This window comes from Notolepis coatsorum, assembly GCF_963971535.1.
Source record: "Notolepis coatsorum genome assembly, chromosome: 6".
Taxonomy (NCBI): Eukaryota; Metazoa; Chordata; class Actinopteri; order Aulopiformes; family Paralepididae; genus Notolepis; species Notolepis coatsorum.
In genome coordinates this window covers 22,041,150-22,113,238 of record NC_140170.1, presented here as the reverse complement: position 1 = coordinate 22,113,238, position 72,089 = coordinate 22,041,150, and positions in this window count along the sequence as shown.

Here is a 72,089-nt window from a genome sequence, read left to right as displayed (position 1 = left end):
CCAACTTCCTTCCCCAAGCCAATGTTCATTCAAGATGGAAGCTCCTCATTCTACATGCGTGATGTGCCACGAACAATGAAGAAATTATCAGAGCGCACCTTCAAAAGTCTACCGGCTGCAGCTGAAACAGTATTCAGTACAGACACTTACCTTGACCGTCTTCATTCACCAAAATCAGCTGAGAGGGATCACAGAGGTTGTGGTGAATGTTGTATGGTGAAGGGGTGTGGTGGATTTTGACGTCTCCAGGGATGCTTAAGTAAAATACAGAGACAAGATATTGGCCTTATGAGCGTGCAAACCACCAGGTTCTCCACGGACATCCAGCAGCCTAAAACAGTGTCACACTGCGAATCAGGTATTCTGAAATAATGAAACAGGAGATAAAAGACAGCCGGAATACTCACGTTAAATGAATACAGGTTTATTGGAAAAGAAAATATACAGTAGGCCTACGTCCGTACGGACGGACTTCTAGTCTGTCAGAGTGCATATCACAGGTCTGTCAGAGTAAAAGTGACAAAAAAGCAAAAGTGTAATGTTTTATAACACAGTCAAAATAGATACGCCTTCTTCGATGCATTTCTTAGAACTCTGGGAGGCTCCAAAAGAGCTTCTAACAGGCGACCTTGACAAACCTTATCAGGCCAGATGAATGGTGCCCTGTCTTAAACAGAAATCCTGACTTCACAAAGAGAGGAGGGGGAGGAGGAGGAGGAGGAGGAGGTGGGAGAGGAGGGGGGGGGGGAGGAGGAGGAGGAGGAGGAGGAGGAGGAGGAGGAGGAGGTGGATGTGCAATTACACTTCACATTACCCCACTTTGTGCCATTTTTGGCACATCCTGGTAATTTCAACCATCAATATCACTAAACCACAGTCTCAAGACACTATGCAGAACATCAAATCAATCAACATCAATACATCACAATTTCATACTTGGCAGAAAGTAGCACGATAATTCTAAGCAGGTAATTGTAAAATGTTGTAGTCTTAGGTAGGATAAAGAAAAAAAAAGAAAAAATTATAAGCACTAGGTAGAACAATAAACCAATAATGTCATACTTGTAAAATGTTGTAGTCTTAGGTAGAATAAAAAAACAACCATTATAAGCACTAGGTAGAATAATAAACCAATACATCATAATGTCATACTTGTAAAATGTTGTAGTCTTAGGTAGAATAAAAAAAACAACCATTATAAGCACTAGGTAGAACAATAAATCAATACACCATAATGTCATACTTGGCTAAGTAGGACGATAATTCCAAGCAGGTAATTCCAAAATGTTGCATTCTTAGGTAGAATCAAAAAGGAACAATCATAAGAAAAATTACAAATAAAAAATGTCAAAAAGAAAATCATGAAAGCAAATGAAAAAACAGAAAAGAAAAAAAAAAGAAAACGTGGTACTGTTTGCGTCGTTATCCTCCCGACAGTCGATCACCCCTTAGATGACGTAGGGGCGTTGGCATGTGACTGTCTCTGGTGGTCGATGGATTCAGAATACAGTGTCCAAGTGGAAAACATATTTCTCCAAGCTCTTCACCAGGCTGGAAAGTTAGAATCACAAAACACAAAAACCATTATCTTGCAGAAAAAATCATGTCCTTATACAAACGTATTCAAAAACAAACACATTTCGACAAAACTATTTCAGTAGAGCGAGCATGAACAGATAACATGTGGCCTACATGTGACAAAACAAAACATGACGCTTGGCTGGGCCTCCTTGACACCACATTCCAATCCATCATAGTGATCAAAACAAAATCATCCCAATACCCCTCAATACTCAATTTGCAAAAACATCTTCATTTTGACAGCAATAGACTCCAAACAAAGTTCAGTACGATAGCCAGTTAGCCTGCACCAGCCAGGTACTACTATAACGTTAGCTCCCAGTCCCAGAACGATAGCCAGTTAGCCTGCACCAGCCAGGTACTACTATAATAATGAGTACAATATACTCGTTAACACCATACATATCGCTTATATTGAAACACGTTGACATTATGGCCGTTCTTTCAACCTAAAAGTGCACTTTCTTCAACCTCGAACCTAAATTCCTAAGCAACCTGTGTTACCAAGTAAACAAATCACGGAACGATAGCCATTTAGCCCGCACCAGCCAGGTACTACTATAATAACGTTAGCTCCCAGTCCCAGAACGATAGCCAGTTAGCCCTCATCAGCCAGGTACTACTATAACGTTAGCTCCCAGTCCCAGAACGATAGCCAGTTAGCCTGCACCAGCCAGGTACTACTATAACGTTAGCTCCCAGTCCCAGAACGATAGCCAGTTAGCTTGCACCAGCCAGGTACTACTATAACGTTAGCTCCCAGTCCCAGAACGATAGCCAGTTAGCCCGCACCAGCCAGATACTACTATAACGTTAGCTCCCAGTCCCAGAACGATAGCCAGTTAGCCCGCACCAGCCAGGTACTACTATAACGTTAGCTCCCAGTCCCAGAACGATAGCCAGTTAGCCCGCACCAGCCAGGTACTACTATAACGTTAGCTCCCAGTCCCAGAACGACAGACATATTGACTTTGATAATGTGCAGGTATCTACAGTCAGTGGCTCAGTGGCTCTTGTATAGAGAGAGTCACAGAGTATAAATATCTTGGCCTGTGGCTCGACGAGAAATGTACATTTAAGTTCCATGTGGATAATCTTGATAAAATAATTGTTGTTCTTATCAGTTTTGGAATATGGTGATGTCATTTATAGGCATTCTGCGGCATCAGCTCTTAAACCTCTGTATTCTGCATATCACTCAGGTCTTAGGTTTATTAATGGTGACAGATGATACTCACCATTGTGTCCTGTATGATAGGGTGGGTTGGCCTTCTCTTGTAGAAAGGCACACAAAACACTGGTATTTATTTATTTATTTTGAAAGCCCTTATTGGTAAGCACCCTGTTTATATATCTTCATGGCTAGAATGGAATATTGGAACCTATTCAATCTAATGACAGGATGGTTCTTAGGGTCCCTCAAGTTTGTTCTGATCTAGGGAAATCAGCTTTTTCCTTTGATGCCCCTTAACTCTTGGAATGTCCTCCATCTCTCTCTGAATTTGGTGGTTCTCCCTTCTCTTAGTGTTTTTAAACATATGATTTCAGACCATTGTGTTACCTGTAACTGTTTTAGCAGATTTTTTAAAATTATTTTAGAACATTATTTGTATTATTATTTGTATTACTCGTTTGTGTTTAATTTTCTGTGAATATTGCTTTCCACTATATACCGTTTACATTTGTACAATCGTCATTTCTGTAAATGAGGTTCGCCTGTTCCCTGGACCTTTAATTCCCTGTCTCCTCACCTCACCAGCCCCCACCCTCGCGATGTTTTACTCTCCTCTGCTCTTCAACAGCCCCCACCCTTGGACTACCTTTCACAGCTGTGATAAGTTATGATTAGCGCCCCAGAGGGCTTTAAATACCTGGACTTCCCCTCCAGTCCTGGTCGGGTCGTTCTGTATGCTACCATCTACCGCCGCGCTCCTGGTGAGACATCGTCATCGCTCTCTATTCTTCCACGGGAGGATTCCTTTGTTCTCACTGGGAGACGTTGTGCCATTCTGTATGCTGGTTCTTTGTTCTGGACTCTGTATCCTTTTCTGTGTTCAGTGTTCATGGAGTCCTGGACGTTACCATCACCTGCCGCGTCTCCGGCGTGAGACGAGGTGCCAGCCATCGCCACCTGTCGCCGTTTGCCTGGAGTGGGACACAGTCTGCGCTCTCTAATTCTCTACGGGAGGTTTTCCAGTGTCCCACTCCAGACCCCAAGCCGGCGCGCTCCACTCCAGACCCCAAGCCGGCGCGCTCCACTCCAGACCCCAAGCCGGCGCGCTCCACTCCAGACCCCAAGCCGGCGCGCTCCACTCCAGACCCCAAGCCGGCGCGCTCCACTCCAGACCCCAAGCCGGCGCGCTCCACTCCAGACCCCAAGCCGGCGCGCTCCACTCCAGACCCCAAGCCGGCGCGCTCCTACTCCAGACGCTCAAGCCGGCGCGCATCGCTTCCTATCCCACGGGAGGATGCGTCTCTTCACTTCCGAGGAGGATCTCCTTGCCAGGCCTCCGCCGTCTGAACCCTGCCATCCCTGTAAGCAGCTCTGGCCCTCGCCCTGTCCAAGGCCTTAACCCTGTTTCTCTGTCCCTGTCTCCAGCCCGCCTCCCCGGGCCTCTGTCCCTGTTTCCCCCTCTCCAGTGCCCCTGTTCCTGCCCTGACCTTTTTGCCCTGGCCCTGTCCTTTAGCCTTAGCCCCTTAGCCTGCTCGCCTCTTAAAGGCACAGTGCCACATTTTCCCCTATTTCTTTGTTTCCAGTATTTTGTGTTCTCCCTTAAAGGGACAGTGCCGCTTTTTGTTTGTATTGAATAAATGCCCTGTTTTGGCTTACTCTCATACCTGTCTTGTGTTGTGCGATTGGGGTCGGTTACAAACCATAACACACAAGCTTACGATTTTTAAATAAAGGTTGAAATGAAATATCTGCAACCCTGTTAATTGTGCTTAATTGTTAAGGGTGCTCTTGTATATGGAAGCATTATATGCAGGTATATTCAGACAGATATGGATATATATATGCAGTAAATATAAATATATAAATGGATATATCCAGCACTATTGTACATGCTATCATACGGAGTTCTATAGGTAGACGATTTCACGTCTGGTCAATGTTAGCATGGTGTTATTCACCTTCAAAGATGGAAAGAAAATAACGAATAATAATAAATTATATTCTCCTTTGGTTCATTACAATTTACTCAAGAATAGTAACAGACACAATATTTCTGACACTGGGAATACATTCCCTGAGGTGCATAGATGTCCCCCCAGATAGCAAAAAATTTGTGAATCAACGTTGAAATAGGGTTCAGCAGAAATATTGAATCTATGTTGAAGCCTGACATCTAAATTATATAGATCGTTGTCTATGACCCTAACGTTGAATCAACGTTAGGTGTCAACCATAGCTGATACTATATCAATGTTGATTCAACCATCATCTAAATGGTAATCTACATGCACATTTTAGTTGATTTTATATTGAATCAATGTTAGACATCAATGTTTATTCAACCATAATCTAAATGGTAATCTACATGCACATTTTAGTTGATTTTATATTGAATCAATGTTAGACATCAATGTTTATTCAACCATAATCTAAATGGTACTCTACTTGTACATTTGTAACTTGTACATCTACTTGTAACTTGTAAAGTTAAGGAATCAATACTGATTAATGTACATTTTACATAAAAATATTGCTGCTGATATGTATACATCATAACATTACATGTTTTTTTCCTGCTGTTAAACACACTATTGTTAAATAAATAATAATAAAATTCTTATATGACCATATTTCCAAAAATGTGTGAACAAAAATGACAACATGGCTTTAATATGAAAATTTATTTTTTTCTAGGGTATCAGAACTTCCAGTGACTAAAACTTTTTACAAAAAACAAATAACAGACCTTATAACAGGCTTTCATTAACAATATAGCCACTGCCAGAATAGTGACACACATATTGTGTGTGGTGAGCACACGCATTCATGCACAACGAAGACAAGATTGCAATCATTTTAACTATAAATTTATGAGCTCAAAGTATGAGCTCACTACTGACTGAAATGTCCAACAAAAAGCATCAATTGTCAAATAATATTGATCACATTAACTAGACTAGATGTTTGAGGAAATTAGAAAGGGAACAACAACTTAACCCTTGTGTCTGATCAGATTCGTATTTGTTTGATAACTTTGCAGTGATGAGCCAACATAATATGTGGCATAATCTTTTAATTATCTTGTATTTTTTTTTTTACTCTTCATAAATTGTTTATTCCACTTCAGCCCGATCATAACCACCACATATTCTTTTTTTTGTCATATTTAACAACTCTTTTCAGAAAAGTGGGAGTATTTCATTACAAAAATAATATAAAAAATGGTTATGATCAGGGCTGAAGTTGAATAAAATATTTATGGAAAAGAAAGTGGGAAATTATTTCAACATAATCTTTTTATGGAGTTTTTCAATTTAGTCCCCTAATAAGAGTATAATACTTTAGTTTTCAGACACAAGGGTTAAATAATAGGATTTGAATTTAAACACAGTGGAGCTTAGATGATCTACAGTTGTCCACGACTTATCCTCCAAGGCATCTGCTATATAATAATCTTCAGATTTACTTAAGTGTTATTAGTAGGTTACAGCAGTAAGCATTAGTTTGCTCAGTCAATTATGGCCAATTCGTTTTATATTGTTTAATACAGTTAAATAAATAGATAAATGAAAAGCAATTTTTTTTGGATTCCCCCCCCCCCCCCCCCCCCCCCCCCACTGTACCGAAAATAATACCGAACCGTGTCTTCAAAACCGAGGTACGTACCGAACCGTGGATTTTGTGTACCGTTACACCCCTAATGTTTCTATAACTCTCTCCCATATAACTCTCTACCCTTAACACCAACCGCTGAAGTGCCCTTGAGCAAGGCACTAAACCCCCAACTGCTCCAGTGGAGTTGCTCAGTGGCCAACAGTGTCAGACTGTGGTTGTACTGGGGCCTAACAAAATTAATAGTTGGTTTCAGGTTGGTTGTCAGTTTGGCCATGGGTAGGTAGGGAATTTATTTTATTTTATTTTTTTATTTTATTCTTTCCCACGGCGACTATGGATAGGGAATTTCTTTATTTAATTAAAATGTTCACAACAACATGGATGCATGTACTCTGCCAGCATGTTTAATATCCATAATACTAAATGTTTGACTAAGATTTCTATGAAACTTTATTAAAAAAAAAAAAAACATATATATATTTTTTTTTATAATTTTTTCTAAAAACTCATAAAATATATTGGGTCGCACCTAAATCGGCAGGGTCGGTCGGCAACCTGAAACCAACTATTAATTTTGTTAGGCCTGGGCAGCTCCCAGGTGTGAATGGAACTCTGTGAATGTGAAGCAGGGCGTAGCATAACGTTTATTTTATGAACACAGAGCAACCAACTTGTTTATACACACACTTTATGCATGCACTGATATTCCAGCCCATGCCAGTCATTAGGTTTAACCACATTAACCCTCCTGTCCATATGTAAACGGTATATTTGAACAATTTCAAAACGTTTCATAAATAGCAGATATACAAGCTCTAACACGTTTTGAACTAGAAAGTGCTAAACACATTTTTCCCCTGAACAAGACCACACTGAAACGATCTACATTTGATAAATGAATGCAGTTCAATAAATTACCATCTTTTGACGGACTGATTGCTCCATCAGTAATGATTCTGCCTCATTGAAGTCTTGTTCACTGGCGATTGGCAGCTGGAAGGGGAGCATAGTGGTTGTGGTGGCCACCCCGTGTCCCCTGGTCCCACCAGATATGTTGCCCTCAGCCAACTCGGTCTTGATGAACTGCACATCTCTCGATAGATCCTTCACCACGACAAGTAATTCAGCCAGCATTGAATTCTTCTTCTGGATGGTAAGGTCTTCAGAAGAAGAGTTAAAATCATTAAGTGAGAAATAAAAATAAGCAGCAAATCACACGAGGAATTACACCATGTCCAATAGACTTGCCTTTCATAAGCTGCCCGTCATCGCCGGCCATCTGTCTACGCTGTGAAACACCAGATGGGGTGTTGTAGTTCTCTAAAGAGTGATGGTTTGTCCTTGAATTAGCAGCAACAATTAACTTATAATCAGTGAGGATAGCCTGCTCTGTCTCTCTCAGTAATTTGTTGACTCTACGTCTTTTAGCCCGAGAATAAGATGACATAGTGATGAGGTGCTGTAGTCAATGTAATGGTACATAAATTGTGGTATTTACTTGGCTAGAACAGGTCTTTGCTTCAATTTCTGCAACGTGCGGCTTCTTGAAACTGGTACGTGATTCTGGAAAAAGAAAGAAAAAAGGGGGGAGGGTCCTGATTAATGTGCTGCATTGCAATGTGCAGGGTGAAACACTTGCATAATTCTACATTTTGATCAATATCAAGAGAGTCCATTATTATATTATTGTTATATTGTTCATTAGAAAATACCATGCATATAACCAAACGTCTAACTATATAGTCAATGTAATGGTACATAAATTGTGCTATTTACTTGGCTAGAACAGGTCTTTGCTTCAATTGCTGCAACGTGCGGCTTCTTGAAACTGGTACGTGATTCTGGAAAAAGAAAGAAAAAAGGGAGGGTCCCGATTAATGTGCTGCATTGCAATGTGCAGGGTGAAACACTTGCATAATTCTACATTTTGATCAATATCAAGAGAGTCCATTATTATATTATTGTTATATTGTTCATTAGAAAATACCATGCATATAACCAAACGTCTAACTATATAGTCAATGTAATGGTACATAAATTGTGGTATTTACTTGGCTAGAACAGGTCTTTGCTTCAATTGCTGCAACGTGCGGCTTCTTGAAACTGGTACGTGATTCTGGAAAAAGAAAGAAAAAAGGGGGGAGGGTCCTGATTAATGTGCTGCATTGCAATGTGCAGGGTGAAACACTTGCATAATTCTACATTTTGATCAATATCAAGAGAGTCCATTATTATATTATTGTTATATTGTTCATTAGAAAATACCATGCATATAACCAAACTTCTAACTATATAGTCAATGTAATGGTACATAAATTGTGGTATTTACTTGGCTAGAACAGGTCTTTGCTTCAATTGCTGCAACGTGCGGCTTCTTGAAACTGGTACGTGATTCTGGAAAAAGAAAGAAAAAAGGGGGGAGACATAAATGTCATCATGTGTATGTCATAAATGTCACTATGAATTGAAAATGGGGGACCCTGATGTAAACGAGACAAAAACGTCTCTCTCTGGTCTGCATCCCCTTAACAATTGTGTGTATTGAGCCATACTGTATTGTACCCCTTCTGCAATCTGTTAAATAAAGTTTTCATTCATTCATTCAACATTAGCAGGACCAGTGGCACGCCAAACAGCCTGCAAACTACCTGGTGTTCTATCGCCATGCTCTAAGACAAACTCTAACCTTAACCAACTTCGAAAGAGTGCCTAAGCTTAAAGGGGAGATGAAGCATATAGCGATATAAACATAGTCATAGCATCAAATTAGTATTTAGATAAGCCACAGAAAAAAATCACGTTATAAAAATAAGCAATAGACACAATATTTCTGACAATGTGAATACATTCCCTGAGGTCCATAGATGTCCCTAGATACCAATAATATGCAAATGGTCTTTTGATTTTGATTACTATTATTGTGAAATAATAATTAAATGTGAAATATTGCTATGTTATTGTGAGATTACAAAATCTGATGTGATATTACAGAGGATTTTGATTACAGCATTTTATTGTGAAATAATAATTAAATTATGTGAAATCAAAGGATACTGTATGAATGTCACTGTAATATGACACTCATAACAGAATTAGTTATCAATAACCTACCTGTATAAATGTTAAAAGTTGTTGCAAATATGCTTTCCCCTCATAAATATACCACTATACATTAATTTCTTATATTAGTTTTAAAATGACCATTTAACAGTTTAACCTGTTCCACCCCAGGTGAAAATCAGTAAAAATGTATACCTAGGTAAATGGAATATTGCTCCACTTCTACAAGGGCTATTTGCATATTCTTGGTATCTAGGAACATCTATGGACCTCAATGAATGTATTCTCAGTGTCAGAAATATTGTGTCTATTACTAGGCTTGCTTAAATTCTGATGAAACAAAGGAAAATATGAATTATGATTTTTCTTTTCATCTTTGACAGTGAATAAAACCATGATAATAATGACCAAACTTAAAAAACTGCCACTGAGCTCATTCAGTACCCTCTTGAGATCATGTGTACAAAAGATCTAAGGACATTAATAAAGGGAATATGATCAAATTGAAGGTTTTGTATATACAGTACTGAATTCTCCCATCCGGACCAATGCAATTTGAAATATTATTATAGAATATAGAATATATGCTTATACATTACCTTATTATAGCCAATTCGCACATTTATATATATATATAGTATCTTTCAAATGGCCGAGTTCAATTTGGATATAGTATCACCAAGCGTGCATAATAACATATACTGATATTTAATGTAATCGACTGTACTTTTTTATTTCTCCCACAGTGTAATCATTTTGTAACTAATTTCAGATCTAATTATTCCTACATGATTACAATAGTGTGGAGAAACTGACTGCGTTTCAATATTTGTCAAAAACGTTACCTTTTGTAGCTTATTATCGCAAATCATAACAATTATTGATATGTTTCATTCAGAACGCCGAACTTTGAACGACCATAGCGGACCACAGGAAGTGTAGTTTGGCTAGCTATCAACACTGGCAGATAGCTAGCGAGGTCCTCTTGAAAATGGCCGCAAAAAGATTCCAATTCTGATCGTTCAACATTTTCATTTCTGCTTCCGGGTCAAAAACGCGAGTTGAAAAAAAAACTTAAAATGATATAAACTCACTTTTAACCTATTGCTAAACTATTGCCAACCTAACGTTTTACATTCTACATGTATTTGTGACATAGTAGTGATAATAATACTTGAAAACGTTTGATTTTAAAAACGTTAATTCAATGTTGCCAGGTATCAACGTTAGCTCCCGGAACGATAGCCAGTTAGTTAGCACCAGCCAGGTATCAACGTTAGCTCCCGGAACGATAGCCAGTTAGCCGGGAGCTAACGTTGATACCTGGCTGGTGCTGGCTGACTGGCTATCGTTCTGGGAGCTAACGTTGATACCTGGCTGGTGCTAACTAACTGGCTATCGTTCCGGGAGCTAACGTTGATACCTGGCCTTATTCTTATATGCAACAGGTGGATATCACTAAACACCAAAATCAAGAAACATTATAGCTAACTGCTAACGCTACTAGCTAAATTAGCTTCAGCTAGCAGGCATGCATAACGGTTAATATAATATTCTCTACCATGTAAAAACGAACACGGCACTACTCCACTGGCGTTTGCAATCAAAAGCATACATACAACATACAACATACAACATAATCGACATTATTGCCATGCAGTACTCACCATGCAGAGAGACAATGGAGACATGAGGTAGCTAGCTGCCAGGAAGCTGCCGCACAGGTGCATTCTGGGAGGCGGGGCACAAGTGCAGTGCAGTCTGGGTGATGAGACAATGACAACAGCATACGTTGAGCAGCAGCCATACGTTGATTCAACATTTATTAGATATTGGCATTTCAATCATTAAAATGCAACCACAAAACAATATTGATTCAATGATATGTTTTCAACATTAGTCAATTGCTTTAGCGGTTAATGGGTGATTCAACATCAATCGTTGACCTTAACCAAAAATCAAGCATTGTGACCATAAATCAACATTGAATTAACACCTTTTGCTATCTGGGCCTAGATACCAAGAACATGCAAGTGGACCTGGAAGAAGTGGAGCAATGTTCCTTTTACTCGGGTATGTACTTTTAGGCGAATTTAAAGAGTCTGGCAGGTTAAAGTCAACACTTATAAAGTCATAATGTTTACAGCTTAAAGTCAACATTTCCATACTTGTTTCCATGCAGTCTAAACAGCTCTTACCCTGGTCCAGCTGTGACGGTTTCATGCAGTTACTGGCTGGTTCTGATACTCCACAGTCCTCAGCATCAGGTTCTGTTTTCATCTGTTCAGTTGAGGTGCTGGGTAAAGAGTATGCTTCTCCGTTTCTCTCCCTCTGGGTTTGAAGAGGGGCTGATCATTCTTTTCACCATCTTCACATTTCACTGGGTCTACTGTGATCTTGGAGCGAACCGCTTCTTCCAGCCCTTGATGTAGTTCAACTTTAATCTGTAGGAGCTCTGGATCCTGGGTTTGGCTGAGTTGTGAGGACAGAGTATTCTCACTATAGTTTTCACATTTCACAGGGTGTAAGATCATCTTGCACCTATCAGACTCCTCTAGATCTTGACATAGTTCCATAGGGATGCACAGATCATATACCCAATATCGCTATCGGGGTGATACTAGCTACATTTGATTGATCTGTATCGACTACAGTTGGTCAGATCTATTACCAAGTTGTCATGAAGCTTCCTCCTCCAGTAACATCAGGGGAGAAGGAAAAGGTAGCTTTCCTCCAGAATGGATCTGAAGTCTGTTTTTATCTCTGGTCCCATTCCCACACTGGCCTGTTGAGTAGAATCCTCAGTCTTCACACCTGGCTCCAGTGCTCAGAACATGATGGCTTTCATTGACAATTTGAATCTGTTTTGGGAATGTTCCTCGCATTTTAGAACTGAAGGAGTCCATCCAAACAGACTGGGTAGTGTGAGACTTTGGCTATTTTTGCTTACACAAGGCAATTCTATTTGTGCTCACAGGGAATGCCATCAAATCCATATAGACTCACAACAGCCACCTGTTGTGGCAGGAGATGTGAGTCTGTGTTCTAAAACGAAGAACTGTTGAAATTCTAGACCCTCTTTTAAGTTTGCTATTAAAAAAGAAAAAAGAAAAAAAAGCCTGTCCTTGTTTGGTCTGATACTATTTTCTGAAAAGCCATTTCATTGGCTTAGTGACGATAAGACGCTTGTTTTCTCTGTTATGGGCAGAATGTCTTAGCGTCTCCACGCTACTGTATATTCTGCCCGTTGCAATGTATAATTTTCCCATTGCAACGTATTATTTTCCTGTTTTTTGTTCACTTTTGAATAAACCTCTGAAAGATGAATTCTACCTTTTATTATTGAAGATTATCAGATAAACGCAACAGCAGCCGAATGCTAGTGGCTAACTTACAGCACGCTGTCCAGTCACGTGATTGACTGTTTACATCCCACACCTTACTCACGGACCTCTCCCCCTCCTTCATGCCACTGTGTCATCACCTGAATCAGCCATATTAGTCCACACTCTTTTAAACATAGGAAAGGCCTGGGACTAATTAATGCAAATTTAAGGAGTCTGGTAAAAGAACAAAATATGGATAATCTGAAAATTCTGGTCTCTCAGATTGATTCTGATATTTTAGTGTTAACTGAATCACGTGACATCAGCTCCATTGATAAACTAGCAGAGTTACTCTCCCATTATTCAGACGTTGAGATGATTGTCTTTGGTGATTTGAATGTTAATTGGTTAAGTAATGCCTCCAACTACTTTAAGGAGGTTAGTGGTAATTTATATCTTCCCCAGCTGGTTACTGAACCCACCAGGCCAAACCTGAAAAACATGGCTAAATCCACCTCAATTGATTTGATTTTCTAAAATAGATGTAATAATAATTCAGCTTGCAGAGTATTTGAGTTGGGAATCAGAGATCACTGCCCCACAGCATGTATCAAAAACTCCAGAAAACAAAATCTCACACTATTTCCAAAAGACACCCCTGATGTTCTCTCTCTCAGTCATCAATAAACATGCTCCTTTTAAATAAATGAGGATAAAAGATAGATTAACCCTGTGGTTCTCACCTGAGCTATGTGATTTATTTAGAGAAAGGAACACAGACACTCTGGAGACCCTTCCCATCTGTTATTATTTAGGCAATTTAGAAATAAATGTGCATCTGAGGTAGTGAATGCCAAATCAAACTACTATTTGAATTTCATCACCAGCTCATATTACTCTCTTAAGTAAGTCAAGTCATATTTAGATCCCTTTATACAGGCAGAATTTTTTGAAGTGGTGAATTCAATTTAATCGTCTAATATCTGAGCAGAAAGAGATTTGTCTGGCCTTTCATAAGGCACATTTTCTGAAGCCGGTCATTTGTTTGATAATAATTTTATGGAGCCCCCTCTTGGTGATCATGAGCTGGTGCACGCTATGAGGCATGCCTCACAGTTTACCTTGCAGCCATTCTCTCCCTGTGTTGTTTTTGAAGTATTACAGACCATTGATACCAGGAAATCAACTGGAGGTTAAGCTAGACTATTTTTTTCTCCTCAGGTTAGCTGCTCCAGTAATTACAGAACTAACATATATTTATTTTTTGTATAGTGTATAGTTCCTAGTATCTGGAAAATAGCTCATGTTGTTCCATTACATAAATGTGGAGATAGAAGTAATCTGAATAGCTATTGACCAATGTCCAAGCTATCCTGTCTTGGAAAGATCTGTTTATCTCAGATCACTCTATATTAAGCCCACATCAATGTGAGTTTAGAGCAGGGGTCCCCAAACTATTTCCTGTGAGGGCCACATAACTTTTCCCTTCCCTGGTGGGGGCCGGGGTCAGTTTGTAACAGAAAAAGTGTGACGATCGCAGGGGTGCCTAAACGTAAACATTTATTGTTTTCCAGAAAGCCACACATAACCAAATATTAATAACCCTTTCCGGGATCATCACAGAAAAAAAGGTCAGGAAATAAATATTAATGAAATAAATAACACTATTTATGAAATAAATATACAGTACCTACATACCACCTAGCTCTAGCTCTGTACTATTTAAAAGCACAGTGCAGGACACACTCAAAGGTTATCACACCTCAGAGATGGCAGTGGACATGTATGACAGGACAAAGGCCATATGTAATGGCCTTGGGATTGAGGAACATACTACCAGCCAAAGAAAATAAAAAAAATTATAGGATCAAATGAAAACTACTACTTACTAAAAATGGATGTTTAAAAGTACTAAAAACCAACAACAAATATCAAACACTAACAAACATTCAGCACAGACAATGGGGATGCTGTCATCTTAAAAAATAAAAATAATAATAAAGGTTGCATCTGCAACCCTGTTAATTGTGCTTAATTGTTAAGGGTGCTCTTGTATATGGAAGCATTATATGCAGGTATATTCAGACAGATATGGATATATATGCAGTAAATATAAATATATAAATGGATATATCCAGCACTATTGTACATGCTATCATACAGAGTTATATGGGTAGACTATTTCACGTCTGGTCATGGTGTTATTCACCTTCAAAGATGGAAAGAAAATAACGAATAATAATCAATTATATTCTCCTTTGATTCATTACAATTTACTCAAGAATAGTAACAGACACAATATTTCTGACACTGGGAATACATTCCCTGAGGTGCATAGATGTCCCTAGATACCAAGAACATGCAAGTGGATCTGGAAGAAGTGGAGCAATGTTCCTTTTACTTGGGTATGTACTTTTAGGCGAATTTAGAGAGTCTGGCTTAAAGGGGAACTATCTTATAAATGGCCTTTTTCAGTGTTTAGCATTGTTTCCTAGCTATGTGGACTTATATTAATATGATCTATGTCTCTAATTCTCATATTGGCGCATTCTTCCAATTCTCCTCTCACAATATTCACCCTCACTGAACTGAGTCATCTGAAAATGTGCTGATTTGTGATGTCAGAGAGACACCGCTGCATGATAATGTCCCAGATGCTTCGAAGGCCACACAGTGGTTTAGGAGCCCAGCCTCAAAACAGCTTAAGATCTTCAGGTAGAAAAATGCTGTTTTTGAGGACTTGATTAGAAATACAAAACAATGAATTAAAAAAAAAAGAATTACAGAGGTGTTCCATAAACTCACAGGAATTGTGTAAAAGTGCCCAAATAGTGAAATAAATAGTAAAATAGTTCCCCTTTAATTAAATATGATCTCAATATCGCTGTACAGCGTGGTCTGGCAGGCAACGCATGGCCGGCAATAACGTTTTAAAGCCTTTCCGGCGGTGGATGTGTTAAAGGCTTTAACACATCCACCGCCGGAAAGGCTTTAAAACGTTATTGCCGGCCATGCGTTGCCTGCCAGACCACGCTGTACAGCGATATTGAGATCATATTTAATTTTTTCACCATGGCATTCATAATTCCGCCACCCAGCCTCTGGTGATACAGTGGGACCCTGCACAATAGTGCAACGCCTCAATACCGCCGCCTGGTGGATGATCGGGCGAGTTACAACCGGAAGTGGCCATCGGTGCATCTGGGAAATCCGTCCGGCAGTCACATCTCGTTGCGGGACTACAGACAAACACTGGCGTGCATATGGATCACTGCCATAACTCAATAATCGATATGATTTGGGCGTTTATTGCACCATACAAACCAGAAATGGATCTAGTAGATCGACGTCAAATAAGTGGGATATTTTTCCTCCAGTCTCATCGGTGAACGGTAAGAGGACAGTAACGTTATTTCCAAGCCGATTGTACATTTCTTTATTTACAAACCATCTGATCAATAAATCAACCCATACTACATAAAGCATTTACTGACGATCACAGAATTATAAACGACCCCCCTTTCATCCGCGCATGATGAGGCATAACGTATACGATCATGTACAGTTGAATTTTTTAATATAGAGTGTATGGGAAAGAAACGGCTATCGATAATTTATATATGCGTTTAGGCCTATATCTCACATTCTAGGAATTACTGCAGAAAACAATAAAAACATACTTATATTCTAGAGTCTAGATGGTATTAACACAACAATGTATGAATGAAAAAGTATAACGTTCCTATATCCTGAACCGATGTACAACAAGATAATCGATGTTGAATGGGCCATAGTAATGTCAATATAGCAATACAATTTAAAAAGTTATAGCCCTGCAAAGAAGGTGAACATCTCCATAGGCTTAGAGTGGTGGCAGACTGGCTATATTGATGGATAGAACCAGTGGCAGGGAATGTGTTAATAGGTTAAAGTCAACACTTATAAAGTCATAATGTTTACAGCTTAAAGTCAACATTTCCATACTTGTTTCCATGCAGTCTAAACAGCTCTTACCCTGGTCCATCTGTGACGGTTTCATGCAGTCCACCAAACAGACAGACAGTTCTCTCAAACCAAGGTGTGAGCGGCTATGAGGGGTAGTCATATTCAGACCAATCTTGGGGGGAAAATAAGGAAAGAAATATCAGTACATTTTACATTCATCCTAACAAACAAAGGTCTAACTTTTAAGTTGAAATTCATCAGGAACACATAAAACCAAGCAATAACCACCAGTCCTTAACCAGCTATACAGGCAGCGCTTATTTCCTAGGCTAACAAATTGGAAAGGAAGGAAAATCCTGACAGCAAGATTTACACAAGAACTGAAAAACACATGGGTGTATATATAGACAGATGCACTGCTATAGTTCTGATCTATGAATATAAGCCTATGATATTGCATTTCATTTGATGGCCAACTAACTATGTATTTTGTATTTCTTTTGTATTTCTTTATTAACACAGTTAAACAAAAGTTAAAAAAATACATAATAAGTTATAACCATATTGTGAAGGAGAAGTTAGAAGCCTAGAGGCTTATCGAGAACTAAGACCACGTCCATGTCAGAAAGTACACCACATTATTGTATATTCAGATTACATCTGTTTATTGCTTATATTTATTGCTCTCCTATTACCCTGACCATACCTGGACCCCCTGCTGCTATGACGACTGAATCTCCCCAAGGGGATCAATAAAGGAATATCCTGCCCAGTCCAGAGGAGAGAATGTTTTCGCCTCTGTGTGGGCGAGACCTGTTTGCTGCTATCTCCTCCATCCCAATTGATTGAAAACTTTAATTAACAGATTGCAGAATGGGTACAATACAGTACAGCTCAATACACACAATTGTTAAGGGGATGCAGACCAGAGAAAGTCTTTCGTCTGGTTTACATCAGGGTCCCCCATTTTCAATTCATAATGACATATACAGATATAATAATCGAATCTAATCATCTAATCATGACATTTATGACACAAATATACAGTACTGTTACATTTCGCTGCTGGCGGGACAAAACCTCATAACTCCAAAAACCCAACTTTTCAGCAGATGAAAAAAACGAACACAGATTTGAGGGTGAATAGAGTTAGGAGGTTTAGACAGATGATCGGTTTAATGCTTTCCCATTGTTTAAACTTTGTAAAACCCACACACACATATGGAGGATGATCTATGGCATAGGTGTCAAACTCATGGCCCGCGGGCCAAATGCGGCCCACCACATCATTTGATGTGGCCCCCAAGAGCTCTGTTTTTTTTCTTTTTTTTTTTTTAAAGGTGAACGATCTTATAAATTGCCTTTTTCAGTGTTTAGCATTGTTTCCTAGCTATGTGGACTTATATTAATATGATCTATGTCTCTAATTCTCATATTGGCGCATTCTTCCAATTCTCCTCTCACAATATTCACCCTCACTGAACTGAGTCATCTGAAAATGTGCTGATTAGTGATGTCAGAGAGACACCGCTGCATGATAATGTTCAGGCGGCGCAGTGGTTTAGGTGCCCAGGCTCAAAACGGCTTAAGATCTTGAGGTAGAAAAATGCTGTTTTTGAGGACTTCATTAGAAATACAAAACAATGAATTAAAAAAAAATTAAAATTACAGAGGTGTTCCATAAACTCACAGGAATTGTGTAAAAGTGCCCAAATAGTGAACGAAATAGTAAAATAGTTCCCCTTTAATATTAATCTTGGGTTAAGAAATAGCGGCGTTAAAATAATTGTGGGTTAATGCGTTAATAAAGCTTTGACAGCCTTAGTTATTACACATTCTTACACATACATGTGTGTTGAACATCTGAGGTATTGATGAAGTAACAAAGGAAAAAAGCCAAAAGCACTTACTCCTCAGACATTCTTTGACAATTTTACAGCCCAAAATACAAAAAAGATCCAGGCGGAATAGGTAACAAAGGGTTGAAGAAATATTGTCTGAACTGTCAGATGCAAGCTGGCTGTGTGACATAACCGAGCATCTCGCTCAATTGAATAAGAAGCTGTAGGGATGCAAACAAGTCCCACCCAAAACTTGACCAATATAGTTGTGAACTGAGACAACCCTTATTTTGTTATTTTTGAGTACAGTTACAGTTGTGTGTTCATGCAGACACATAATAGCAATTTCATTACGAATTGAAAATGGGGGACCCTGATGTAATTGTCGAAAGTCTTTCTCTGGTCCCCTTAACAATTGTGTGTATTGAGTTGTACTGTACTGTACCCATTCTGCAATCTGTTAATTAAAGTTAATTAAACTATCTTCCATTAGTTGGATGTATGGCCTCTGCAAGGTTGTGTGCAGCCATTTGTTTTTGTAACATCTGCTACATCTGTCCCACGCGTTCTTTGCAGCTCACAGTTGTTAGTTCTGCCCCTCTTGACTGTGACAAAAAGGTTTTGAACAAACTTAATGTCATAGCTTGTATTTGATGATATTCTTCTTTGTTATTTACTTGAATGGTTTGATCATTGATTGATGGAGTAATATGGGGTTCTGATAAACTAAAATTATTTGTTAAAATAACATAAGCTAACATATATTTTTACATCTATGCAAATGCATAATTTATGCAATATATATAACTTGAATAAGTAATAAATACAGAAACAACATGTTTAACAATATGTAAATGAGTAGCTAAATTTATTTTACATTACATTAACATTTATACGGTCTTTGGCCCTTTGAGGGCAACCATAATGCTGATGTGGCCCTCTGTGAAAATGAGTTTGACACCCCTGATCTATGGAGTTGATTTATATAAAAAAAAAAAAATGAGTTATGAGGTTTTGTCCCGCCAGCAGCGATTTGTGACATACAAGATATGCAAATATACAGTACCGTTAAACAGATCCTAACAGTAAATATATACATACAAGGGGGAGGGAACTGTACATTAGGAGGGGGTGTTTCAGACATTTTCAGGGGCCAGGTTCGAATTGCAGACTCCCGTAGGTGCTCTTGAGAGCGGTTTTGAAGGTGGGTACTGGGTAGTGATTCAATTTTTTTTTACAGCTTTGGGTAGGGCGTTCCACATTGATGTGGCATAATTGCGGAACGTGTTTAGTCCCTAGTTTGAGCCGAATCTGGGTTGGACATGATTTGTGGAACTCCATTACAACAGACAATGCTAGTGGACAATGCTAGCAATTATGTCAAAGTCATTTACGTCTTATTAATGTGTCTCTTCCATTCAATTAATGGGGCCACCAGTTTGGTCTAACCGTTTTTAAATACTGGATCAACGGAGCTGTCTTTTCAACACTGGCGTGCGTGCTTCAAGTGCTGATCCAAAAAGAAGTAGGTAGAATGGTGGACCTAATTGTAACAATTTAATTGTAATTGTTGACAATACTTTGTGTGAATAATATATTGTAATTGTAGGCTGGACAAATGCAAACCTGTCCTAATATGAATGCATATTTATTTACTACAGATACAAGGGTTCTTAAACCTTTCAAAGTGGCAACATAGACCCCCCCCCCCCCACCTCCAATGTACAGTTGTATGTACATATATTATGATGAATTGAAAATGGGGGACCCTGATGTTAACAAGACGAAAGTCTTTCTCTGGTCTGCATCCCCTTAACAATTGTGTGTATTGAGCTGTACTGTATTGTACCCATTCTGCAATCTGTTAATAACATTTTCAATCAATCAATTCAATGAGTCGGCCGCACAGCCTTTAAAACACGTTCTATTCTCTCGCCTGGGTAAGCGAACGCCAGACACCCACCGGCGTTGATGAAGACACAGATCATTACCGATCTGGAGAAGCGGTATTTAAGCATTACATCACGCGCAGGAGTGGTTTGTGAACAATAAACCATGCCTAGGGGTGGTCGTTAGACCCCCCTAGGCATGTTTATTGTTCACAAATCACGACTGCAAGTGGTGTAATGCTTTTATACAACTGCCACATTCATCCAACCTTATTGCTATACAATAAACACACATTAATCGAAGATTTATTGAAAAAACCATCCGCCAGAAAAAGTAGTTCCCACAACAACAAAAAAGACAAGTTGCCTCCATGTGGAAGCAGCTCGGAAGTGCATCCAACCAACTAACACATCCAACTGTGTGTTATTGGAATGATTGAGAGAAGTTGCCTCCATGTGGAAGCAGCTCGGAAGTGCATCCAACCAACTAATACATCCAACTGTGTGTTATTGGAATGATTGAGAGAAGTTGCCTCCATGTGGAAGCAGCTCAGAAGTGCATCCAACGGATCCAACCATTGTTAACACTTTGAGTGCCACTCACGAGATTTCTCTGGTTTTTAATAGTGACGTAGAATGCCACTCACACATTTTTTTTATTTTTTTTTTTTCGATCTGAAAAATTATTGCATCACCCGAGCCTACCCGAGTATAGCCGAGGGGCGCCGGCGATCACTGTGGAAAAAAGCGCCCCCTGTCGTCTCCCAGATGACATAAGTGATATTGGAATGGACTCAATGAAAATGAATGGGGAAAAAAATCCGGTACTCCACATTTTCCAATTCACTGATCCAGCCGGGGTTACCAGAGTTCATTCTGGAGCCTCAGAGCCCCGCGGATCATGGAGTTCTACTGTATCGCGTTGGATCCATACACGTATCGATTTTTTCGAATGGTGATCAGGAATTGGAATATACCAGTTGGATACCATCTGATGTCAGGTAAGGACTCTATGTTATCAGTGGTAGGATAATCAGAGTAAGTTTGATGAAGTTATAAGCTGTTTTGTGAAATATCTTCTTTCGGTTTCACTGTAAAAGTCCGTGCACGTATAATATTGATCATCTAGCGTTTATTTGAAAACTATTCATAAAAAGGCAGACGAATATCAACGTTGTGGAATATTCCACTAAAAGGCGATTTTCATAGAATGCTCCAGAATGAGCTGTTTTTTATATCAAAACGGGGGCTTTTCTAACTGCTCTGAAACGGAAACGACGCGATAAAAAAACAATCTGCCTCCACAGCACTGACTGGAAAATAGTCTTTGATAATGCGATGGGCAGATTAGACACATAGCCATAATTTAAAACATAGATTAGGCGATATTAACGTTAACATTGGCGCCGATGGTGGCATTCAAGCGGTAAAACGGAAAACCAGGCGTGGCGCTCAAAGTGTTAAGGGGATGCAGACCTACTTTCTATAGAACTTCATTCTCAGATGCTTCTATAGAAAGTAGGTAAAACAAATTAAAAAATGTTCTTTGCCCTATAGGGAAAAAAAGTTTTCTTCGCCCTATTTTTTTATTTATTTTTTTAAACCTACTTTAGAGGGCCTAAACTTAACCAGTTGGAAACCAAGCGTACAGTAATACAATTAGCAATCAATCACTCAATCAATCAACTCAATAGGCCATGCTCACTTAAAACAGCGCAGCACTCAGCTGCTTCTACAGTCTGACTCTCCCCCACCGTTGCAGAGCAGAACAGAAGGTATTATCCAGACTAATAAAGGGTTAATGGTTGTAGTTGTCAAGGTGACTGTAGTCGTGTTGCTGTTTCCCTTGGTGCTCCGCCTGGACTGTGTGTGTGTGTGTGTGTGTGTGTGTGTGTGTGTGTGTGTGTGTGTGTGTGTGTGTGTGTGTGTGTGTGTGTGTGTGTGTGTGTGTGTGTGTGTCATGTACGAAGGTCTGATGACTACACAGAATAATAACAGGAGCCGGCTGCACATGAACAAGAAACAGCCTCTCTCAGTAAATGCTTTCAAAACAATGTCCCAGGTAGGTAAAAAAGACACAACACAATACGTTTTCCAAATAGTAAATTATATATTGAATGGAGGTAGGAATTTAAACCTCCTCCATGGTGCACAGGGGAAAAGGTAGGGGAGGACAAACAAGATATACATATATACAAACAAACACTTAATAACTAATATAACAACGTGTCCATCATAGGACACCACAGCTGGGAGGATTAATCCACACTTATGTGGTAAATGGCACCAAGCCACACAGTATCACTTCACAAAACAGCTAGGCGAGAAGGGCAACCTCCTCACTCCACTCTGGAACGTGGCAGTGATTCAAGTGAGGCGCCCCGTGTGTGTGTCATCTTCCAGACTATAACCACTCATTCCACTGACTGCCCACAGGTGCACCAAGCAGGTGCAATCAGCCCAATCAGGGGGATGAGTGGTATCTGGGGAAGGGAGAAAGAAAAACAGAATTAGAAGATGACACATCACACAAACAAAAATAACACAACCCATACTAATTATACTAACCTGATGTTCACATGGTCTTCCAAATACAGTAACAATGATAATGACCAACCCACGTACGTCACACCTCCCCCCATAAGAGCGAACCCGCAGGGTTAGCAAAACATTGTTACCTATCTTAACCAACATCAGATTAGCACCAACAGAACAGAAATAAATAAACATCACCCTCCCAATACCACATGCATCAGCCGTCAGAACGTGGCCGGTGCATTCCTCATACCGAGGCCATAACGGGAACAAGACAGGCACCGTCATTACGTTCACCCTCCTGTAGTACAAAAAGAATGGAGAGACACATTAGCCATGGGAGCTAGAAGGCAAGGAGAGTTCCAGGGACCATGGCCAGGTGAAGCTAGCCCCCTTTTTCTTTTGTCAGGGGCACAGAGCCACTCTCCCCATGACCTCCCTCATCGCCACCGGACACCGATACGCGAACTGCTTAACGGGGTTCGCACTCCCAACATCAGCACTATGCGTCCTGTAAGGCACAATAGAACACAACCCAGCATGTGAACCAACAACCCTGTCACATCCTGTAACTGAGGGGTACAATTCCCTGACTGTATTACTAGATATGATACTTACTACCACTACCTTTGTACTTAATATTCGGCCACCCAGTACACGGCATAAATATATTATGATGAACACTGTCACGTAGATGAAATGGATCCAACACAAATGTACGAATTAGAAATAGGTCTTTATTTCTACACAGCGATGGTGTGTAGAGCAAGCACTTAATCAAATCAATCACATTTATGAATGGAATTAGTATGCACTTTTATGGCAAGAGTATTCGTCGGTATATCAATAGAGAATGTCCAATCTCTGAAGGCGCAGGTGGTACATATACGACCTGGAATAGTTTAAGGAATAACAGCAATGATACTTTAATGATTATATACTGGATACGCTAGGGGGGGTTAATCCGGTCGCTTGTAAGCCGACAGGAGTAGGAGGGGGGGGGGGGTAGAATCCGGCTGCCTCATCCGGCCAAGGGTATCCCAGGTGAACCCACTGTAGTGCCGTTCAATGCGCCGGCGATCCTTGGACCACAGATGAAAGCAGGTGGACTCTTTGTGGGCCGGCGTCATCCGGTCCACGGAGGAGAGACGTGAAGCGACCTCGTCTTGCAGAGCGTCTCCTCACCTTGCGTCCTCTCCAGGGGGGGGGGGTTCCAACACACGGCAGTGTCGGGGGTCTTTATCCATGGAATAATCAAAGTATACAAAGCATAATCCGTGCCTGGGAAGGCGGGCTGTCGTCGGCAGAATAATCCGGTATACAGGTCCACTCGCTCGTCGGCTCTGGGGCTCCTCGGGTGCAGCTTCACGTGGGGTCAACCACCCTGGATAAGCAGCCAGTTCTCTGCCCGAAACGATGGGGTACTGACTACGGTAGTACTCTCACCGCACGAAGCACTATATATTAACAGACTATTATTAGCTTAATAGACTACGTCCAACTCGACGATATAGTGCCAAATATGACTATTCAAATATTAATATACACGATGTCTCAATACCGATGGTAGGCGAACTTGGCCTTACTCCCACACGTGGCGTCGCGGGGAGGCTTTACGTCTGTGACTCTATTGGAGGGTAAGAAACTGGACTGAAAAGAAAGTCCTACTTTAGTAGCGCAGTATATATACGCACTATGAACAAATAGTCCCATTAGTGGTGCGGTAGTCAGATTCCTACGCGGAACTAGGACTTGTTCGTACATGTGGAGCGGTACGTTTGAACTGGGTCTGAGGGGTATGGCAGCCTGGCACCAAGGTCTCGACCAATAGTAGAATGGAGACTATTATGGGATGTTCAGTAGGCTAGAATGGATATTCAATGCATATTGTACAAGGAATATACAAGGGATATCAGGGAATATTAGAGAATATACAAATACAATTAAATATATATATATAAATAAATATATATATTCGGTTTAATCTGGCCCTTCACAACAGCCACCCCCTGATTGGTCCCAGACCTAATCAGTTAAACAGAGACAGATTAATCGCGTTGTCTATTTACACATAAGGGTTTGCTGTAGGGGTCAGTCAACTTCACAAAGTCATAGGGTTATAGGGTCATGGTCATCATCGATTGTGTCTGGGAGTCGGGGCAGTTCTATGAGCCTCGCCACGGGACGGGTGTAAGTGCGACCCTGGACGAGCACTTCAGCTGCTCGGACCTTGCCGTCGGCACCGGTGATCACTTTGCTTACGCGGCCGGCCGGCCACATAGCTCTGGGCAGTGATTGATCAATAATCATGACGACTGTTCCTTCTGTCAAATTGTCTCTCTCCTTTACCCACTTCTGGCGGGTCTGTAGAGACGGTAGGTAGTGCAGTAGGAAACTGCTCCAAAACTTGTCGGCTAATACTTGGCTGTACCTCCACATTCGTCGGCCGTTCGCTTCTTCAGGCCGGTACATTGTCTGGGGTAATGCAGGATCTAGCCGCCCCATCAGGAGTGTGTTGGGGGTAACTGGGTCGATATCCGCCACATCACTGGAGACATATCCGAGGGGCTTCGAGTTAAGTACTCCCTCAATCTCCGTGAGGACTGTCATTAGGACTTCTTCCGCCACAGTCTGGGCCCCAAGTACTGCGTACAGGGCTGTCTTTATGGAGCGCACTTCTCGTTCCCAAGTGCCACCGAAGTGGGGTGCGTTTGGGGGGTTGAATTGGAAATCAACCTGTGCTGGAGCGAGGTGGGTCTTAAGTTCTGGGCCCATAGCTTGGAAGCTCTCTCTCAGCTCTCTTTCGCCGCCTTTGAAGTTTGTCCCATGATCGGACAATAGGGTAGACGGTCTTCCTTTCCGTGATGTGAATCTACGGAAGGCCATAAGGAATGAGTCTGTGCTCATGGTCGGGAGAAGCTCGATGTGTATCGCTCTGGTGGTCATGCATTTGAATACAATACCCCACCGCTTCTCGGTTCCTCTTCCTTTCTTTATGTGCAGCGGGCCAAAGCAGTCCATACCCGTTGAGTGGAATGGCTTGTCACCGATTCGGAGGCGACATGGAGGAAGGTCAGCCATCCTTGGTATGCTGGGCTGCGCGCGCCACTTGCGGCAGTCTAGACATGTTCGCTGGAAGCGTCGTACCGCCTCTCTTCCTTGTAGGATCCAGTAACGACGTCTGATTTCCGCGAAGACTCTTTTTGCTCCTGCGTGATGTACATCCTCATCGTATTTCTTTATAATCAGCTCTGTGACCTTGTGTCGGCTGTTCAATACGATCGGGTATTTAATGTCATCCGGTAGATTGGGGGCTCTGCGTAGGCGACCACCCACTCTGATGAGGGTATGAGCGTCGCTCTCGGGGGCCAGATGAATTAATCTGCTGTCGGATGGGACGGGCTTTCCTCCCTGTAGACAGGCCAATTCATCGGGGAACGAGTCTCTCTGGGCTCGCTGCAGTAGAAGCAATTCTGCTTCCTCGTAGTTAGCTGCTGACATATCAGCGGGGGACTTGCACTCCGGGTGGTACCGCAGGAATGTTCTTTGTTGTGCACTCTCTATGGACGTGCAATCGTCTATGTTAGGGTCGGTGGAGGCTACGGTGCTCAATCCACAGAACACAGACTTCTTATTTTCCACCTCCTCTGGACTTGCTTCCCTCGGGATAGGCATGGGCCACTGTCCTTCCGGGAGTCTTAGGAATGCGGGGCCGTCACTGTAGACATTGCGACGGGTGAGGTCATCCAGGGGCATCCCCCGGGTGATGACGTCAGCTGGGTTCTGTTTTGTATCAACGTAGCGCCACTCTGTTTCTCCGGTTAACTCTTCGGTTAAGTCTTGAATCTCGGTGACTCTGACTCCCACGAAGACTTTGTACTTGCATGAGTCCGATTTGATCCAGGCGAGTACCGTCGTGGAATCTGACCACAGGATTGTTCTAGACACCGGTATGGTGAGCTCACGTTGGATGAGCGTGGCTAGGTGCGCTCCGGCTAGGGCTGCGCAGAGCTCTAGACGTGGGATAGATTGTTGCTTGCGTGGGGCTATTCTCGAGCGGGCGAGGACAAATGCTGTGTAGATCTCTCCCCCCTTCTCTTGGGCCCGCAAGTAGGCTACTGATCCGTATGCGACCTCTGAGGCGTCACTGAAGACGTGTAAGTCCATTTTACATGTCTCTGGCCTCACCGTGGGTGGGAAGTAGCTTCGGCGCATATTAACGCCTGGGAGTGAGTGGAGCTCCATCTCCCACTCTCTCCAGGTGGATGCAAGGTGTGCGGGAATGGGGTCGTCCCAGCCCTGGTCCTTGTCCCACAATGCTCGTACAATCATTTTTGCCCTGGTGGTGTACGGTAGAATACATCCTAGCGGGTCATATTGTCGGGCGAGTGTTGTGTACACACTCCGTCTGGTGGTCGGCGCCGCCGCCGGCCTTCCCTGCTCCGTAGTCAGGGGCTTGTGTCTGTAGTGAAGCGAATCTGTTTTGAATCGCCACACCAATCCCAGGGTCATCTCCTGGGCTTCTCCCGGGATTGTAGCCATCCAGGTCTCGCTGCTGGCTGCCTTGTCCTCGGAGGAGAGGCTGCGCAGTACTTGCGGATCGCTGCTGGCCCACTGCCTGAGATCAAAGCCGCCTTTGATCAATGAGGCGCGGAGTTTAATCAGGAGAGCCTCGGCTTCTTCTTGGGTTGAAAGGCTTTGTAGACAGTTGTCTACGTAGAAGCTGTTCTTTACGCTGTGTCGGACCTCTTCGTCCGCTGCTGGGTCCTCTGCTACATGTTTCTGTAGTGCAAATGTAGCACAGCAGGGGCTGCACGTCGTTCCGAAGGGGAGGACTTCCCATTGGTAGATGGCTGGGTGCTCATCTCCTGGCTTCTCTCTCCATAGGAACCGTAACAGGGGCTTTTCCGCCTCTACTAGTCTCACCTGCAGGAACATTCCTTTAATGTCCCCGCTGATGGCCACCTTTTCCTGGCGGAAGCGGAGTAGAACGCCGAGTAGGGAGGGGCCGAGTGTGGGACCGGGCAGTAACTCTTTATTCAGATTTTGGGATCCGATCTGGTAGCTGCAGTTAAATACTATGCGGTCTTTACCGTTGTGATGGACCTTGTGGTGAGGCACGTACCACGATTCAGTGGTCTGGTCAGCCTCTTTAATGTCCATCTTTGTGACGTGTCCCGCTGTGATGAGCTTCTCAATCTCAGCGCGGTATACACTCTCTTGGGCGGGGTTCTTGGCTAAGCGCCGCTCCGTGTTCAGCAGGTACCGTTCTGTGGCGTCTGTCTTGGCGTGGAAAGTAGGCATTCCTTCTCGCCGCAGGAGTGGCGTGGCGTATCTCAACACGCCGTTGACCGGGACTTTCTTGGTCCCTGTCTCGAGGAGGTGAATGGCGTAAATGTCATCTTTAGAGCGAATGTCTTTCTTTCCGTTCTTAAAGGGCATTTGTTCCAAGGTCCATAGCCGCTCTACGTGTTGCAGGAGTGCGGTTTCTCCCTCCGTGACTCGGGAGTGGAGACATCTAGTGGCTGTACTTCGGTTGAGAGATTTGGCGAGCGGGCCTTGGAGAGTCCATCCAAAACGGGTCTCGACTGCTGCAGGACAGCCTCGGGGTCCGGTATGAACCCGGTCTATCGGGACAATGAGGTCTGCATGGTCGGAGCCTATCAACAGGGTCGGCATAGCATTGTCTATGAGCGGGATCGGTAACTTGCGCAGATGTGCATATTTCTCCATCAGCTTGGCGACGGGGTATGTGTACCGCGACAGTCCTATTTCTTGGCTGGTGAAAGCGTCTGTAATCTGGTACCGTCGCTCAGGCTGGCCGCTTGCTGCGATAGAGAATGAGACATTCTCGCCCTTTATCGTCTTCAAATCTCGTCTTATTGTCCGAATTGTCATTTGGGTTTCGCTTCCCCGCAGCCCTAGCTGGGCCGCAGCGGAGGCGAGCAGCAGGGTCTTCTCTGACCCGTCATCGAGGACGGCGTAAGTGTCCAGGACTTTATTCTGGTAGCTTAGTGTCACACGCACTACTTTTAGGAGTACTCGGGCTCCACTGCTGCTGGCGGGATCGATGTACATGACGCTCGCTTTGCTGCTGGATGGTGCGGGTGAAGGGCGCCGTCTGTTACTGTCGTGAAGTATGTCCAGATGGGCTCCATCGCACTTGGTGCACCTTTTCTTTAAGCGGCATTCGGCTGCCATGTGTGAGCGCGCACAGCGAAAACAGCGCTTGTTGGACTTTATCCATTGACTTGCTTCCTCCGCGTTCAGCTTGGGGAAGGAGTCACATTGCGCTAGCCAGTGTTCTTTCTCACAGTAGGGGCACACTATCTTCCACTTCTCCGTTCTGGAGGGGGTACTGTGGCTCCTGCTGCTCGGTACTGACTCCGATTGGTGCATCACAGTCACCGATCTTCTTCCATCATTTAGTCGTCTGGTTCCTTCTCTGGAGCCAGGGGTGCTCCGTCCGAATGTATCTAGCCGTAGGCTGCTGACTTCTCTCGCCAGGAAGTCTGCTAGATCGAGGAGGTTCGGTTCGGGGCCATTCGGGTCTCGGTGGTCCCTCTGTCGCCTAAAACGCTCCTGTCGAGCGGGCGGCAGCTTCTCCAAGATCCTTTCCACATTTGAGTTGGCGTAAAGTTCATGCCTCCCCTTCTCTCTCTGCGCTCCCAACATCCCTACCAGGGACTGCACTCTGATGGACAGGTCGTCCAGTGCTCGATTGTCTATTGCTGGGGGTAAGCGGTCGATGTGTCGGATCTCCTGGATCACGTAATCCCATATGCGCCCATACCTCTGGTCCAATGCTACCAGCGCTGCTGTGTATGGGGTGGTGGAAGTCGCGTAGGCGAGCGCTATATTATGTGCGCGGGGTACCTTTAAGTGCTTCAGTAGGATGGCGTATTTATGGCGTTCATCCAATACATCCACCAACATGGTCTCCAGACACATGCAGAGTTCTGTATACTGGGCCCGGTTCTCTTGGGTGAAGTCGGGTACCATAGGCGTGCCAATGTATGACGCTGACTGTGGATACATCGGCGAGCGTTGGGGGAGAGGCCTCCTAGGCGAGTCTCCTCCCGCTCCTTGGTATGGGCTGGTACCGGCAGTGTACCATGGCCCGCTTGTCCAGGTGCTGTTCCTCGGTGCGGGTCGTGCGTCGTGCTCACCCGTGTATAGAGTCGGGGGTCTGTAGCGCAGCTCCGCGGGAGTATAGCCTGGGCTGTACCGGACCTCCTGGTCCGATAGAGTACTGTGCTGTCGTCGGGCATGGTTCTCCTCCTCTTCCTCTTCGTCTTCAGTTAGGTCATCCAGTGCTTGTAGTCTCTGGTTTAGCCTCTCCACAGGATATGCTGCTCCTTCCCGGTTGCTAGGTCTCGCTTGGACCGGTGGGGGGAGGTGGTCTGTGGGGGGTATAGACCTCGTCTGTTGGTCAAGTTCAGGGTTGTTTACTCGGCTAGGGGATGCCGCCCTGGAGGTGTGTCTAGACGAGTTCCTGGAGCCTCTGGCGGAGGGAGAGGGTGTTGTCCGTCTGATCAGCTGTTCTATTAGTTGCGCTTGCTGTCTGTCGCGCTCTGCGTCCCGTAGAGCACCAGCAGCTGCTCGCTGGCTGTCTGCTCGGTCTCGGGCCACATTCTCTTCTCTCTGAATGCGTCTTAGTTCTAGACGTATATGCTCTTCTTCGCTCCGCTGCTGGATCTGCAGTCGGTCGCGTTCAGCAGCGGCGTTCAGGCTGATGAGGAAGGCCTGCTGTAGGGTCCTCTCTGCCTCGCTGGGAGAAGGCGGTTGTATAGGGGAGCCTTCCCTCGGGGTACTCCTTGCGGAGCCTTGGAGCTCTATCTCCACGGTGCTCTCCCCGTCTTCTTCCGTGCCGAGTTCTCTCTCGGTAGCGTTGTATTCCTCCCGGGACTCGTCTGGGACTACTTCTTCAGTACTGGCGGGGTGTGAAGTCATGTCTGGTTCCCACTGGTCCCCACCGTGAACTTGGTCAGTTACATTAGAGCCCATAGGGGCCTCTATGGTCGGGGTAGTCTGGGCGTTGGGGTTAGACATACTTTTACTTTCTAGTTTTACCGCGTTTACTGTTAGTAGAAGACTAGGTTGTTGACTGACAGCGTAAGCCTCTAAGTACTGAGGGAGCCGTCGTTCGCGCTGCGGGCGTTGGTTAGGAGGATCGTTTCGTGGAGTGTTCATCATAGGCCATTTCAATATTAATAACACTATATTAATATTACACTGATTACCATCCGGCTCGAAGGACCAATTGTAACTGAGGGGTACAATTCCCTGACTGTATTACTAGATATGATACTTACTACCACTACCTTTGTACTTAATATTCGGCCACCCAGTACACGGCATAAATATATTATGATGAACACTGTCACGTAGATGAAACGGATCCAACACAAATGTACGAATTAGAAATAGGTCTTTATTTCTACACAGCGATGGTGTGTAGAGCAAGCACTTAATCAAATCAATCACATTTATGAATGGAATTAGTATGCACTTTTATGGCAAGAGTATTCGTCGGTATATCAATAGAGAATGTCCAATCTCTGAAGGCGCAGGTGGTACATATACGACCTGGAATAGTTTAAGGAATAACAGCAATGATACTTTAATGATTATATACTGGATACGCTAGGGGGGGTTAATCCGGTCGCTTGTAAGCCGACAGGAGTAGGAGGGGGGGGGGGGTAGAATCCGGCTGCCTCATCCGGCCAAGGGTATCCCAGGTGAACCCACTGTAGTGCCGTTCAATGCGCCGGCGATCCTTGGACCACAGATGAAAGCAGGTGGACTCTTTGTGGGCCGGCGTCATCCGGTCCACGGAGGAGAGACGTGAAGCGACCTCGTCTTGCAGAGCGTCTCCTCACCTTGCGTCCTCTCCAGGGGGGGGGGTTCCAACACACGGCAGTGTCGGGGGTCTTTATCCATGGAATAATCAAAGTATACAAAGCATAATCCGTGCCTGGGAAGGCGGGCTGTCGTCGGCAGAATAATCCGGTATACAGGTCCACTCGCTCGTCGGCTCTGGGGCTCCTCGGGTGCAGCTTCACGTGGGGTCAACCACCCTGGATAAGCAGCCAGTTCTCTGCCCGAAACGATGGGGTACTGACTACGGTAGTACTCTCACCGCACGAAGCACTATATATTAACAGACTATTATTAGCTTAATAGACTACGTCCAACTCGACGATATAGTGCCAAATATGACTATTCAAATATTAATATACACGATGTCTCAATACCGATGGTAGGCGAACTTGGCCTTACTCCCACACGTGGCGTCGCGGGGAGGCTTTACGTCTGTGACTCTATTGGAGGGTAAGAAACTGGACTGAAAAGAAAGTCCTACTTTAGTAGCGCAGTATATATACGCACTATGAACAAATAGTCCCATTAGTGGTGCGGTAGTCAGATTCCTACGCGGAACTAGGACTTGTTCGTACATGTGGAGCGGTACGTTTGAACTGGGTCTGAGGGGTATGGCAGCCTGGCACCAAGGTCTCGACCAATAGTAGAATGGAGACTATTATGGGATGTTCAGTAGGCTAGAATGGATATTCAATGCATATTGTACAAGGAATATACAAGGGATATCAGGGAATATTAGAGAATATACAAATACAATTAAATATATATATATAAATAAATATATATATTCGGTTTAATCTGGCCCTTCACAACACATCCCAACTCCGACGAGACGCGGGCAGAACTTTTCATTAGCCTATTCACATGACACCAGCGTGTCCTCCTCCGCCACTCGGGCGTATACAACATATACTTAGTGGCAGACACCTTTCTTTTTACCACATAAGGTCCTGAGAACCGGGCAGTGAGCACAGTACCAGGCGTGGGCAGCACAATAAACACCTCATCCCCCGCCTCAAAATGCTGCACCACCGCCAATTTGCAACACTCACCACAGACAGAGTCACCCAATGCTAGACCTTGGTCTCGCTTCCGCTCCTGTGCCCTAGTGACAGCACAAATAGAAGGGACATTGGGGTGATTATCAATCAATGCATCACACAATGAGTTAGTAAATGGAGCGTCTTCAACCTCCAACACAGGGACGACCTTACCCCCAGCGATATCATTCCCCATGACGAAATCCACGCCCTTTACGGGAAAACATGGGCGAACCGCGACCGGAAAACAACCTGTGATCAGTGCAGACTGTACATGCACCTTATGCAACGGCATGCGCACACACCCCATGTCAATACCTCTCACCAATTCACTCGACTGACAGGAGTCCACATCCAATGGTAATACATCAGCCAGGATGAACGATTGAGAGGCTCCTGTATCACGGAGTATTCTCACCCGTTGGTAGTCCCCAACTTTACCCGACAGGGACACATAACCATCAAACAAAAAGGGTTCAAAAGAGCTATTCTGGTCAGGACATGACACTGTACCAATCAACCCCACCCCTTTCGGTTCCTGGGCTTACTCCCTGGTCTCCTGTCGATCCCTTAGCGCATGACAGTCCCTCATAAAATGCCCTTCTTTCTTACAATAATGACACACAAAGGTGGCCTTTTCAGACGGCGGTGAGCGTGGTCGGAATGCTCGCTCGTCACCCAAGGCATTTGGAGACGGCGGTGAGCGAGGTCGGAATGCTCGCTCGTCACCTCCCCGAAACGGAGAGAACAAGCTGCCACCAACATACACACCATCACGCACCGAAACATGTGTGATTCCCACATATTTGTGGGTCAATGCGAACTCGTCTGCTAAAATTGCAGCTTCCTGGAGAGTAGATACTTTGCGTTCATTTAAATACACTACGATGCGCTCGGGCATGCAGGTCTTAAATTGCTCAATGAGGACCAACTCACTCAAAGCTGCTACATCATCCACTTCACACGCCGAACACCATCGATTAAACAGAATCCGCTGTTCACGAGAAATATCAACATGTGTTTGAGAAGGGGATTTACTTAGTGCCCTAAAACGTTGCCTATACGCTTCCGGCACCAATTCATATACACGCAAGACAGCACTCTTCACTTTCTCATATACCAAGCTGTCATTCAACGATAATGACTGGCACGCCTCCTGAGCCCTACCCGTGAGTTTGCATTGTAATAAAATTGCCCACATGTCCTTTGGCCAATGCAAAGCCCACGCTATACGCTCAAAAGCAGAGAAATATGATTCCTCCTCAGACTCCCGAAAAATGGGAACCAAAGAAATATGCTGACTAACATTAAAAGGGGCCTGGGAGACTTCAGTTGAAGAGGGGGAAGAGCCACCACTCTCCAACTCCATCCTTCTTATAGCCAACTGGAGCTCCCTGTCCTTCTCCTCCTTCTCCCTCAGCATGTCCCTCTCCTCCCTTCTCTCTCTTTCCAGACTGTTTCTCTCCTACCTTCTCTCCAGCCTGTCTCTCTCCTCTTTTCTTTCCTACCTGTCTCTCTCCTCCTTTCTTTCTTCCCTGTCTCGCATAGCAGCTCTCTCCTCTGAAACAGAGGCACGTCCTGAGTGTACAGAATTATCACTGTCAATCTCCTCAGCCTTGGCATTGCTACCCCTCCGTTCCTGTATAGCACCACCGGTTCCCTCACTAGACTCACCAGACGCCTCGCCATGCGTGACGTCCTCCGAGTCATTTCCCTCGGCTATGGGCGAACTGAATATTTTCTTATCTACTAACCCAGCGAGCACAATTGCTTTTACCTCCTCTTTACTCTTTGAACTTTGGACCGTAATGCCATAATGCTTGGCGACACCACACAATTCAGCTTTCGTGCAGATATCAAATTGATCCCTCGTAGGATCCGCCAAAAAACCGGCCAAAGTAAAAGCTGCCATATCCCCTGCAGAACACGACTATGCCACAAATAATATATGTATAAATACCCTGTGCTCCCGTAGCAACCCGCGTTACCACCAAACAAATAACAGGCAACAGGAAATAGCCACTCACCTACTCCACAATATCCGTGCGTAACACATTCAATCGCCACATTCCGCAGTATACAAATCAATCAATCTGATTTAATGCCCACATCTACCATTCATGAAAAACAATAAACGTTGGTCCTAACCACCTAACTAGGATCACCTGTGTCACTCTAGCATATCCCCAGCTAAACTACTCCCCTAGCGGGACAAGGCTACACATATCTTCAGTCGCTTACCGATTGCATTGCGCGCTCCACCGGAATTACGACGCATGCCCCCCTCCCACTAACCAGGCAGGTGATCCCCCTGTTACCTATGTGGCAGAAAAAAGATTAGTTAAGAGTATTACATACAAGAACGGTTTACATCAATCAAACTGTGTAGCACGGACAATGGAAACACACAATATAACTTACCAATGAAAAAACGCTATCTTATATTACCTGACATGCTCCAATTGACAAGTCACCATGTTACATAACCAACAAGGAACTATACAATTGCGCAAACTAACGAGCCCCCATGTCATGTACGAAGGTCTGATGACTACACAGAATAATAACAGGAGCCGGCTGCACATGAACAAGAAACAGCCTCTCTCAGTAAATGCTTTCAAAACAATGTCCCAGGTAGGTAAAAAAGACACAACACAAGACGTTTTCCAAATAGTAAATTATATATTGAATGGAGGTAGGAATTTAAACCTCCTCCATGGTGCACAGGGGAAAAGGTAGGGGAGGACAAACAAGATATACATATATACAAACAAACACTTAATAACTAATATAACAACGTGTCCATCATAGGACACCACAGCTAGGAGGATTAATCCACACTTATGTGGTAAATGGCACCAAGCCACACAGTATCGCTTCACAAAACAACTAGGCGAGAAGGGCAACCTCCTCACTCCACTCTGGAACGTGGCAGTGATTCAAGTGAGGCGCCCCGTGTGTGTGTCATCTTCCAGACTATAACCACTCATTCCACTGACTGCCCACAGGTGCACCAAGCAGGTGCAATCAGCCCAATCAGGGGGATGAGTGGTATCTGGGGAAGGGAGAAAGAAAAACAGAATTAGAAGATGACACATCACACAAACAAAAATAACACAACCCATACTAATTATACTAACCTGATGTTCACATGGTCTTCCAAATACAGTAACAATGATAATGACCAACCCACGTACGTCACAGTGTGTGTGTGTGTGTGTGTGTGAGAGAGAGCTCTGCAGTCAGGGGCAAGGAAGAAAAAAAAAAAAAAATGCAAATAATCAATCAATCAATCCGCAATTTTTCTTTTGTTCTACAATGACTCATGACCCATCAATTACATCATCCAACATTGTTTAAAGGACTAAGACATTCGCAGTGACAGAATCGCTTTATATTTAGTCGTTATGACGCTATCAACATATCCATTTGTTAAAGATTATTGTCCGCCATCTTGTTTTTCCGAAAAATCTGCACGGCGGAGTGATGTGATTCGGTTGTGGGCGGGTCCTGGGACCAGGAGCGTGGATTGTGACGGATACATACGTGTAAATGGACTGTTTCAGCCAATCAGAATCGAGAAATCTGCATGCCGTTGTATAAAGTGAGGTATAGTGAGGAAAAGAGGGTGTTCATGCTGCTGAACAAAGCTAGTTACTTGGATCCACACTTCCATCGAAGAAGGGAACATAAACAAGAGGTGGCCTTACTGGAGGAGATGAAACAAGTGAATGAAAGCAGGAGGTGCAGATGGCCTTACTGGAGGAGATGAAACAAGTGAATGAAAGCAGGAGGTGTAGATGGCCTTACTGGAGGAGATGAAACAAGTGAATGAAAGCAGGAGGTGCAGGTGGCCTTACTGGAGGAGATGAAACAAGTGAACGGAAGCAGGAGGTGCAGATCTGGCTTACTGGAGGAGATGAAACAAGTGAATGAAAGCAGGAGGTGCAGATGGCCTTACTGGAGGAGATGAAACAAGTGAATATAAGCAGGAGGTGCAGATGGCCTTACTGGAGGAGATGAAACAAGTGAATGAAAGCAGGAGGTGTAGATGGCCTTACTGGAGGAGATGAAACAAGTGAATGAAAGCAGGAGGTGCAGATGGCCTTACTGGAGGAGATGAAACAAGTGAATGAAAGCAGGAGGTGCAGATCTGGCTTACTGGAGGAGATGAAACAAGTGAATATAAGCAGCAGGTGCAGGTGGCCTTACTGGAGTCGATGAAACAAGTGAATGAAAGCAGGAGGTGCAGATGGCCTTACTGGAGGAGATGAAACAAGTGAATGAAAGCAGGAGGTGCATATGGCCTTACTGGAGGAGATGAAACAAGTGAATGAAAGCAGGAGGTGCAGATGGCCTTACTGGAGGAGATGAAACAAGTGAATGAAAGCAGGAGGTGCAGATGGCCTTACTGGAGGCCAACCTCATCCTAGAAGCATTTTAGCAGCATAGCCTCTCAAGTAAAGTGACACAGTGGCTGAAACGCTCAACAGTTGAGATGTTCGGTCATTATTAGTAACAAGCTGAATAAACGCACATGTCTCTATACACAGAGTCGCACCAGTTTCTGACCTAACGTCACATATTCTCACTAACTCAGTAGTAGCATTAGCATAGCAGCTTAGCTTGGTAGCTGCTCCAGCTAACTTACCTCTGGTCATGGCCCAGTCTGGTGGAAAAGTGGCAGAAACGCCAACAGATCAGATGTCAGTAGATGAATACAAGCAGATGTTACTGTAACTAAACGGAGAGGTCGACATGAACCTACCTGTGTTTGTTCTCCTGTGTTGTTCTGAACGTAGCAGAGTCCAGCAGCGTTCTCCTGCTGCAGCCCGAAGCTCATGTAACTACTGGTTATAAGTAGCCGGACTTCGGGGTCCTTCCCTCTGTAAGGTGGTGACAGTAAACCAGTAAACACTTCTCTGGGTTTGCAGGGTTCACATTCACAACAGCTCTGTTCTTAATGTTATTAATGTGGCCAGCTGGGGGTATTGTGGGTGTGGCTCTAGCGTCAGCGTATATTTCAGCCTGACCGGATGGCGGCTGGAACGAACACTTCCTAGTTGGGTGCGGGCGGCGATAGCAGCAAACATTTCCCCACACCTGGTTCCCCTGTTACAGGACGAGAGAGAGTGTCGAGTAACAGTGTCCTGGTGAGTAACTTAACTATAGTATAAAGCGGAGCTTGCTTGCATTATCATGTCGCTAGGTTGATGTGCACTGTTTAGGTATTTATACTGTGTATGGTCTTCCTTAGGGAACGACAGACAGTGAACGGTGAAGAGGCGAGGCGTTGTGCTTACGCCTGGTGATACAAAGGTATCGCTCACTTTTATGAGTTGCACACATGCATATTACACACACAGACTGTTTAGGATAAATAGTAATACAGGCGACCTGTCCTGATTTCCCTCAGGCTGGGGAAATAGATGTACCGTTGTGGCCTGGGTGTGCGCTGTGTGTGCGGCGCCGGGTGTTTCACTCATTCGGTTAACGTGTAAGTCTAGCTCTCTCTCTCTCTCGTTCGTTTGTATTACCGGTGTGTTAATAAATGTTTGTTTTGTAGTGTGCAACAGCCAGCATTTAATATACTAAGGTTCTTGAACTGCTGTCATGCTTTAATGTTCATATTTTAGATATGAGATGTTAATATATTCATTGTGTAATTTCTATGTCATGACAGGTGGTGGTCCTTGTCAACAGGTGGTCAATGTTTTAGCTACTTCAGGTTAGGGTGTAGTGTGGATTCAGTCTGTCTCTCTGTGCTTATTTATACATGGTGATAACTCTATTTTGTATGAAATTCAATTTAATAAAGATAATTATATTAAATATAATTGCTTTGTCTGTCTGTTATATGCCCTAAGCCTCCTGGTTACATTAACTAACGAAACTCTACTGTTATATATCGTATTTGCTTATCGCGTCCCGCTCTGCGCCTTATGAGATACCCCTTATCTCCTATGATACCTACTGTATCCACAACGAACAACTACATGCACCCACACCTGTATGGGGCCCCGCCCCTATGGAGGCGTAGCCCATATAACCATGACTCTGGTCACCAAACACCCTTCCTCTATTTTCGTTCCAGCGTACTGGCTGCGTGCACCATACGTAACTAGCAGGATGAAAAAGATCAGAGTCATAATGTTGAAAGCTTACCGGAGGTTGCTGGCCCCTGGCATCTTCAACGCATGTTTTCGGCGACACGACGGGCCTATGTTGATGTTCCTCGTCTGATGACAGCAGATCGAGGTTCAGCTGTACAAGATTGGCTGTCGGGCCAGCTTGTACCCAGGTAGGCCCTGTGTCTTCAGGCATGGGTATTAGTGTTAGTAATGCTGGTTTGTTTTGTTACACAACCATGTTGTGTGTTGGCGCCGGGGGCAGGATGGTTTGGTGAACGTTCACTGCAGGGAACGGTTTCCAAGCTGTCTTGGGCGTGCTACTAAACATCTAATGCTATGCTACATGCTATCGCTAATACCACATGCTACTACTACTGCTAACTGCTACGCTGTTCTAATGTCTCCGCCGTGAGATGTTGTCACTTCTCCCTCCTCTTGCCCGGTTCATCAATGAAGGTCAGTCGGTAGCTGTTGTGGTTTTTTTTGCTGAGTCCTATTTACCTTTTTTCGGGTAAATGGGTTGACAACAGGGTAGGCCGTGGCTAGGTAGCCTAGCCAGGTATGTTACCTTGTGTTCCGGCGGGGTCTATGGAACGGTGTCCCCATCTGGGGCGATGCGTGAGCTCGGCGGTGTAGCAGTAGAGCTATATTACTGCAGGATGGGACTTAACGGCGGGTTATGGCTCAGCTGGCTAGTTCCTATCCACATTGGCGTCGGGTAGTGGGGCTATGGGTCCAGCCGACATGGTAAACATGTTGCGTGTCTGTGCGCAGGCGGTTGTTGATCTGGGTCCCACATCGCCTCACGCTAGGCTGTAGTAGTATAGGGGCAGGGCCGCCTGGGAGAAATGTGAGGCCCTGTGCGAATTTAAACGCGAGGCCCCCCACCCCCTGAGGCGGCCCTGTGTAGTGGGCTATTGTTTCGTTCCATCACTCTGCTATGAGAAGGTCTGTCTTGCTACAGCTTTCTCTCCTCTCAACCATTCATACTGACGGTCAATCGGTATACTGGGGGAGTAGTGCGGGGGGGGCTTTGTTTACCTTTTTTGGTAAATGGGCTAAGCTAGGGCTGGTGTGCTGTTGTGAATATTTTGAATGAAGGCGGGACTAGTTCGCTCTGGTCCGCCTCCCCTTAACGTTGTGTGTATGGGTTGCCTGTTCCTTAATGATAAGCAAGCAGTGCAAGAATGCGGAAGCATTCTACCGTAGTGGCGTGCGGTAATGCGCCTTTCATTTTCCGCCGCCCAGCGCCCAGGTGCGTGCACCGGCGGCGGCGTGCTCGCTCAGGTGCGTGCGTGCGCCGGCGTGCTCGCGCGAGGTGCCCGCGCATGCGCATGAGATCCCGCCTTGGTTCGACACGAGCGGAGCTCAATATATATAAGTCACCGCCCCTTATTCAGTATCGAGAAATAGCTCAATTGGCAACACTGCATGGCTGTGGATCCTACAGCTCCTTTGCTGGCGAGTTCGAATCCCATAAAATATATTTTTTTTAACGTGATTTTTTTTTTAACGTGTATTCTTTCGCCGGTTAAGGTTAGGCATGGTTAAGGTTAAGGTTAAGGTTAGGCATTGTTTCGGAGTTGGTTAAGGTTAGAACGGTTAAGTTTAGGCGCTGTTAAGGAGCTGGTTAAGGTTAGAGTTTGTCAAAGAGAATGGCAATATTCTTTCTATGGTTAAGGTTAGGCATGGTTAAGGTTAAGGTTAAGGTTAGGCATTGTTTCGGAGTTGGTTAAGGTTAGAACGGTTAAGTTTAGGCGCTGTTAAGGAGCTGGTTAAGGTTAGAGTTTGTCAAAGAGAATGGCAATAGACAGCCTATTTCCGCGCGACAGCTCCCAAAGCGGGCCTGAAAAGAAAGGCGGTTTACCGTAGTGGCGTGCGGTGACGAATGCTTCCGCATTTTTGCACTGCTTGCTTATCATTAAGGTAGACGCGTATGGGTTTGCTCATTCTACAGTATTTTGTGGTTTAGTTATTTTATTCATTTAACCCTTTCATGGTGCACACCACAGTGGAGGTTGCTGTTTGCAACCACCACTGGTGCTCCGTGTTAACATCAGTCCTTTGTTTTTGACATATTGAAACAGTGCCCCGCCCGGCCGACGCCATGGGTGGGTCGGCCTGGCGAGTGGCTGGTGGGCTGTTAAAGCTTGTACCGCCACGGTATGGAATTGGCAATGATTAGAACTGTGTTCGAATTGCTGTTTTTTTCTATTAAAAAAATGGTGTCTGGTGGCGGGGCCTTGAGGGCCAGCCGACGTCGACACATCGCGCGAGGTTGTTGACGTTATTAGCTTTGACCCAGCCGCAAGCTATAACCGCTCAGGGTTCCCCTCTCCGCAGGGGATTTTGGTCTTCTGCTGGAGCGCGGGCGGTATTGTCCTAGGCCCTACACCGCCTCACACCGCGCAGCCAGAAGAAGAGAGAGCACGGCCTCGTCAGCGGCGATGACGAGGCCCTCGACAGGCGGCCATGTTTTCCCCCGCCGGAGGTATCCTGGGCGTTGATTCGACCGGTGTCCACAAGACGGACAGCCTTGGCGGCCGAGGGATCGGCCATGTAGGATGGGTTCGGCTTGAACAAACAAGCCGTCACCGTCCTGCCGCGAGCAGCCCGCTCTCCGATCACTCCCTTCCCCAACACCAGCGGAAAAAGTGGGCTCTGATTGTTTCCTTTGGCTGCGGGCCGCGTGCCTTCGTTGATGCGCGGGCGGCCCCCCTTTCGCTTCTCATGGGGACAGGGGCTGACACCCAGTTGATGGCTGAGCCTGGGTCTGTCCGTGAGAATGTTGTGCTGTCAAGCGGCTCCCACTCCTTGAGCTGTGTTGGTTGAGCCTGGTGTTACGTCTGTCAACTTAAGTGTTGTCAGCAGGGGGGCTCGAAACCTTTTGAGGCACACAGTGCGGGCTTCCCCGGCCTCGCCTTCGCCAGGCCAGGTATCATGTTGGTGCCTCCCACTCCTGAAATATTGGCAAGTGGTCGCAGGCACACGTGATTTGGGGTGGTAGTAATATCACTGCAGGGCTACGGTGTGTAGGAAGCCATGGGGGCCTTACACCTTGCATGTCCGGCTGCAGAACAACTCCTCAGCATGTTCTGGAGGGGTGTTCAGTGGGGGGGCTTTTTTCATCGGAAGCCCCCCGTATCAGACCGGCCCTTTCTGTCGGGGTTCCCCCTTGGGTGCGATTGCCTCGTGGGTGGTGTCAGGGTCAGATGTTCCGACACGGAACGCGCTGCTCGCACGGTTCCAGGGTTGGCTACGCACAGCGGGGGGACCGGGCCAACTATCTATAGTTCCTGGCGGACCTGCGCCACGTGACGGCGGGTGCGTTGGGAGTGTCGTCACATATGACTACGGCAGTACCATATGTCGAGGTGGATGGAGAGAACGCTGAGGCGGGGACTTGTGTTTACACAACCCCACCCGTTTTCAGGTTTGGTACAGACCCTATTGTCAGGGTCTCCAGCAGTGACAGCTCTGGTCAACGAGATCCAATCTCTGTGGACGAAGCAAGCCATCGTCGTGGCGTTCTCCTCCCGGTGTTCTCTGCCTGAGAAGTCGGGAGGGAGGGGTGTAAGACCCAGGCTGGACCTGTCCCATGGGAAGGTTCAGCATTTTTTGGATCGTCTCCTACCTGTTGAACACTGTCAGGTGGGGGTCTGGTTCTCCTCCATAGACCTGTAGGATGCGTATGCGCATCTCCGATCTTCCATCCTAGGGCTTACCTACGCTTCCTTTGCAGGGTTAGCGTATGAGTACCAGAGGCTGCCGTTCGGTTTTCTCTGGCTCCCCGCATCTTCACCAAGTGCGTGGAGGCCGCACTGGGGCCTCTGCGTCGTCAGGGGTTACGGAGTGTTCTGCCCTGATGACGTTCTGGTCCTTCGCGGTCAAGGTGGATCGTCAGGTCTCGTACCAGGCAGGTCTCTACCAGCCTGGGGTTGCTGTAGACTGGATGTAGAGTACTCCTCTTCCCAGTCAACGGTTGGAGGGCTATGGGCATCCATCTCAGAGCGTGTTGTCAACACGCTCGGGAGGTTCCGTCCTAGGACGGTTACGGCGCTGTCTCACGTCGCGTTTTCACCGACGCCTCCCTCGCTGGTGACGTGTCGGGCCAACGCAGTAGGGGGCAGCTGGCAAACCATGCTGCCCGGTCTGCGCTACGTTCAATGTGTTGGTGTTGAAAGCGGTCCTTCTGGTCCACAAATGGTGTTGATCAGGACGGACGATACGACGTCAGTGTCGTGTATCGACAGACAGGGAGGAGTACGCTCCCCCTGTCTGCACCAGGCGGCGGGCGGCTGGCTATGGGCGTCCTCCATCTGCGCGGCCTGAGGGCTCCCCACATCCCCGGCAGGGAGAATGTGGGTGCAGGTGTACTGTCGCGGGGCGGTCCTCATCCTGACGGGTGAGGATTACGTCTGGACATGGCCAGGCAGGTCTGGGACCGATGCCGTGCCGCCAGGGATTCTTCCCCATACATCTGTTAGGTCAGTTGTTGGGACGGGTACGTTGAGGGGCGCAGGTTCTTGATCCTGATGGTGTTACCATCTGGAATGCGCATGCTCCCTCCACTGTTGCGCTTACGCGTGCAGATGACGTATGTTCCAAGTGTGGTGTAAGGCGGGGGGCCGGGACTCAGTCTCCTGCCCCCTGGATGCTGTCCTTAGTTACCTCCAGTCTCTCCTTGATAGACTGTCGGCTTCGACGGTGAGGGTATATGCAGCAGCTATATCCTCCTATCATGAGGGGTTTGAGGGGATGTCTTGTTCAGCCACCCTCTTGTGAAGCGTTTCCTGCTTGGCGCTCGACGCATTAAGCCGGTGCACCGCTCCTTGGCTCCGACTTGGGATCTTCAATTGGTCCTCGGTCGGTTGTCCTTGGCCCCGTTTGAGCCGCTCGAGCAGGCGCCGTTGGGACAGCTGTCCTTCAAGACCGCGTTCCTACTGGCTGTCACTTCCCCTAAACGCGTAGGTGAGCTCTGTGCTCTCTCGGTACGTCCAGAGTGCCTGTCTTTTCGGACCGATTGCGGTGCCACTCTGCGACCTAATCCTGCTTTCGTGCCTAAGAATATCCGGAGTTCCTTCCGCTCCCGGGATATTGTGGTTCAGGCGTTTCGTCCTCCTCCTCACACTAGTGAGTTAGATGCGGGCCTTCACCTGTCATGTCCAGTCCGTGCTTTGGGGATTTACCTCAGCCGTACTCAGGACTTCAGGGTTACCGACCAGCTTTTTGTCTGTTAAGATTAGATAAGATAAGATATTCCTTTATTGATCCCCTTGGGGAAATTCAGGCATCATAGCAGCATGGGGGGGAGGGGGGAGGGGTACAGGTAGTAAAACAACACAGTATACAGGTAGTAAAAGACAACACAGGCAGTGTAAACAATTTGATCAATATGGTCAATATAATTTACTATCTGACTAGCTGAGGAATATTCACATTATTCACAGTGTCACATAAGGTGCAGTATGCATGAGGTAGTGTTATAATTTACTATCTACTGAGTATACATTAATCAAAGTACCAGGGTAGTCTACTTTGTCCCCCTTGGGTTCCTATAAGTCCCAGGTCAATGTCTGGTAGCAGTCGCTGTCACTGCCCCCTGTTGTGGGGCCTGGAGGCTGCTAGTCGCTGCCCACTGTTGTGGAGCCCCACCGTAAACATACTTTACGGTGGGGCTCGTGCTGGTAAGGCACTGCCGAAGCAGCGCCTGTCCCATTGGTTGTGCGAGGGCATTACCCTCTGCTACACGTTGGCTGGGCAGGATCCCCCTGGGGGCGTCAGGGCGCACTCCACTCGTGGGGTGGCTGCTTCTGCCGCTCTCCTGGGTGGGGCCTCGGTGGAGGACATCTGTGCTGCAGCTTCATGGTCCTCCCCGGGTCCCTTTGTAAGGTTTTACCTCATGGACATGACCAGGGGTTCTGTCTCCCAGGCGGTTCTGGGGTCTGTGGCCTTTCCTGCTTCCCGTCCTTGGTCGGGTAGCAGGAGTGTATGGGTATGGGCCACAGTGTGTTGAGTCACACGTGGTTCCGCCTGTACGGTGTGTTCAAGGGGTTCTGGTTCCCTCTTGTTCGCATTCAGGTGGAGTTGACTGCGCCCCCCCTTCATTAGGAAGGATGGGGTGACAGGGCTCCCAGCACCCCTTGATGTGGGTTTACGGGTCCTCAGGGGGTACATCTGTCGGGTCTCGCGTCCGCTCTTCCCCATATCTCATAAGTTTGTTCTGCGCTGCCCGTCTGCAGCATCCGAGGAGGAGGAGGAGGATTCCGTGCCCGGCCTCCGCTGTCGGGCCCCTGTCCCCGTGCCCGGCCTCCGCTGTCGGGCCCCTGTCCCCGTGCCAGGCCTCCGCCGTCGGGCCCCTGTGCCAGGCCTCCGCCGTCGGGCTCCTGTCCCGGTGCCCGGCCTCCGCCGTCAGGCCCCTGTCCCTGTGCCCGGCCTCCGCCGTCGTAACCCTGTCCTCATCCCTGTAAGCGGTCCTGGCCCTGACACTTAGCCCTGACACTTAGCTCTGGTCCTGGCCCTGACACTTAGCCCTGGCCCTTAGCTCTGGTCCTGGCCCTGACACTTAGCCCTGGCCCTTAGCCCTGGTCCCTTAGCCTGTTCGCCTGTTAAAGGCACAGTGCCGCAGTTTCATATTTCATGGACTCTTGTGTTTTTTGTGTTCCCCCTTAAAGGGACTGGGCCGCTTTTTGTTATATAATAAATATTGCCCTGTTTTGGCTTACTCTAATACCTGTCTTGTGTTGTGCGATTGGGGTCGGTTTCAAACCATAACAGCTTTATTCTCTCCAAACAGACACACTGACTCACAACAAATGTCCTAGATCAGATTAGATTCAGATTTATTATCATCATACCACACAAGTTCAGTAGAATGAAAATAAGTTTGAAGTCACCAAGGGTCTATGTTCTGGTTCTGATAAGATCAGAACCAATACTCTGCGTTGTGAATTGCCCGTCCTAATTCCCTTGTACTTTCAAAAGACCATACTGGCCTTGTTCGACGGCAGCTAAGCAGGAGAAATGAAGAAGAAGTTGTACCAGCATCTGTTTTTAATTCAAAGTTAAAAGTGTAATCACAATGGTTCTGGTTCAATTAAAATAAAGAATGCTATAATATTTAAGGTACCGAAGCACTATGCCGCTTGCCCTCAATATTAGACTAAGAAAGCAGATTAAAGTATGATAGTTGTTGAATTGTCTTTGTTCTCTGTTGATAACAAAGACCGTGTTCTCAGTTCCAAAAGCTTGTTCTCCGTCCTCTCCTCTGCTCGCGCCGTCCTCTGTGTGAAAAGGTGGGTGTGTTTCTGTGTTGGTTCCGTCTTGTGTGTCCTCCCACCTCCCCATTTTATCCATGAGCCAGAAACCCTGGGCGTGACGTCACCAAGTGACCTCACGCATAGGATTTCCACCCAATCGCGAGTATTTGAAAAAGAGGTGGCCCTTAAGCCCAATAGTTCTCGTTTGAATGTTTTAAAACTAGGTAAAAATAGTCTTAATATGCTGGGGATTTAAGTCTTCAAAACAGTCTTTCTGGCTTACATTAAATAGCTACAAACAGTTTATATTTAGCTTTCATTAATAATATGTTCCCCCATGATTTACCAAGACTCTTTACCCCAGAGACCACATTTTTTTCACTTCATTCTGAAACACAAACATTTTCCTCTTTAACCAGATACAAGAGAATCTATATTCTATGTTATGGTTTTACAGTTATTACTGATCCTATAGTTCGTTACTGCATATTTTTGAAGTTAGTATGCCCTTATTCTAACCCACCTTGTTATCTAATTCAGTGTCCAACTGGCCATAAACTTTCTACTTAATCTTAAATTGACAGGTTTAAACCGATCTATATTATTCTGTTATTGTCTGGTACAGTATAGATGTCTAATATTACTTTAACTCTGTTTTTGTCCAAATGTATTTTCCTCCATGTTCTTTGTGAACCAGAGGAGTTTTCCCTGGGATTATAGGGCCGGCAAGTCACCTCAATGTTGGGAAAACCGGTTTTTTCATATAAACAAAAGCTGGGTGTTGGCACCAGGCCGGGAAGTCTGTTTAGAGAATGAGCTTTTGCTAGATGTCTTAAATGACCAAATGGCCTATTGCCCCCACTGTATTGTGACAACTGTATGTAAATCTATTCAAGGGAGATTTTATCAATGGTTGAAATAGAATCTCGGATGCTTGCCTCATCCTCCCCTCGCTACTTCCAACCATTTGGCTGGGGGCTCCTAAAAGCCTTTTGTTCGAATGTTTACCGGCAAGGGGGAAGTTTGGTCATTTTAAGCCTGTATTTAAATCTAAAAGGTTTCCTGTTTGCCCACCTGTGGTTCCCCAGAAAGACAGACCCCCCCAGTATCGGCCCTGACCAGAGATTATCCTAATGGTGAATCTGCCCAACACTTTAACATAGCAGATTTCCATAATAATTGGACAGTTTTGAACAGAGAATTCCACCACAGTCCCCCGTTGGGGATTATATATCCCCACATATCTGTTAATATTCTCTCAATCAAACTGTTCGTACACCGTACAGATACCATAACCTTTTAACCTTAGCAAAATCACATAAACACCAAAAAAACATTCTTGTTCTACATCTTTTTCTTATGTATACTTATAACCACTCAAACATCTTTATTTTTAGTCCATTTTCATTCACTGTGTGCAGTCTTTGACACTATTTTTCGTACCAGGATCAATTTCCACTGGTTTCCCTTGGGGGTGTCAAATTCTGACTTGGAGCAGGGAGAAGGGGGGTCAATGTTTTCTGGCTTGACCTGGCCACCCCCTCCTCATTTCTCAGAGACGGTGCAGATCAAGACTGCTGATCTCCCTCTTAATGCTACCACCAACTCTTGGCTTCAAAACAGGGAGGTAGAATCAGAAAGCCACCTTATTGACTTCCGATCCCTCCCCTTCTTCTGTCGAGGCCTCGTGCCTCGTGCTGTCACTCAAATAGGGGCATGACCCCCTGCTGTATTGCCTGTTCAGTTGAACCAGGAGCTCTTCTCTCGGATGTCAGTTGCGTCGATCTCAGGTGGGGTGATTAGATCTCCCCTCTGGCGCTGTCACGGCTGTTGAGGAGGTTGTGTTGTCTCCTACAGTCGTCGCTGGCTCAACCCCCGTTGACCCTCGGAATAGTGGAAGAGGTTTGATTCTCTCCACCCTCCGCCTGGTCATTGATAGGGGCGATAGGGGCTCCACCCCCTCGCTTGCTGACACCCGGTCAGTTGCTAAGGCCTTGCAGCCTGTCTGTTGACAGCCAGAGCAGTTGATGAGGCCTTGCAGCCTGTCTCCTCGTAGATTGCCTGTCGTTTGGCCTCTCTCGTTCCCCTCTGAAGCCTCAAGACTTGGTCACTGCGTTGGCCGGAACTCTCAACGCTTGAGAGTTAGGCTCCTCCTGGATCTCTTGGTACCCGCAGTGTTGTGGTTCCCCATGGAACCGCTGGGTAGACACTAGCCACTGTCCTGGATCAACAGTACAGATGGAGTCCTTGGTCTTCCTCGTACCACACTCTGATGACTGCTGACTCCCCAATCTCCCATTCGTATCCTGCAGTGAGTATATATCGCTTCGGTGGACAACGCAGGTTACTTCTATCACAACAATTGATTGAGAATCCATATCTCTCCTCCCTCAGACACTCTTTACTGGTCTGAGTTTGACAACTTTCTTTTCTTTTCCAAATCATTTATCTATATATTCCATGGCTTCTAGATCGTTAATATTCAAAATTCAGAAAAATTCACATGGCTCTCATTATATTATGCTGATTATGCTGTCAACACAGTATAACCCCACCACCCTTTGATGTGGAATAATATTCTAAACATCATACCTCCCTTCCTGGACAGCTGCCTCGGGGCCCGGACAGCCAGTACTGACGAGACCTCTCCCCCAGTAGTCCTACACGCACGGCAACAAATCACAGTCCGTTTTAAACACACATCTTTCACACGCTCTGCCAGCCTCTAACAAGCCGTCAGAGACCCCCACAAGCCAATTATCAATTGCACATGTCCACACCCTACACAAAGGCTATTTGGCCAATGGCGACCAAAACCTACTGAGCTTATCAATATACAGAGAATCCTGTTTTCCAACACTCCTCCAATCGCGACACAACCCCCAGATCCTAGACCTGGATTCTTAATGGGCGGAGAACAAAACCATGAACCAGCTCTAGTCCATTCCCATTGTTCTCAGCCCACTAAATGGACATATACTACCAGCCCTGCCGTGTCGAAATTCCTCCCAGCCTGTCAGGTCCCTAAGAAAAAAATAGAGAAAAGAAACAAAAGAAAACCATCCCAAAACAACAATTGAAAGTTTAAAACAATAAACCAAAATTTGTGAGCATCGCTTTTTCTACTCACTTCTAGAAACAAAATTAACCTATCATCTAGGGGCGTAACCACCCCCGTATATACTAAGAAACAAAATGAAAATTTCAAAAGAATAAACAAAATGAAAACTTCCGGCCTAAAGCAGAAATTGCTTGTAAAACACTAGGAAAGAAAAATAATCAGAAATAAAAATAAACGCCTATATCTATTACTCATGATTGTTGATGTTAGTCTATCAATATTTCTTAATTTCTTACCCATGCAGTCCACCCTTTGACCAAACTGATTATTGATCAAGCATGGAAAGTCTACTGATCACTAGCTGACGCAGTGTCACATCATTTCACTGTCTAATATTGAATACCTAATATTAACTGTTTAACCTAGTTCAGAGTCCACATGACCACAAAAGCCATTGCGGTGACAATTTTTCACTCTCTCTCCCATCTGTGCAGCTTGGCCAGGCTGCACAGGTGGGAGACATCAAAAATCGTCCACCATACCATTCTCTCCTACGTTTTCCTCACTACCACAGCAAGAGTTGATCAGAAACACTGTAGCAAAAAGGGAAATCCATGATTGGTATATTTCCCTACTGGGAATATTTGATTTGATGTTCTTGTTAGTCCGATTAGTTCATGCATCCGTCAGTTACTTCATCACTCCACGTTAGTCACACATCCATTTTAGTAACTTCCACTCATAACCTAATCACCTAACCCCTCTATATATTTTTTATTCTATTTTTATTCTAATCAGTAGTATATATTTTTTATTCAATTCATTCTATTTTTATTCTAATCAGTTGTATATATTTTTTATTCTGCCGGCGGCCTCTGCAGACATGACCTTTGAAAATGACCTATCAGTCCACAGATCCAGCAAACCTGTCGTTGTTCCCTCGGTTGTGGGGCCCTGTGGGCCCCCGCCTGTAATCGGATGGCCCTGGGTTCATCGGGCCCAGAGTCCGTCCTTGCTCTCTGTCATTATCTCCATGACTCTCACCTCTGACAGTCCATTCCTGGTGTCGCCCCCCTTGAGCCGGGTCTGGGGAAAAAACCACATACCTGTCCCGTTCAGCCACCGTCCTTTGAGCCTGTTGTCGGGAGGGGTCTGGAAACCTACCCCGCCCGAGGCTCTCAGCACCCTGTCGAGGCCCCGCTCCCTGTCTGGGCAACGGGGCACAGGGCATTGCTTGATCACGGCGGCCTAATTCCGACGCCCGAAGCATGACCTCAGTCACTGTACCATCTAGCAGTACATTCTTTCTCGCCGGTTCTTGCTCCAGCCTCTGCGTCTCATGTGCGGCTTGACCAATCTCCCGCTGTGTCTTCCTCAGGTCTCGATGAACTGCCTCATGTCGTTCGAACGCTGCTATAAACGCTCTCTGTTGTCTATAGGTCGACGCCTCTTCCCCCATTTCAGCACTGGCGGTCTGACGTCCCATCGCTGGGCCCCGCCTCTCATCTTGGCTCTGGTGCTGAGGGGGTCCTGGACAGGGGGAGCTTGCGGGCTGTGGGCACTGTTCCTGATACCGACCTTGGTATTGCCCGTATCCACCTCTTCTGTTCCCCCATCGAGGGCCTCCTCCTCTGGATTGATAGTCCTGATCACAGTCTCTAGATGTATGTCCGAAATTCCCGCACGGCCAACACACAATTGACCGAGCTTTGGATCCATTCGCGCTCCCTCTTCTGTTTCCACCTTGTCCCCGTGACTGCCAAGGTGTTCCCCTTGGATTTTGTTGTTTTTCTGGCGCAGGACCCCCTTGTGTCCCCAACTGGGCCCGTCTCTGGTCATTTGGCTCCCCGTTGGAGCCCGTCTCCCCTCTTGGCTGTGCGGACTGGTCTAGGGCTTGGAGGTATTCCACTACCTGTCCTGCCTCGGTTGGCTGTTGTTCTTGAGGGAGGCACGTCATCCGCTCTTCCTCCACCCTGGCCCTCGCTGACTGGCTCCTCGTCATCGGGCCACGTCTCTCAGTTTGGTACTGATGGTGGGAGTGGGGGAAACCTAGGCAAGGGACACTGGTGGGCTGTAGAAACTGTTCATGTATTATCTCATACCTGCTGTCGGTCTCTATTCCAGCCGTACGGCCAGAGTCAACTCCCTGGGACTGCTGCAACAACATCGCTCTCCTCAGTTGCTTTCTTTGTCTCTTGGTTAAATGGCAGTCACCTGCAATGGACACTTCAGCGTGGATCGGCTCAGTTGTCTCTGGTTCTCTCTCCTCAAAGACCCCCTGTGTCGGATTTAAAGACATTATTTCCAGTCCCTCCGTCACACTCGTCTCATGAGAGACATCAGTCATATTCAAATCAATCAGGTTAACGTCACTGCTCAATTCGGTCAATGAAATGTCTGCAGAAGTTATCGGCATTTCCCCACTACCGGCATTATTTCTTTTCATCGCCTTTCGTAATCTCTTTTTCTGTTTTTTGATTTGGGTACGCATTCTATTCCTTGTGGCATTTCCAGTCGTTGAAATAGCCAAATTGTCTACCTTTGCTATGGTTATTGCATCCAAGTCTATCCCATCCCAATCAATAAAAACCTCATCATTGGTAAAATCTATCTGGGAAATGTCTGCCGAGGTTCTCGGCTTTCTCCCACCATCGGCCTGACTACTGTGGCCATTTTTATATTGCTTCTATTTTTTATACTACGGGTTAATGAAATACTAATTTTCAACTCTCGTTTTTGTTATCTTTGCTCCTATCAAATTTGGTGGCTCTGCTCTATATTAATCATTCCCACTCGCTCTCATACACTCAAATTTTACCGTTTGGAAAGCAAGTTTCTCTGTATTTCACGCTATTTTTACAACCTTGAGTTAAAAATCACTCACACTGGCAGAAAGATTTATTGGTGCAGACAGGAATTGACAAAACGCTTAGTATACTACACCCAGACTTTTAACAGTCCATTGTTCCCTCGTTGGAGTTTGGAATCGTCAGCACTGCCTCTGTCCGCCCTCGAGCAGCTGTGGAGAAAGAAAGAAAAAAACATACACTTAATTATCAGTGGCATTTCCCTTTCACAATCCATCTTCTATACTAATATCACTTTAGAGAGCATTAGTGCAATTTTCTTTCGAATCTTAACGACACGACCTTAGTTGTGTTCTGTTAGTTGTCTTCATCGGAAAACTGGATCTTCCAATCCCTTTGCCATGTATCCGCATCACATGACTCTGGGGAACACTATTTCGCATCAGCCTCTTCCGTCTGTTGATCAATCAGAAATTTGTTATTCACAGCCTATCATTTCTAAACACTTGTGCTGGATATGGTAATTTAGGTGAATAAAATGTCTTCTTCTTCTTAATGAATTTGTAATTCCTTTCTTATAATTTTTTTTTAACTCTTATTGCTCTCCAACTGACTATGTGTATATGTAATTCTAACATTTCCTTCCATGTGTAGCTTTATTTATTTCTATCTGAGAAAGTCTAAAAATATATTCCTCTCATATATCGCTTTTTACACTATGTGTAACTGAGGGGTTACAAAACCCTGACTGTATTAAAGATTGTGATAGATTAAACCACTGCTAGTTATGTACTTTAATTACTGGCCAGACAGTACATCAAATATAGATGGTGAACACCCACAAGAACACGGCATTGACAAAGAAATAGTATTTGAGGGTAATTTATTATTATTAGGCAATGTTAGGTTACAGAATGAGAATTAGGGTCGCGCTTGTATGGCGAGGAATATACGTAAAGTCAGTCAATAGCATGAGTCACTAAGAATAGCAGGAATCCTACGATGGGTCTAAGTTGACACTACCTGTCATATAGTAGCAACTAGATAGGGCAACAATGGTACCGCCTGGAGACAATGGGTTCCCTCCGGGGGTGTAAGGCCTGGAGGGTAGAGGAATGTTCGGGTACTCCGTCTGATTCAATGAGGAATAAAGAGACTCCAGGTACAGGAGTCGGTCCTTGTAACTCCCTTGATCAGCAGCAAAGCAATAATTGTAATCCAAATGCTCGATAGCACTGATGACAGCTAGCCAGCCTCCGTCCACGAGGCCAGCCCGAGTTGTAATCCTCACAAGGTTGAATCCCAAACGATAGTGGAAATCAACGATGCTCTTCTCCGGGTAACACGTTCCAAATCAATATAATCCAACCAGTAATGGTTCTGCAATCTTGACGTTACTGCATTAAACTCTGACACTTTTACCATTCTATTCGCACGCGGTTCTCAATGCTCTGTTAGACGCAAGGTTGCTCACTTCACTGCACGTTGACTCGTGGTGAAGGTGGGTAAGGTACTGAACGAAGACACGAAGCTAAGCACGGTGTGCGCACCTTGCGCTGTATTTATACTTAAGTGAATATCTAGTCCCAACCTCAGTCCTTGTCTGGTATCACTACGCTGACTCCGGGCATGTTCTGACATGCCCCAAACTCGCCCATTGCACCTGTCTGAGTGCGAGACTGCCTGGAGCCTAGGGCGCTATCCAATAAGGAGAGCGAATATTACTCTGGTTTGAACGTAGGTAAAGGGATATACCGTATATATATAAATAATATACAAGTATATAAAACAATAAATGTAGATTCTCAACTTTAATCTGGCCCTTCACAACACTATGTGTAGCTGTATTTATCTTTATCTGAGGAAGTCTAGAATGTATTTCTATCATAATTTCCTTTTACATCACATTATTCACATAATCTACTCATAATTAATACACATTCCCCCCGTTTTAACACCTTAATCTTAGGTGCTAAACACCACGCTTTCAACTCACGAGGAATTAAATAAATTTTCCGTGATTTATATCACAGAATCCCTGTGGCTTGGCACAGTGTCCCCCAACCTGTTCATTAAACTACAGGTGCAGACACCACCCCCATCTTGAAATCCCTGCAGACCAATGATATCCCACCGGTCGCCATTCGCAGCCCTAGGCACCCCTTCCAGTAGCAACCTGAAAGTGAAACCCCGGGCTCCCCGCACAAGGATATTCAAAATCCATACAACCACCGCTGCACTTACTCAGCACCTCAGATTCAAATTAACAACAGCAAACACCTTCACCCAAACATCCACACATAATATGACTCAATGCGCGCAGTGTGGCAGTGAGCTACGACGCAGCGCACACACGACGCCTCCACGTTAATGCGCGCAGGTAGACAGCGAGCTACGACACAGCTGTCTACCACTGCACATCACGACGCCCGGAGCTGGCACCCCCGTTGAAATGAAAAGAAAAATTACACCCTCTCTGCCGAAATCTAAACACAACCGTGGCCGGCAGGAATCCTACCACTGAACCCCCAATGCATAACAAACCCTGGCACGTCCCCTCCATCATACGCCTTGTTCTTCCACCAACATCGCCATCGCAGGTGCAGCTGAGCAGAGTGACCCCTCATACGCAGGTCCATCTGCGTAGAGAGTCCCAAACCTAACCCCAAAGTACGCTCCGACTTACGGCCCACCATCATGAACGCAACACACAAGACACTGACACGGAGTCTCTATCACACCAGCCAGAGTTCGTCCAAACGCAAAGGAAGAAGCACGAGCGTCATGCCAACCAAAGCGTAGCGCCACTGGTCCAACACGACCGGCCGCCACCCAGGGACCACATCATACGGTCCTTATCGCCTCACTTCTCCGTTAAATCAAGGGACCGGAAGATGGCCGGAGACCCTGAGTGAGCCATAAAGCATGGCCCCACCGCCGCTGCCACGACATCATTGCCCTGACGCTGGCCATTACCACTACCAGCACTAGAAACCTACAGAAAATAACAATAACCTGCACTTGAAACCTACAGAAAATAACAACAACCTGCACTAGAAACCTACAGAAGATAACAACAACCTGCACTAGAAACCTACAGAAAATAACAACAACCTGCACTAGAAACCTACAGAAAATAACAATAAACAATTAACCAAGGTCACCCCCAAGCCAAGCAGGAGAGAAAGAGAGAGCGTAGAGAGCTTGTATCATTGTAAACTCGCACACTTAACCCAGTCTAACCCAGCTGCACACCTAACCCGCATGAGTCACCAGGCCCACCTAACCAACCCAATAACGAGGGAGCGTGAGAAGGAGAAAAGGGGAATAAGAGTGAGCGCACCACAACCACATCGCATTTCCCTAATGCCCACCTGTGCCACCCCAACTGTACTTAAACTACACCTCCACTCCTCCCATCACAACGCCCTACGCCTCAAACGCAATACTCCCAACCTACTAATGCCTGCCCCATCCCCTAAACCAGTGTTTCTCAAAGTGGGGGGCGCGCCCCCCAGGGGGGGCGCAGAGGCATGATAGGGGGGGCCTTGAGATTTATAAAAAAAAAAAAAAATTTGATTACAGAAAATTAGCACTAAAGTGCTATCTGTTGCAGCTGCACTGTTCTCCATGAAAATACCATTTCTCAAAATCTGAAAATCATTATTTAATAAAACACAGAAAAGGATCACCAAGTTACTCTGGATAAAAAAAACCTTTACAGACAACATTGAGACAAAGCTTCCTGACACATCTCCATCCAAACTCTTGGAAGAACTCTTTGAAATCTCATCTGATACCACCTGGAGAGCTAGTTTCAGAGTGTGGTGCTGAGTACCAAGTATCTCATCTCATGGCCCACCAAGTATCTCATGATGCAGCAGTTAAGGTGTTGATACCATTCAGCACCACATACAGTATCTGTGTGAAGCTGGCTTTTCATCCATGACAGCTCTGAAAACAAAATATAGGGCCAATTTGAAAGGTCACGATATTGGTGTTATTTCAATAAATTTAAACATGGCCCATTTCATGACTATTTTGTTGGGGCGAGGGGGGGGGGGGGGGGCAAAATATTTTGGTCCGCCAAAGGGGGGCCTGACAAAAAAAGTTTGAGAAGCACTGCCCTAAACCAACATCTGGGTCGCCCTCGGGTCCTGTGCAGGCAAGAGGTGCAGAAGAAACGGAGTCCCCACGAGCAAGTTCAGAGTGGTATTTCGGCCGATTTACCTAAGAGAACCCCTAAAGGTGGTTTCCTCAAAAGCTCTGTCTCACAAGCTCCAGTAAATATACACTCATAGATCAAGCTTAAAATACATTCAACAATATCAAAAATAAAACAACATTATACATAACCGAACCACCATAGTAAGCCACCCTAGATCCCAACATGACAAGGTAAAGAAAGAGAGAGAGAGAGAAGAGAGAGAGAGGTGGGGAGAGAGAGAAAAGAGAGAGAGGGAGGCGGTGAGGGGGAGAGGAATGGAAGAACGGGAGAGGGGAAGAGGGAGAGAGAAAGAGAGAAGAGAGAGAGAGAGAGAGAGAGAGGGAGGGAGAGAGAGAGAGAGAGAGAGAGAGAGAGAGAGAGAGAGAGAGAGAGAGAGAGAGAGAGAGAGAGAGAGAGAGAGAGAGAGAGAGAGAGAGAGAGAGAGAGGAGAGAGAGAGAGAGAGAGAGAGAGAGAGAGAGAGAGGGAAGAGAGAGGAGGGAGAGAGGGGGAGGGAGGGTGGGAGAGAGAGAGAGAGGGAGGGAAAGAGAGGGAGGGAGAGAGGGGGAGGGAGGGCGGGAGAGAGAGAGAGAGGGAGGGAGAGAGAGAGAGAGAGGAGAGAGAGGGGAGGGAGGGCGAGAGAGAGGAGAGAGTGAGAGAGAGGGAGGGAGAGGAGAGAGAGAGAGAGAGAGAGAGAGAGAGAGAGAGAGAGAGAGAGAGAGAGAGAGAGGGAGGGAGAGAGAGAGAGAGAGGGGGAGGGAGGGAGAGAGAGGGAGAGGGGGAGGAGGGAGGACGGAGAGGAGAGAGAGAGAGAGAGAGAGAGAGAGAGAGAGAGAGAGAGGACTTAAAGAGAGATTTTACGTCCATATATCACCTCATTGGCCGAAACTACACTAAATACAATATAGCTTATGCAGCATAAACAGCCAACCCTCTCGTCAAATGATCCCACTCTTAAAGAATGACATCCTAAACCAGGACGGGAGCCCCTGACATGGCTCTCTCGCCCCCTAGCGGACCATAACCCACACACCAACCCCACCGACCTCAGCTCTCACACACCTTACACTAACAACCTAGTGCGCACGCCCGTGTCCCGTGAGCTACGACGCAACGGACACCATTCACTACCGCCAGCCATGACGCCACGGTTTACCACCGCAGCCACGACTCCGCGGCCCTCAGCATTGAACTGCCCCATAGAGAGAGAGAGAGGGAGGGGGAGGAGGGGGATGGGGGGAAACCTGGGCCCCACATTCCACTACTAGATTAAACTATTTCACCAAACTATTACAGCATAACAATCTAACTCTACTATCAAACTAATCTCTAAAAGAAAAACCTCCTGTGTGTAGAACCACATGAAAACAAAAGCAGCTTTGAATGGAAACTTAACCTGGCCTCTGCTGCCCCCTACTGCATTCCTAAACAAACACCACCTTGAAAAATAAACTTGTTTACACGTGAAGTCCTATCCCTAGCATCCCGCGAGATATCCCGAGAGTCCCGTCATGCTACGCCGTTAGCATAGGTAGCTTAGCATATTAGCTTCGTTAGCTTTAGCTCAGCAGCATAGCCTAGCCCAGCCAGTACGTCCACACACTCCACTCAACCCTATGACGTCATCAACCGGCGACCACTTAGCCACATTAGCTCCGTTAGCGCGGCTAGTTAGCATTAGCTTAGCTTCAACCACGACACCGTTATAACGTCCCCTAACGGCACATTGTCCCGTTCTGCCGCGTGGGCCGACACATCGCAATGTCAGCGCAACACCGCTCCACCCTACAACAGAACTCTAATCCCCTCAAAACGCCAGTGTACAGATTTAATCAAAAAAATTAAAACATTACAACACACAGGCCATCTCAAACACTAGCTTGACCCCACCGCCTTTGTTTCAGCAGTGCATAGGACGACTTCCGGGTCAAACTTTCCGCCCCAGTTGATTTCTTATTACATTAAACAATTACCTTAAACGTGCCGAATTCGAAAATTTTAAAGTGCCATACACATCCCCGTAGTCTCATGATACTTCCGATCGACTACACACACTCGAGACCACGCCGCCCCGTCTCCAGATTACCTCGGACGCCCCCGCGCCTAATGTAGCAGCTAATGTCGCTGCGTTCCAACGGCCCCCGAAAAACCGGCGTTCAACTATTACATTTCCCCACGGCTGTTGGTCATTAAAATTTCATAATAATACAACAATAAGCTCTCACGTTTCGTCAGTCATTCCTAACCTCTAGCAGTCTGTGACAGAGTGGGTCTGTCACTGACGCCGGGGCAGCACGCACACACATACACACAACATTCACTCATAAAATACATTCATACATAATCAAACATGCATACATATCCATTAATCTAAGCATACATGCATTTATACATACATTCATATATCCATTCATACATACATTTATTTATTGTTGTTGTGTATATATATTTATTTGTTGTGTTGTGTATATATATTTATTAGTATGGGAGGTTGTTTTTATATAATGTGTAGGAAACGGCAATCCATTTTATGTGTAGCACCTGTGTAGTTTTGTGTTAATTAATTATGTGTGGCACCTGTGGAGGGGGAGGAGTGCAGGTGTCATGATGGCTGCGTGCCCAAGGTTCGAGGTTCTTGCCCTGCACCAGTTACACTGTAGGTGACTGAGGGAAGTGCTGTATGTGTATTGTTAGTCTGTTTGTCTCTGTGGTGGTGCTTCACCAGATAACGGTTGCAAAGTGGGTGAAGTGGATTCCCAAGCTGTTTCGGTTCTGCTCTGCTTCAGAACCGGTGTTGCTGGTACTCTGCGTTGTGATTCAATACCTTAAAGCTCTGGGAATCACTTCTGTTCAAACTGAGCGAGCAGGCAGAAGGAATTAGGAGGAAGGTAGTTTAACAGTTGTTTAATCAAAGTTTAAGAGTGTATACAAATTACAATAAGAAAATGCTATAGTTGTTGATCACGAACACTATGCCGTAAGTGATTACAACCAGACTAATATTACAGTATAAAGAATGATAGTTGATAAGTTGTTGCTGGTCTTTGTTTGATAACAAAGACTTGGTTTTCCCTCCAAAAAGTCCTTTGTTCTTGTTGCCTGCTCGCCTTGAGTGTGGATGGTGGAGAGGTCTGTCCTGTGGGTTGGTTCAGAGTGTCTCTCCCCCCATCACACACCCATTCTTATAGCCCAAGGCCCAGTGTCTCGGAGTTGATGACATCATCACATTATTGCCCCAATCACAAGCCTGCTAAGCTTGTATTTGAAAAATAGGGGTTTGGCTTAATAGCCCAACCCCCTTCACATAATACTAACAGAGGCTGTCCCAAACCATCTACCTTAAACATTGCATTATTTTCATTTCAACATTGCATCATTTTCATTTAAACATTGCATCATTCTCATTTACTAATATTTATATTTGAATTACAATTGCCCACATAAACACAGATATATTTCTTTATCACTAAGTCTACTGACTTTCAGAAAATATCTAACAAATCTAATCATTTAGCTTAATAGAATACAAATCAATACCATAACAATCAATTAATCATATTGAACCTAAATGAAAACAGCACAGACACATTAACTAATTGTAGACATTTAAGTATGACCAAACCTAATTATATTTTAACTTACTTCAATGACTTAATTCAAGATTATAAGTACAATATACCAGGATTTCAATAGTGATCTTCTCTGTGTGTGTGTGTGTGGATGTGTATTTGAAAATGTGTGTGTGTGTGAGTGTGTGTGTGTCTGTGTGTGAGACTATGTGTGTGTGTGTGTGTGTGTGTTTATGTGTGTGTATGTGAGTGACTATGTGTGTGTGTCTATGTGTGTGTGTGTATTTGAAAATGTGTGTGTGTGAGTGTGTGTGTGTGTGTGTGTGTGTGTCTGTCTGTGTGTGTGTGTGTGTGTGTCTGTCTGTGTGTGTGTGTGTGTATTTGTATTTGAAAATGTGTGTGTGTGAGTGTGTGTGTGTGTGAATGTGTGTGTGAATGTGTGTGTGTGTGTGTGACAGGAAACTCCAGCGAGATAACATGTCTACGTGACCTTTTGTCTTTGGCAGACCAGTTGGCTCTTTGATGTCTCCTAAAAGGAGACATGTTTCTCTAGAATTTCCTGCCCTTTGTTCTGACCCACCCCCTAAAGGGAAGTAAGTCTTACCCCAGCTGCCACTATGTGCAAATGCCCTCCTGGGGTGACAATGGCAATCAGTCTATGTAAACACACACACAATCTATGAATTATTGTTTTGAGAGCCAAGTATTTCCACACATTAGTTAATCATGAGTCTATGTTTGGGAATTTACCACAGTTCCCCACTTGGATAGTTTACCTATCCTTAATATGTCAAACATAGATATCAATCTCTACACACTACTATCTAGATAACACTTAAGACATTTTAAATCATATTAGGATAACATATATATGGTTTGCCACACTCAGATCCTAAAATTCAAATTAGCCATTTCAGTTTTTGTGATCATGTGCACAGTCTTTAATAACTTGTTCTCGTACCAAGATCAATGGAGCATTTGAGGAGGGGGGTCCATGTTTTCTAGATTTGACCCTGCCTCCTCTTTATTGCTCAGAGCTGGTGCAATATCACGACTGCTGGGTGCAACTCAGAAAGCAAATTGCCTTTCTAATACACCCCATCTTCTGTCAAGCACATCTTGACTCGTGTTGACCTCTCTTAGGGGGTAGAGCCCCCTGCTGTATCTTCTATTGCTGTCACAGCGGTGGGGAGGTCGTCGCTTGCTGCTCGACCCTCGTTGACCCTCGGATTAGTGGAAGAGGTTTGTTTCTCCTCCCCTCCGCCTGGTCGTCGATAGGGGCGATAGCAGCTCCCCCCCCTCGCTTGTTGACCCCCTGGTCAATAGTTGAGGCCTTGCTTCTGTTGACAGCCGGAGTTGTTGCTGTCTCCTCGTTGGTTGTCTGTCGTTCCCCTCTGAAGCCTCAAGACTCGGTCACTGCGTTGGCCAAGACTCTCCCGACCCGAGAGGTAGGCGTCTCCTGGTTCTCCGCAGTGTTGTGGTTCCCCATGGAACCGCTGGGTAGACACTAGCCAGTGTCCTCTCCCATCCGTATCCTGCAGTGAATACATCGCTTCGGGGGACAGTGGGGATCACTTCTACCACAACAATTGATTGAGAATCCATAATTTTCCTCCCTCAGACTCTCTTTACTGGTCTGAGCTTTGACAACTTTCTTTTCCAAATCATTTATCTATATATTTCATGGCTTCTAGATCATTAAATTTCAAAATTCTGAAAAATTCACATGGCTCTCATTATATTATGCTGTCAAAACAGAAAACAGTATACTCCTCCACCTCTCGATGTGGAATACACATTCAAACATCGTTACCGTCTCCCTCTGGTTTTGGACAGCTGCACCCCGGACCGGACGTCAGTACTGACACATCCATTCTCCCAGTAACCTGTGTGTATGGCAACAAACACAGTCCGCCTTAAACACACATCTTCCACACCACAAGCCAATTATCAATTGCACATGTTCACACCCTACACAAGACTAATTTGGCCAATAGCGACCAAACCTATTGAGCTTCATTAATGTACAGAGAATCATGCCTCCCAACACTATTACCAATCACGACACACCCCCAGCCCCTAAAACTGGGTATTCAATGGGCGGAGAACAAAAATCCATAACTAGCTCATGTTCCTTCACTTTGTTCCCAGTCCATTTTACAGACATATACTACCCCGTCCTGATGTGTCGAGATCACTCCCAGCTTGCCAGGTACCCTAAGAAAAAACACACAGAAAGAAAGAAAACAGAAAACAAAACACAAAGAAAACGCTGCCAAACCAATAAATGAAAAAATAAACCAAACTTGTGAGCATTTTCTTTTTTCTTCTGAGCTCATTTTTAACTAAGAAACAAAAAGGGAAATCAAATGAATAAACAAAATGTACGCTCCCGGCCTAAGTCAGGAATTGCTCGTAACACACTAGAAAAGAGAAGTAAAAATAAAAGTAAATAAACATCTATCCTATTACTCATAACTGTTAATACTCTCCTATCAATACTATAAAATACTAGAAACAACTATGAGTCTTTTTAATTTCTTAATCATGCAGTCCACCTCTTGATCAATCTGAACGTTGACCAAGCATGGATAATTTACTGATCACTAACTGCCGCAGTGTCACATCATCACACTGTCTAATATTGATTAACTGTTTAACATAATTTGATCCTCTTGTTAGTCTGATTAGTTCATGCATTTGTCAGTCACTCATACATCCGTTTTTAGTAACTTTCATTCATAATCTAATCACCTAACACCTCTATCTATTTTTATTTTTTATTCTAATCTAATTAGGAGCATATTTTATCATTCAATATATCCCACCTCTACCCTAGTCAGTTGCATATATTTTTATTCTGCCGGTGGCCTCTGCAGACATGACCCTTGAAAATGACCTTTCACTCCACAGCTCCAACAACACTGGCGGTCTCCCCCGGGTTGTGGGACCCGGTGGGTCAGTTGCCTGTGACCGGATGACCCTGGGGTCATCGGGCCCAGAACATGTCCTGGTGGTATGCCATCATCGCCATGGTTCCCTGGAGCCTGTTCGGAGGAGAAAGCCACGTACCTATTTGGTCCAGTCACAGTTCCTTGAGAGGGGCCCGTGGTTGGGAGGGGCCCGCCACCTGTTTCTGTACAAACACGCCCTGTTGTGGATAGATGGTCCTGCTCTGCACAGTCCCGAGAAATGTGTCCGAGGGTCCCACACGTCCAACAATGCACCTGCCGCACACGGTAGCCAATCGGATTCCTGCCTCTGCCTCTACCCTTTCCTCGTGGTTGCCACCTCGTGGGTGGTCTTATTGGGGTTTGTTGTTGTTCCGGCACGGGACCCCCTTGTGGCCCCAACTGGGCCCGTCTCTGGCCATCTGGTTCTCCAGAGGGAGAGGGAGAGAGGCGATTGGAACCTGTCTCCCCTCCGGGCTGTGTGGACTGGAGTAGGCCTTGGAGATAGTCCACTACCCGTCTAGCCCCGGCTAGCTGTTCTTCGAGAGGGAGGCACGTCTGTAACTGGCAGTCATCTGCAACGGACACTTCAGCGTGGATTGACTCGGGTAATACAGCTGTCTCTGGGTCGCTTGCTGCAACGACTCCCTGTGGCGGAGTAAAAGACATTATTTCCAGTCCCTCCGTCTCACTGGACACTAGAGGGGAGTCGATCAAATTCCAGTCAATCAAGTTAACGTCCAATTCGGTCAATGTAATGTCTGCAGAGGTTGTCGGCCTTATCTTGATTTGGGTACGCATTCTACACCGGCCTCCTTTAACTACAAGGTTCTGTAATGGCCTGAATATCTTTGGCCATCTTTTCGTCACTTTTATTGTGACATCTCCAGTCGTTGAAATAGACAGATTGTCTACCCTTTCTATGGTCAGCGCATCTAACCCTCCGGTTGCTCCTATCTGCGTATTTTCCATTCTCACTTTTCTTCAAACACTCGTCACCGTTTGGAAAGCAAGTTTCTCTGTATTCAAACTATTCTTACCAAACTTGAGTTAATTTCACTCACACTTCTATATTGGTGTAAACAGGAATTGATAATCTCGGTCTTGTGATACTATACCCCCTGACTGTCAACAGTCTCTTTGATTTCCCTGTTGGGGTTCGGAATTGTCAGCGCTGGCCATCCGTCCCGGAGCAGCTGTAAAGAGAGAAGCAAAAAATACACTTAATTATCAGTGATATTTCCCATTCACAATCCATCATTTGTCTTTAAGCATGGAATGTCGGGCATCTCCTATACTAAGATCACTTGAGAGCATTTGTGCAATTTTCGTTTTTGATTTATCAATGACACAGCCTTAATCTTTTTCCAGTTGTCTCCATTGGAAACTCAGACTCTCAATCCTGTTGTCAGATCCTCCTTAATACCACTCCGGGGAACTCATTTTGCATCAGCCTTTTCCTTCTGTTGGTCAATCAGAAAGTTGTTATTTACAGCCTATCATTTCTAAACATTTGTATCGGACATTGTAATTTAGGTGAATAATCTCACTTTTACTCTAATCGTTCTTTGCAAATGACTATGTGTATGTGTAACTATATTTATTTCTGTCCGTGAAAGCCCATTAGTATGTATTTCGCTCATATTACATCATACATCTCAGTAACATACATATTTTCCATTCATAATCTCTCACACAGTTACTACACTCCCCCCGTAACACCTAACCCTTTAGGTGTTAAAATAACACGCTTCTCACGGGAACAGAAATCAATTTCCAGTGCCTTATGTCACTGAAGTCCCCGTGCATTTAGAACAGTGTCACACAACCCGTTCATAACCACAGGCGGCGACACCATCCCCACATTGAAAATCCTGTCGACCAATGACATTCCACTGGCCAACTCGTCCTGTGGCCCACGGCATCACCCCCAGTTTCGAACCTGGAATGCGAAACCCCGGGCCCCCTACTCAAGGATATTCAAAGATCATTCCACTCACAACCACTGCCACACACATACAGCACCTCTGACACCCATATACCCACACACAATATAATTTGACGCGCGTAGTGTGGCAGCGAGCCATTGACGAGTGCACGCATAGCGCACCCCCGTTAATGCGCGGTGGCAGACAGCGAGCCCACCCCCGCCACGACGTTTAGCAGTCCCCGTACCCCTGGTAAAACGAAAAATGTGCGCAGTGTGACAACGAGCACCGACGAGTCGCACACAGCGCACAAAGCGTGGAGGCAGACAGTGAGCCACGACGAACTGTCTACCCACACCCCCATCGCAGGCGCAGCCGAGTAGAGTAATTATGCTCCAACTTACGGCCCACCAACATGAACTGACATGGAGCCCCCGCCGGGGCCCGTTCAAATGTAAGGAAAGAAGTACGAGCGCCTTGTCGAACAAAGCGTAGCGCCAACGCAGGCAATACCACTGCCAGCACTAGAAATTCCCTAAAAATAACAATATAACTGAATATGGAACAACAACATACGCATAATAAGTCCCAAACTCAGCCTACCGCCTTTGAAACCTTACAGTAAACAGCAATAAACAATATACCTAGCACTACACCGCGTTTGAAACCCATAAAAAAAACTCTATATACAGGCCCTAAACTAGGAGAGAAAGAGAAGCGTTTCGGGGGGGCCGAGGGGGGGGGAAACATATGGAAGAGAGGCGGCGTTGGAATGAGGGGAGTGAGTGAGAGGGGGGGGGGTAAGAGAGAGAGAGAGAGAAGGAGGGAGAGGGAAAGAGGGGGGGAGGTGAGGGGGAGAGGGAGAGAGGTGAAAGGGAGAGGAAGGGAGGAGGGTGAGAGAAGGAAAGAAAGAGAGGGGGGGGAAGAAAGAGAAAGAGAGAGAGAGGGAGGGGAGGCGAGAGGGAGAGAGAGAGAGAGAAAGAGAAAGAGAGAGAGAGAGAGAGAGAGAGAGAGAGAAAGAGAGGGAAAGAGGGGGGGAGGTGAGAGGGAGAGGGAGAGAGGCGAAAGGGAGAGGGAGGGAGGAGGGTGAGAGAAGGAAAGAAAGAGAGGGGGGGGGGTGAAAGAGAAAGAGAGAGAGAGGGAGGGGAGGCGAGAGGGAGAGAGAGAAAGAGAAAGAGAAAGAGAGAGAGAGAGAGAGAAAGAGGTGAGAGGGAGAGAGAGAGAGATTGAAAGAGGAAGAGAGAGAGAGAGAGAGAGAGAGAGAGAAAGAGAGAGAGAGAGGGGGAGAGAGAGAAGAAGAGAGAGAGAAAGAGAGAGAGAGAGAGAGAGAGGGGGAGAGAGAGTGTACAATGAAGAGGAAGAGAGAGAGAGAGAGAGAAAGACAGGGGGAGAGAGAGAAAGAGAGGGGGAGAAAGAGAAGAGAGGGGGAGAGAGTGTACAATGAAAACGTTCTGTGAGCAGAATCCAAACATATTCATCCTGTCCACTTCTGCCCCCTACCGCATCCCAAACAAACTCCACCCTCCCCTTAACAATGGACGCCTGGTGCCCTCCCAAGATGGACGCCGGCGCCCCTCCTAAGATGGACGCTCGGTGCCCCTTACCAAAATGGCCGTCCGACCGCGCACCCTTACGACGTCACAACCGGCGACCGCTTTAGCCGTTAGCGTGGCTAGGTAGCATTAGCTTAGCTTCTCCCATGATCCCATAAAAACGCTCCCCAACGACCCGTTCCGCCGCGCGGGCCGTCTCCTCGCAACGTTAATATAGCACCACATACCCCACAACAGAATCCTATTTCCCTCAAAACGCCAGTGTAGTGATCTAAACAGAAATATAAAAACATAGCAAAACACTAGTTTGACCCCTCCGTCGTCATTTCCGGCGAGCTTAGAACGACTTCCGGGTCCCCGTCTAGATTATCCTAATCACCTTAAACATTACATATCTATTTTATCCGCCACGAATATGAAAACTTTTAAGTGCCTTTCACATCCCCGTAATCTCAAGACACTATCGATCGACCTTATACATTTGAATTACGTCTACTTTCCCCTCCGTTTCCTCCGGTGCCTCAGAGGCTAATTCAACAGCTAACCGCTGCTGCGTTCGACGGGCCTCGGAAAACCGGCGTTCTTCTTACATTTCCCCATGGCCAACCGGTGACTTAAATTACATAATAATTAATAACACAACTATACTCTCACACGTCCCACCAATCACTCCTAACCATAAACATTTGCCAACCATACATTCATACACGCTTCCTAACACAATTAAAAAATACAAAATCAGCATTCACGCACATTACCGTCTCTCGAACGCCGCACAGCGGCGCGTAAGTACTATTTTCTTGTTACCGCCTAGCGCCGTCTAAACCTTTCTGAATGTTCCGACTGCCAGCGGCGTCCCGTTTATTGTGCTAAAATTTTACTTTAAAATATACTACGCACGATGTGCGGCGTCCCGTTTATTGTGCTAACATTTTACTTTAAAATATACTACGCACGATGTGACCTCAAGGCACAGGACGCACGGTGTGCTTAAAATCCTGCTTTCAGAACGTACAACGCACACAGAACCTAGAGCCGCCATCCTTTAGTCAGAACATTCAATTTCAATTTACCCTTACATCATGCTTACACGAGGTTAAATTCTCAGCAACCCCCTCCGTGGTTCGAATAGAGCACCCAAACATTATCACACTCACCTCTCAGTAACCTCCTAGTTACTTTGAAGACGATCGATCGATCAGTTGTTCCTCTCGTCGACCGGCGTGTAGAGAAAAAAAATTCTTTTGTTGGGTGATAACACGAGCGCCCTTATTCACTGAAGTACGGCACCAAAATGAAGTGGATTCCCAAGCTGTTTCGGTTCTGCTCTGATCAGAACCTGTTTGCTGGTGGTACTCTGCGTTGTGATTCAATACCTTAAAGCTCTGGGAATCACTTCTGTTCAAACTAACTGAGCAGTGCAGAAGGAACTTGGAGGAAAGTAGTTTAACAGTTGTTTAATCAAAGAGTGTATACAGATTATAATAAGAAAATGCTATAGTTGTAATCAAAGACACTATGCCGTCTTGATAACAACCAGACTAATATTACAGTATAAAGAATGATAGTTGATAAGTTGTTGATGATCTTTGTTCCCTTGGCTAGTGAACAAAGAGTTGATTTTCCCTCCAAAAAGTCCCTTTGTCCTCGTTGCCTGCTTTGGCCTCCTTGGTGTTGATGGTGGGTGAGGTCTGTCCTGTGGTGTGGTTGGTTCAGAGTGTCTCTCCCCCCATCACACACCCATTCTTATAGCCCAAGGCCCAGTGTCTCGGAGTTGATGACATCACCACATTATTGCCCCAATCACAAGCCTGCTAAGCTTGTATTTGAAAAATAGGGGTTTGGCTTAATAGCCCAACCCCCTTCACATAATACTAACAGAGGCTGTCCCAAACCATCTACCTTAAACATTGCATTATTTTCATTTCAACATTGCATCATTTTCATTTAAACATTGCATCATTCTCATTTACTAATATTTATATTTGAATTACAATTGCCCACATAAACACAGATATATTTCTTTATCACTAAGTCTACTGACTTTCAGAAAATATCTAACAAATCTAATCATTTAGCTTAATAGAATACAAATCAATACCATAACAATCAATTAATCATTTTGAACATAAATGAAAACAGCACAGACACATTAACTAATTGTAGACATTTAAGTATGACCAAACCTAATTATATTTTAACTTACTTCAATGACTTAATTCAAGATTATAAGTACAATATACCAGGATTTCAATAGTGATCTTCTCTGTGTGTGTGTGTGTGGATGTGTATTTGAAAATGTGTGTGTGTGTGAGTGTGTGTGTGTCTGTGTGTGTGACTATGTGTGTGTGTGTGTGTGTGTTTATGTGTGTGTATGTGAGTGACTATGTGTGTGTGTCTATGTGTGTGTGTGTATTTGAAAATGTGTGTGTGTGAGTGTGTGTGTGTGTGTGTGTGTGTCTGTCTGTGTGTGTGTGTGTGTGTGTCTGTCTGTGTGTGTGTGTGTGTATTTGTATTTGAAAATGTGTGTGTGTGAGTGTGTGTGTGTGTGTGAATGTGTGTGTGAATGTGTGTGTGTGTGTGTGACAGGAAACTCCAGCGAGATAACATGTCTACGTGACCTTTTGTCTTTGGCAGACCAGTTGGCTCTTTGATGTCTCCTAAAAGGAGACATGTTTCTCTAGAATTTCCTGCCCTTTGTTCTGACCCACCCCCTAAAGGGAAGTAAGTCTTACCCCAGCTGCCACTATGTGCAAATGCCCTCCTGGGGTGACAATGGCAATCAGTCTATGTAAACACACACACAATCTATGAATTATTGTTTTGAGAGCCAAGTATTTCCACACATTAGTTAATCATGAGTCTATGTTTGGGAATTTACCACATGGGTAACTAGGGAAGCGCCACCCAGTAAGTGTTTTGTCTATCAGATGCCGTTATTGTGGAACGCATCTGATAAGACTGCAGAGGTAGGGTATAGTTTAGTTATTTATTTAGATTAAGCCATTTGTTTATGTAATGTCACCTCTGCACTTGGAAGGCTGGGAAATAAAAACAAGACCATTTTTTCGACTATGCCATCGTTTGTGTGACTTTGGAGGGGAGAGGAGAAGGACCCCGTCACGTCACATAGTCATTCAAACATACATATTATTGCCACACATAACCTCAGATAAAATTCAAACATCCATTCAGATTTGATCTCTTTCTACTTATATCAAAGCTCCCGCGCGGCCATCTTTAAAGATTCACATTTTATGTTACATTTTTCAATAGCTTCCGCGCGTCTATTAAAAACAAGATTAAGAGCAATATTTCACTATAAATGTACTGAATGTTTAGATTACAAACAGTACATTGAAACGAATCGTTATCAAGTACTATTTATTCACCGAATTTGTCGCGACGGACATGTACCGGAATATGGCCCAGAGTCTATACGTACTAAAACGGATTTCCGCCGACTATCGTTTTCTGTAATCCACAAATCTCCATTTGTAGACAAACTTAGCCAGCCTCATCTCAATCCATTTGCCCGACCCCCAACACGGATCGATCTCCATTTAGTTCGGCTGATATTGTCCAGAGAGCTCACCCCCGTTGATTTGAAACGGTGAGCGGCTGCCTCGGTACAACATTTTCAAAAACCTCCGTGATAGCTCCGGTGAGGCCTCCCTTTCCATATTACTTCCACATTAATCATCTCGCGACCCGTAACTCCCATTATCATATCGACGCCCTTCATACTCACATCTCCTAATTACGTGACCCGAACAATGTTGTAATCATAGTATTAACGACACCACGTCCCGCCGATGGTTCAGATCCGCTTCACCCCGCAAGCGTAGACTCATAACCCACCCATTTGTCCAGACACGAAAAAATTACCCCACCTCATCTGTGCACGTTCCCGGGAAAAACGACTTAGGTCTGTCTATTAACCGGGATACACTCCATCGGACCTTCCTGACACCAGACTACCGAGACCACGATTCAATGGTAATTTCATCTTAATGCAGCCCAACACTTCAATTCGCGAGAAGCGTACTAAAAACACCCCCGCCGGCTGATTGAACTAATCAATATGATAACAGTGTTACGCACCCCAACGCCTCATTTATATCCCTCCCCGAGTATATTTGAGGTAATCATTTCTGTCAACCCCAGTTCGAACTGAGCGCCCTACGTGTTTTGCCATCACGGCTTGCACTCACCTATTTTCAGGTTCTGATGTGTCGAATTCCTCCGGCAGCTGCCCGATGTCCAGTGTAGCCGTAAAAAAATCAAAACCAAGGACGCTTCACGTTCAAGGGTCAGGGCACCACTTTGAAGTCACCAAGGGTCTATGTTGGTTCTGATAAGATCAGAACCAATACTCTGCGTTGTGAATTGCCCGTCCTAATTCCCTTGTACTTTCAAAAGACCATACTGGCCTTGTTCGACGGCAGCTAAGCAGGAGAAATGAAGGAGAAGTTGTACCAGCATCTGTTTTTAATTCAAAGTTAAAAGTTTAATCACAATGGTTCTGGTTCAATTAAAATAAAGAACGCTATAATATTTAAGGTACCGAAGCACTATGCCGCTTGCCCTCAATATTAGACTAAGAAAGCAGATTAAAGTATGATAGTTGTTGAATTGTCTTTGTTCTCTGTTGATAACAAAGACCGTGTTCTCAGTTCCAAAAGCTTGTTCTCCGTCCTCTCCTCTGCTCGCGCCGTCCTCTGTGTGAAAAGGTGGGTGTGTTTCTGTGTTGGTTCCGTCTTGTGTGTCCTCCCACCTCCCCATTTTATCCATGAGCCAGAAACCCTGGGCGTGACGTCACCAAGTGACCTCACGCATAGGATTTCCACCCAATCGCGAGCCTTCACAGAGTATTTGAAAAAGAGGTGGCCCTTAAGCCCAATAGTTCTTGTTTGAATGTTTTAAAACTAGGTAAAAATAGTCTTAATATGCTGGGGATTTAAGTCTTCAAAACAGTCTTTCTGGCTTACATTAAATAGCTACAAACAGTTTATATTTAGCTTTCATTAATAATATGTTCCCCCTGATTTACCAAGACTCTTTACCCTAGAGACCACATTGTTTTCATCTCATTCTGAAACACAAACAGTTTCCTCTTTAACCAGATACAAGAAAATCTATATTCTATGTTATGGTTTTACAGTTATTACTGATCCTATAGTTCGTTACTGCATATTTTTGAAGTTAGTATGCCCTTATTCTAACCCACCTTGTTATCTAATTCAGTGTCCAACTGGCCATAAACGTTCTACTTAATCTTAAACTTAAGCTTAATCTTAAACTTAAACTTAAACTTAAATTATTCTGTTATTGTCTGGTACAGTATAGATGTCTAATATTACTTTAACTCTGTTTTTGTCCAAATGTATTTTCCTCCATGTTCTTTGTGAACCAGAGGAGTTTTCCCTGGGATTATAGGGCCGGCTAGTCACCTCAATGTTGGGAAAACCGGTTTTTGCATATAAACAAAAGCTGGGTGTTGGCACCAGGCCGGGAAGTCTGTTTAGAGAATGAGCTTTTGCTAGATGTCTTAAATGACCAAACGGCCTATTGCCCCCACTGTATTGTGACAACTGTATGTAAATCTATTCAAGGGAGATTTTATCAATGGTTGGAATAGAATCTCGGACGCTTGCCTCATCCTCCCCCCGCTACTTCCAACCATTTGGCTGGGGGCTCCTAAAAGCCTTTTGTTCGAATGTTTACCGGCAAGGG